This window comes from Natator depressus, chromosome 4 (assembly GCF_965152275.1).
Source record: "Natator depressus isolate rNatDep1 chromosome 4, rNatDep2.hap1, whole genome shotgun sequence".
NCBI lineage: Eukaryota > Metazoa > Chordata > Testudines > Cheloniidae > Natator > Natator depressus.
In genome coordinates, this window is record NC_134237.1 from 74,866,696 (window position 1) to 74,938,784 (window position 72,089).

Consider the following 72,089-nt stretch of genomic DNA (forward strand, 5'->3'; position numbering starts at 1 on the left):
GCTAGGCACTGTGCAAATGAGGTATCCTATCAGTTATAGCAGGACCAAAAGTAGGTTTTGTTAAAACTCTTTGAACGAAACCCTGGCTTCACTGAATTCAGTAACAAAACTCATATAGACTTCAATGGAGCCAGGATTTCACCCTAGATATTTAGTAATAATATCAAACCCTTACATATACTGCTTTACTTCTTCAAAGAACTGTACAAACATAAACTAATTAATACTCTTTAAGGAAGGTAAACAAATATTATCCCCATGTTACACATGGGGACTTCAACAGGGAAAAGATTTTACCTAAAGAACAATAATGATTTGACCAAGGCCACGCAGGGAATCACTAGCAGCTGGGATTAGTCCTGCACTGCATCTCAAGTGTTATATTGTTAATCATGAGTCCATAGCTCAAGGAGGTGGTTATGACAACCACAAAATAGGAATAACTTTGTATTACATAACTGAATGCATATTTATGTTGTATGGGTTTCCTTGTGGGCCCTTGATCAGGGTGGATATATAAACCATGACTTTTAAAATTAAAAAAGAAAGTTCTTGTCTTTAATATATCAATTAGAATCCTAAAATTATGTTAATCTGGGGCCAGATATTCAGCAGGTGTAAATTGTGATAACTCCAGTGACTTTAGATTATCGCTGTTGTTTATAATCCATTGATGCAAATGAGTTTTATTACTATCAGTGTAAAGTCATATTGAATATCAGATGATGATATCATGTCAGTTACAGTTACATTTTATCTTGACTGCAACATTTAAAAAATACAGACTAGCCCACACTCAACTTGAAAATCACAACAGAGTTAAACTCTCTATTTCAGCCACAGAGATTTTACTGTAGTTTACTAGGAACCTCCTATCTCCACTTTTTAAAAAAATTATTTTACAATAACAACTGTATTAGCCTTCAACAACAGAGTAAGTCAGAATAGTATAGTTTCTGTAATAGAATTAAAATGGCTTTCCACGAACAGGGGTTCATACCATACATGCTGTCATTCATATTATGGGCTAATAACCAAAGAGTGATTTAACTTTGCATCTCTGTGGACTGTATATAACCTTCAGCCAAGCAGGGCAGGTTCATGGCTCCATGAGCAGGGTAAACTGCTTTAACACCACAACTTTGGATTAATTGCATTAACAGACTTCATTTAGAAGGATTTGGGAATGTTTTTACAAGGTTTAGAAAGGATTTCAGTAGGATTACATGGTATGAAATGTTGTGTGTGTTTCACCCCTCTCATAAGCTCCCTAGGCAACCATGTAATGGATCATGTCAGCCTTGCTTATGCATTCTTATCCAACATTTTTTTTCACCCACATGAATGCCTGGTTTCACTATATACTTTCACCATCCCAGAAGAAAAAAGTTATGGCCATATGAAGGATCTCACTGTTAAAATTGCCTTTATGACTGTTAGGTTTGGAAAAGTCAGTTCTCTGTGTGTTGTTTTCAGAGAAATAGAAGAGATTATAAATTATTTTTAAATGATATTAATTTAGATTTGTTTGTTTCAACACATGTCCCTTTGCTTCTCACTACTTCTTTTTAAACTTTTGATAAATTGTACTTTTTATGGATTTTTAATTGTTTTGTTCTTAGGACATTGATGAACTAGAGAGATTCAAAGTAAGGCAGTGGAAATTATTCCAAGGTTAGAGGAATTATCTGGCTTTATTCTCCACTATGTTACATGAGTTTTATGCCCGTGCTACATCAACATAAAACCTGTACAATAGAGTGGAGAATCAGGCCTCATATATAAATCTTGGGAAACAGACAACAAAAAGGGATACATACATTTTCTATATAAGCCTGGGAAACATGATTTTAAAAAAGAAAAATTGTGTTTTTTTCCCCAGTGAGCTCATAAATGAGATAATATACTCAAGGTTTGTTTTCAAAAACCACATGTATGCAATTGTGTGTACAAAAATGTTTGTGCAGTGTATGCCTAATTTCTGCATGCAATTATTACAAATGCCTACACAAATTAGGTAAGTGCATCCAGTTTCCAGTTAGATACATAAATGAGTATTTGCACAGTTGCACAATTTTCACACACAGTTACAATAATTGTGTGAATTGTATGCACATTTGTGGAATTCCTCACTTGCAGATTTAAAAAAGTAAGTCCTAAATGTTTGCTGAAATAGTAAATATTTAGATTTGCCACCAGTTTCCACATCTGTTATCACAGTACCTCTGAATGATGTGGTCCTGCTGATATAAGAGCAGAAAGGAAGGATAGCGTTATGTGAAATGGCCAAACAATTAAACTTGTTATTTAAATTCTGCAAGTAGACTTACCCTTGGGAAGGGCTGTTTCTTTTTTCCACTGAATTTTGCAGAGCCAAAATACAGTGCCCTGTCTCTGTTCACAACAATATTCTACATTTTAACAATGGACCACAGAAAAAGTTGTCAAAGATATTTTATTTGTATGTTGTTCAACTGTGTTCTGATAATACTAACAATCTGGGGAAAAAAATACCCCCCTCTGTAGCCCAAGTAAATGGCAAGTACATGGTTAACACTTGAGGACCACAATTTTGAATTTCCTAACATTCAAAAGTATTGCAGTTATCACAGCAGCTAGGATGATTCTACTTATCACCCTGTAAAACACAAACAATTTTACATGTTTGATCTTCACTACACCTCCAACGTAATTAAAAAACTGTATGACTAGTATTTTTGCTCAGCTGCTGTTTATAAAACTGCTGTCATTGATGTACTTGTACTTTTCACCGTGGAACAAAAACACAGAGATTTACAAAGTTCAATATTTAGCATTTGTTTTAAACCCAGCGTCTGTTGCAGTGCTTTTTATTACATCCCTTTCCTTTAAGGTATTTGTATCCTTAAATGTTTCTCTTAATGAGAACAAACTCCAGACTGTTTACAAAGCATCACCAAATAATATAATACTCACTAATAATGGTTTGGATACATCTAGAGTTCAATTAGAAAGGGAATTAAAGTATATCTGACGGTAGGGTCACTACAGATCACCTTGTTAAAATAAAATTAATTAGTGTATGTGAGAAGAGTAAGAAAGTAAAGATATCCTTATTAAATGGTTCTTATTGAAGCCATGGATACACCTACTTCCCCTGTAATTGGATGTGACAGTTAAAACCTGATCTGTTGTAACATGTCACAACAGGATAGTTAGTGCCATTTATAAAATGTCCAATTATAAACTATTTTTTCAGGGTGGGGGGAATTACATTTTGATTAGCAAGTAAATGGGAGCTGCTGGTCTCAATACTTTTTAAGATGCTTAAATATGAATTTAGGAGCCTAACTTTTTTTTTTGGTAAATCTTGGCTGGAGCCCCAAAGTAGGGTGCAGGGAAAGCAGGGGGGGGACGGGAGGGAGGAAGGGGCCTGAGATTCACACATTGAACATTGGTGGTTGCTTCCTCTGGCTAGTGAGTTTAATTCTTTGGCCAATAATTGTCAATTTGTCAAACCTTGTTTTTTCTATCAGTAATTAATCTCAATAACTTCTGAATTAGCATGTTTATTAAACAACCAACTATAGATGTACATAGCTATGTATACCACATCATACACTTTTTAATTTTCTGGGCAACATGTTGTATGATTTATTTATAGGGGATATTTTTTATCTTTAGTTGGGCTTTGTATAATATCTGACTATGATATAATGCTGCCTACAATGGCTACATAACCTTGAAGTAAAAGAAAACAGACAGCATAACAAAGTTATTCATATGCTATCTTTTCTGACCTGCTTCTTTTGGAAAGTACTGTACTTAGCAATTTATTCAAGCATCCTTAGAAAATTATAGGTATATGCAGGGGTGTGGAGAGGGTCAACAAGTCTCCTAAGGTATGCACAAATGCATGAGCAGTGTTGCCTCGTGTTTAGCATAGAGGACTAGAAATCAGAATTCTTTAGTTCTGTTCCCAGGTCTTGTGCCAGGTCACATACAGTCCAAATCATGTTAATAGTTTCTAAAGTATATTTTCCCTTAGTGATTATTAAAACATATGTGGGATGCTCCTGAGATTGCCAGGGATTTCTTTAAAAAAATACACATTTAAAGTTTGCCTGTCAACACTCTTGATTTGGCTATGAAATTGGCCTTTCCATGCAGGTGTCTCATCTTCTTTTCAGAGGGCCCTGAGATTGTATGGATAAATACGTGCAATAGCAGTGCTTATGTAACCATTCAGGGATTCGTGTGATAATATCCGGGAATCATTATTTAGGATACACCATTACAATGAAAATAGGAAAGAATTCATGAGAGAGCCACAGGATTGGGGGGAGAGGGGGAAGAAATGATGTGTTAGGTCAGTAGCTCCAGTCCTTTTTCTGGAAGCTTTCATTGTGACAGATCAGCAAATGCCTGAATGGATGTGCCTTCCTCACCATGTCCCACTACAGTTTCCACCTTTTCTCATACTGATGGGGGCCAAGACCCAAAAGCTGGATGCTGGCTGACATGAAGTTCTGGTGATGGGAAATTCAGATCCTGCATTTTGGTTTGTACCGTTACAGAGACAGGGAGCATTTAAGAAATTTGGACGCTGGCCTAGATTCCAGCTGGGGCTGAGGGTGTGCAGACTGGGTTAGGCGCAGGTTTGGGGTTGAAGCCTATTAGGCCCCTTCATGGGTAATAGGGATGGAGGGATAGGGATCCCATTTGGTCCCTGTGCTCAGATCCAGGGTAGGAAGCCATTTTTGACCATTGCACAAAGATTAGGGTTGCCAGGTGTCCGGTTTTAGACTGGCATGCCCATTCAAAAAGGGACCCTGGTGGCTCCAATCAGCACCGCTGACCGGGAGGTTAAAAGTCCGGTCAGCGGCGCAGCAGGGCGAAAGAAGGCTCCCTGCCTGCCATGGCTCCACGTGGCTCCCGGAAGCAGCAGCATGTCGCTTCTCCAGCTCCTATGCATAGTGGTAACCAGAGGGTTCTGCACGCTGCCCCTCCCCAAGCACCGGCTCTGCAGTTCCCTTGGCTGGGAACCATGGCCAATGGGAGCTGTGGGGGTGGTGCCTGTGGATGGGGCAGCACGCAGAGCCACCTGACTATGCCTCCACGTAGAAGCCAGAAGGGGACATGCCGCTGCTTCCGGTAATCGCCACCTGTAGCCTGCACCCCTGACCCCCTCCCCATGCCCAACCTGCGTTGCCCCAGCTCTGATCCCCCTCCCACCCTCTGAGCCCCTCAGTCCCAGCCAGGAGCATCCTCCTGAACCCCAAACTGCTCATCCCCAGCCCCACCCCAGAGCGTGCACCCCCAGCTGGAGCCCTCACCCCCCTGCCCCAGGCCTGATCCCCCTCCTGCCATCTGAACCCCTCAGCTCTAGACCGGAGCCCCCTCCTGCATTCCATCCCCCTCATCCCCAACCCCACCCCAGAGCCCACATCCCCAGCTGGAGCCCTCACCCCCCTGCCCCAGGCCTGATCCCCCTCCTGCCATCTGAACCCCTCAGCTCTAGACCGGAGCCTCCTCCTGCATTCCATCCCCCTCATCCCCAGCCCCACCCCAGAACTCACATCCCCAGCTGGAGCCCTCACTTCCCTGCACCCCAACCCCCTCCTACACCCAAACGCCTCATCCTCAGCTCCACCCTACAGCCCGCACCCCAAGCTAGAGCCCTCACCTAGCACCCCAATACCCTGCCCCATGAAAATCAGTACTGGGTTTACCAGAAGGGGCCCCGGCCAGCCCGATCCCCCGGCAGGAAAGCTGCCCCTGCCCCTATGCTGCCCCCCCCCATTCCCACCCCTGCTCCTCCAAGCCTGGGGAGGAGGTGGAGCGGTGGGGAAGGAGCATGTGATGGGGAAGAGAGGGGGAAGCAGGGGCAGGGGGGAAGCTGGAGCCCAGCATGTAGCATCCCCTTGGCAGAAGCTGGGGCTCCCGTTAAGCAGGCCCATCGAACCCTCACTCTGACAAGCCCCACCTCCCCTGCATCTGTACCACCCCGATGAGCCCCCCCAGACACTCTCTCCACTGAGCCCCAACCACCTGCACCCCACCACCCAAATGAACCCCACCTCCCCTGCACTGTCCTAGACCCCTCCTGCTGAGTCCAAAACACCTTCACCTGGATCCCTTGCAGAGTGCTATTGCCCCTGCACCTGGAACCCCCGCAATGAGCTTCTGTGCATCCAGACCTCCCACTGAGCCACCTGCATCCAGATTGCCCCACACAGAACTCTCTTACCCCCACCTGGATCCCCCCACACTAAGTCCCTCTGTGCTTGGATCTTGCTGCCAGCCTGAGCCTGCTCACCCACACCAGGTGCACCTGGCACAGGGGGGCAGGGCCCCAGGGTGTTTCTGGGGCAGGCCTGGCCCTTGCACTGTGTCAGGGGCAGGTGTAGCCTCACTGCCAAATCCCTGTCCCAGGGTGGGGTGGGGGGAGGCTGCAGGGTAATCTCCCACCTCCATGCAACCAGTAGCCTGTGCTCCGCACTGCTATGTTGCAGCCTCCACATTTATTTATTGACAAATAAAATTTGCAGAATTTTAAAATATTGTGCATAGAATTTTTAATTTTTTGGTGCAGAGCCCCCCTCAGGAATATGGGGTGCTGTGCGGCTGTGATGGTGGGACTGTGAGGAAGGTGGTGGGCGGCGGGGATGTCTATGGGTGGGGGGTGCGAGGCGAGCGGTGTGGTGTGCAGGGTGCTGTGCAGTTGTGGTGGGAGGCCAGTGTCAGGAAGGTCTCTGGGAGGGGTGTGGGCCGGGCATAGAGCTCTGTGGTGGAGGTCTCTGTGCCAGGGGGCGCTGGGCATAAGGATGGGGCACTGGGCAGGGGGGCAGTGTGGGTGCTTGCCCGTCCTCAAGGGAAAGGGGCCTGCTGGCAGCACAGGGATGGGCAGGCCAGTGGGTGTCTGGCAGCTGCTGGTTTGTAAACAGTGCCCTCCTGCTGGGCTGCCCAGAGCAGGCTGTTCCTGCCATGCCTTTGCCTCATTGCCCCCCAGCCCGCCCTCCATGCTGGAGACTGACCATCCTACCCCTTGGGGTCCGACAGATATGTTTAGTGCTAGGTCCACAAAAAGTTAACCGTGCCCTGATGAAAATGAGTGAGGGGGTGGGAGGGGTGAGAGCAGGTGGGGGGGCATGGAGTGAGAAGGGGGTGGCGACTCGGAGGAGGGGCGGGGCAAGGGTGTTTGGCCTGGGGCAAGTAGAAAGTTGGGAAGTTCCCTAACAGAGATAGGGGATGCGGCTGCGTGTGTCTCATCTAGAGGGATCAGGCGGGCGTCCAGCTTGGCCCCACCCAGTCCTAGGCCGCGGCCCTCCTGCTGCAGGGCGCTGCGGAGACAGGGGCGGGGCAGCCACTGAGCGGGAGATTTGAGCGGCTCCGGGATGGTGGAAGGTCCTGGCTGCGCCCTGCACGGGGAGAGGATCCGGGCCCGGGTGCGCCGGGGCCAAGCAGTGCGGGGCGTGCGGGGCAGCGCGCTGCTGCCAGCCCAGCCTGCGGCCCTGGGCCCCGCCGCCTGCACCGGGGTGAGCAGCGGCTGCGGCGGGAGCAGCTCGGGCGGCGCGCGCCAGACGGTAACAGCTGCCCCAGAGCGGGGGGCGGCACAGCACAGCTGCTCGGTCCCCCAGGAGGGAGGCGGCAGCCACACGCCAGGTTGCAAAGGGGGCTGGTGGGGGCAACCCCCGGCTGAGCCCCGCACCGTGGGAGCAGCTAAAAGGGGGAGCGACGCGATGTTTATAGACGCGGGGGGAGCTCCTGCCAATCCCTCTGGCCCCCTATGTAAATAAAGTACAGCGGGAGAGGCTGTCCCTTGCTGCACTTGTGCATGGTTCTGGCGCTTTTCAGTGTCCTCAGTGACTTCCTTTGACTCTTTCAAGCGCCGAGCCCAAGCGCTGGGCATTTTACCACACATAACATACACAACCTTACACAAGTTTCTGAATTTTTTCATGGAATGCTGAGCCTTGTTCCAAGGTCTCAGGACGTGCTGCTCCCTGGCACTTGAGGAGACTCTATGGTGCTTATGCAAGAAAGCCTGATTTCATCCCCCAAGTGTAAATCTTCTCTATGGCTCCTCCAAACAGTCATTGTTTTAATAGCGTCCTCCATCTGTCTTTGGGCACAGAAAAGAAAAAGCATTGCAGCATTGTAATCTTTCAAGTAGGCTGATACAAGGACTAATTCTTTTGCTGCTTCCCCACTAAATACAGTCAGGGTAAAAAGAAAAGGAGTACTTGTGGCACCTTAGAGACTAACCAATTTATTTGAGCATAAGCTTTCGTGAGCTACAGCTCACTTCATCGGATGCATACTGTAGAAAATACAGAAGATGTTTTTATACACACAGACCATGAAAAAAATGGGTGTTTATCACTACAAAAGGTTTTCTCTCCCCCCACCCCACTCTCCTGCTGGTAATAGCTTATCTAAAGTGATCACTTTCCTTATTAGTCTCTAAGGTGCCACAAGTACTTCTTTTCTTTTTGCTAATACAGACTAACACGGCTGTTACTCTGAAACCAGTCAGGGTAAAGTTTTCAAAAGTACATGTTCATTTTCAAAAGAGATTTAGGCACTTAAAGGGCCAGATTCTTAAAAGAATTCGGGCATCTGAAGATGTGGAGAGGTATCTAGTGGGGTTTTTGAAAGTGTCTGTACCCCTGATGGACCATTAAAATTATTTCAGTGGGAATTACATTCCTAGGTGTTTTTTGAAAATTCCACTGGGTGCCTATCTGCATCTTTAGGTACCTAAATACTTTTCAAAATCTTGCCCTATGTGCCTAAATCCTTTAAAAATGAAGGTCAGGCTCCTAAGCCACTTAGTCACTTTTGAAAACTTTACCTTCTCTGTTTAATGCTAGGAAACCAGATTAAGTGGACTTAATTTTAAATAAATGTTGAGAAGGCATTTGTTGCAATATTGTGCTGTATCTGATATAAAGGTTTTACACCAATACAAGTGATGCAGTTGACATTCCTTTTAAGCGTTGAAAGAATGCAAGAAAGCTTTACTAGATTTGTAAAAATTCTCTTATAGTTTTGGGGATGATAAAATGTGCCTGACTGATCTGAACTTCAAGCAAGATCATTAGTGTAGCTGATATACTTTGCTTCTGCAAAAATCATTGCAGAGTTAACTACAGCAGAGGTTTCTGGCAGTTGTTTGAGATTTTTCACATTTTTTTTTTAAATCAGTGTACCATAATATATTCTTGTCATCAATATAATAAATCAGCCACAGCAAATCTGATGAATTTGAAGAGAGAGAGCAGGAGAAACATGAACCCGTGTAGGAAATAATGAAGGAAATCTTTTCAAGTCACTTTTTTGTCTAATCAAAAAGATGGCAATTGTTTTAATATCATTTGAGTTCAGGAAACCTACAAGGAAAATTGTAGAAGTTGTTGCTGGCATTGGTTGCTTTTTAATTTATATAGGGTTCAGAAGTGTACAATAAAAAGCTTAGAAGGAGAATGATACACATTAGCCCACAGAAAAGGAATTTTTACTTCCAGAATTACTTTGTCTAGTTAATGTGTTTTTTAAAAAACTAACTACCATATATACTCGTTCATTAGCCTGTTCGTTTATAAGCCGACCCCCCATGATGGTTAGGTAAAAATAGCAAAAACTGTCTGACCCTTTCATAAGCTGACCCTATATTTCAGGGGTTGGCAAACTTTGGCTCCTGGCCCATTAGGGTAAGCCACTGCTGGATCGGGACATTTTGTTTACTTGGAGCATCTGCAGGCATGGAGCCCCTCAGCTCCCAGTGGCCGCAGTTCGTCATTCCCAACCAGTGGGAGCTGTGGGAAGTGGTGCACTTCCCACAGCTCCCATTGGCTGGGAATGGTGAACCGCGGCCACAGGGAGCTGAGGGGCTCCATGCCTGCAGACGCTCCAGGTAAACAAAATGACAGTGTATTAGATATTAGTTTAAAATGATCAAATTTTGGTGTAGACGCGTTTATAAGCCAACCCCTGCTCTCTGATGCGTCATTTTTTACCAAAAATATTCGGCTTATGAATGAGCATATACGGTATTTAACCAAATAAAGAATGGGGTATCTGCTTTCCACGTACTCAGTATGTAATATCTCTGCTAATTTTTACCCATTTTTGTTGCCAATATAAAACTATTCAACAGCATACAAGTTGTGGGGTTTTTGGGATCTTTTGGAGAAAAACCCCACAAGTTGTATGTTATTGAATCTTTTTGTAGAAAAAGATGTTAAAATATACATGAGCAGGTCTGGTTAATGAGATGTGAAGATTCAGTACTCCATTCCTGATTGCTGAGTTGGCTTTTTTTTGTCAGTTTCTGCACAAGTGTGGGAAACTTGGTGCTTCCCTTATGTTCTAAGCAATGGTAAAGTCACAGAAGGATTTTTTTTCTTATGTTTGATATGTAAGCCTACACACAGATTAATGTTCTGTATTAAGGTTCCACAGCAGTGCTCTTGCCCATAACTTTAAAAAGAATGTAGTGCAGGAAATCATGTAATCAATTAATTCTTATAACCTTCAGGTTTCAGGACTTAAATAGTATTTTTACTTTTTGAATAAATTATGCTCTCATGAGTTTAGCAAAGGGGAAAAATAGTAACAGTCATATTCTCAGCTGGTGAAATTCATCTCAGGATGAATTTTCTCTCTGGGCAGAGGACCATCACAAGGTCTGTTCTCCACTTAGTCCTTGTGATGGTCCTCTGCTTCGTGGCCCATGCAAGGACTTAAGTGGGGCATAAAGGGCCTCTGCTTTGGGAAGAATGGAAGGCCTTATCTAAACACAGAAGTTGAAATGGTTTAATTTAAATTCTTTAAAAAACCCATTTAATTGAACCTCTTTTGTGAGTGGAAACTCTTGTTCTGGTTAAACTGATTGCTAATTGACTTAAGATAAACTGTAATGAACTTTGCATATCTCTAAATAAGTGTCTATACAGGGATTTGCATAGGCTTAAATATATTGTTTTAAAAATTACACCTTGAGACTGATTCAACAGTCTCATAGGCAAAGGCTCATACATTTTCTTTTTTACTTTTCCCTTTGTCAACAGGCAAAGTGATACTGAATACAATAAACAATGGGCTATCCAACTTATTTTGATTGAATAGGTACTTTTATAATTATCGTTAGGAATACTAAGTTACAGGATAATCTATATATAACTTAATTATTTCACAAAGCTATTTAAAAAGAAAAGACAGAGTGAGAAATAACAGTCTTGGTCCTGTTAATAACTCATAATTTTGACACTTCTGCACATATCTCAAAAATAGAGAAATGATTTTAAAATAGTATGGCAAATGAATTGACTAAAAATGTCAGCGTGGAATTGCTTTAACAGAATAGTTTTTTTGTTAATAAGGAGCAATTATACCAGACTGACAAAATAGCTGGTCATCTAAGGCAGCAAAATGTAGGTCTAATTGTGTATTCTTTATACAGACTTGAAGTTTTGCCTCAGACCTGTTCATAACTGTCATAACTGTTCACTTGGGCTTCTGTCTGTTAGGAGTGGAAAAATGTTAATTTTCTCATAGTAGCACTGGCTTTAGAGATTTTGCAACAATGATGATAGAAGACCTCGATACTTGTGAATTACAAATGTGGCTTTGAAACTAGTCTGATTATGGTAATACTTGATCCATACACCAAAACATAAACTCTGGAATGCTGTCACTAAAAAGTAGTTCCCTGGGCCAAATTAATCATTAGTGTAAGTACTTATGACTCCATTTGAATAAATGGAGTAACACTTACTATGTGAGTAGTTTCAGAGTAACAGCCATGTTAATTTTTTACTCAGATCTTTAAAATGATCCATTCCCTTCATTCCTTCACCAGTGTCCCCTTCCCAACACCCTTTTTTCCTAGCTGTTGAAAATCTGATCTTTGAAAAGAAAAGTACTCCTGTGGGGCTATATGCAGATTTTTGCTGGACAACAAGAAGTCTCATCTAGTACACAGAACATATATCAGCACTGTCAGTGGCTCCAATCAGAGGCATTTTGAAAAGGTTTTTGCTTTTAAAATACCAAAAAATGGTATCACACAGTTTGTCCAACAAAATACCCTTCTCAGAACTCCTGAATGGCATTGGTGATCTGGCAGGACACTCTGTAAGTGTCTATAGAGATTTAAGGTGACATTTTATCTGTCAAATTATGTTTTTGTACAAATAATGAATTACTTATCTTTTTTCTAGGATAATATTTTCTGGAAACCAACAGAGCAGAGTAAAATGGGCCAGTGTTTGAATAGCAGTTTACTTTGCAAGTAGTCCCATTGATTTCAGTGGGATGGTTGGAGGAATAAGGTTGTACTCAGTATGATTAAGGGTGGCAGATTTTGTCTGTATAGTTGGGTATTAACTGATGACTGCAAAATTTTGATATTGACTTTAGGACTGTTTCTTTCCTAAACATGTTTTGTGTGTGTGTGTGTGAATTTATTTTCAGAATGCTGTGACTGGGAATAAAACCTCCTGCCAGGATTTCCTGAGATTGCTGAAAGGATGTGTGTACACTGGTGTAGAAACTCTGGGGAAGGAGCTTTTTATGTATTTTGGACAGAAAGCATTGAGGTAAGAGAAATTACAGTATTCCCTCTGTATGTAGTCTCTAACCATGTACATTTTCAGGGTTTTTTTTCTCAGTACTATCATTTTCAATTATGTGAAAGTTAATTAGTATTGTAGAGAAATTTCTATACGCAGTTTGTATGTAGGTGCTGGATATACTAGACAGATGACAGTGTGATTCTGCTTTTCCATCATGAAAGGAGATGATAATGATAACATCACAACCTACTGCTTTATTCTCCTGAAAGCAGAGGGTAAGTGCCACTTTATTTCATGAATTGTGTTAGGTATTTCTTAAATAAAATATTCTTAATGAAACTGCAGTTTGTTGTAGGCAGAGCTGGTAGCAGTGCCTAGAGTTACAGCTGCCTAACACTTTCATTATTAGCCCCATTTTCAGTTGCTTATAACTGCCAAACTTTAACTGTTTGGGCTAAAATTGTGCATTCTAGGTGTCTGTCTCAGGCTGATGTTTTTCTGGAAAGTTTAAGTGAAAACAATTCAGTCATTTCTGAGAATGAGGTTAGGGAGAAATAGGTAGCTTCACCAATGTTAAAGACACTTTTTTAAAGAGCTCTAACATTTCCTTGTGGAGTCAGGACTTGAACTTTGGCAGGGGAGGTCTTGTGGTCAGAAAAGCGTCTTGCTGTTCTCATAAAAATCCACCCTGATTTGGCTGAGTTATATTGCTCTAAAAAAATGACCATCTGTAGACCCTCAGTTGAGCTTGTTAGAGGCTTGCTGATAAAATCTTAGAACATTCCATGTGCAGTGCTGATGCTCTGCTGCACAGAGCTCTCTTCAAGCCAATTGTACTGAGCAGGCCCCACGCCTTCTACATGGTAGGCTCAGAGCTAGAACTGTGGATGGGAACAGGCATTCAATAACACACACTCCCCCCACTCTTCAGTCTAGGGGAAATTACTAGAAGGAGATCATTAGCTCTAGGCTCAGCTCTTCCGCTGACTGGAATGTTTAATTCTGTGCACTTCACAACCCTTATTACTGAGCCAGACCTCAGGCAGGCAAGTATTGTTTCCTACTTTTATAAATGAAGGAACTGAGAGGTTGTACAAGGTCACTTCTGGCAGTGCTAGGAATAGAACCCAGGGCTCATCCACTTAGCCATACTTTCTTTAAGAATGAATGCATCAAATATATGTGCCTGCCTGTGATATCTAAGCATTAGACCACACTCCCTGCCAGCCACAAGACTAGAATTAGGATTTCCGATTCATAAGAAAATAAGAACGACCATATTGCTCCATCTACCCAATATCCTGTCTTCCAGCAGTGGCCAATGCCAGGTGACACAGAGGGAATGAACAGAACAGGTAATCATCAAGTGATCCATTCCCTGTCACCCATTCCCAGCTTCTGGCAAACAGAGGCTCGAGACACCATCCCTGCCTATCCTGGCTAATAGCCATTGATGGTTGGACCTATCCTCCATGAACTTACCTAGTTTTCTTTTTTTTAACCCTGTTATAGTCTTGGCCTTTACAACATCCTCTGGCAAGGAGTTCCACAGGTTGACTGTGTGTTGTGTGAAGAAATACTTCCTTTTGTTTGTTTTAAACCTGCTGCCTATTAATTTCATTTCTCCACGCCAGTCATGATTTGATTGATCTCTATCATATCTCTCCTTCGTCATTTCTTTTCTAAGCTGAAAAGTCCCTGTTTTATTAATCTCTCCTTGTACGGAAGCCATTCCATACCCCTGATTATTTTTGTTGCCCTTTTCTGAACCTTTTCCAATTCCAGTATATCTTTTTTGAGATGGGGCGACCACATCTGCATACAGTATGGATTTATGTAGAGGCAATATGATATTTTCTGTTTTATTATCCATCCCTTTCTTAATGATTCCCAACATTGTGTTTGCTTTTTGAACGGCTGTGCACATTGAGTGGATGCTTTCAAAGAACTATCCCCAATGACTCCAATATCTATTTCTTGAGAGTTGTAACAGCTAATTTAGTCCCCATCAATTTATATGTATAGTTGGGATTATGTTTTCCAATGTGCATTACTTTGCATTTATCAACATTGAATTTCTTCTGCTATTTTGTTGCCCAGTCATCCAGTTTTGGGAGATCCTTTTGTAGCTCTTCGCAGTCTGCTTGGGACTTAACTATCTTGAGTAGTTTTGTATCATGTGCAAATTTTGCCACCTCACTGTTTACCCCTTTTTCCAGATAATCTATGAATATGTTGAATAGGACTGGTCCCAGTACAGACCCCTGGGAGACACCACTATTTACCTCTCTCCATTCTGAAAACTGACCGTTTATTCCTACTCTCTGTTCCCTGTGTTTTTAACCAGTTACCAGTCCATGAGAGGACCTTTGCTTTTATCCCATGACAGCTTAGTTTGCTTAAGAGTCTTTGGTGAGGGACCTTGTCAAAGGCTTTCTGATAATCTAAGTACTCTATATCCAATGGACATTGTCCACATGCTTGTTGACTCCCTCAAAGAATTCTAGTAGATTGGTGAGGCATGATTTCCTTTTACAAAAACCATGTTGACTCTTCCCTAACAAATTATGTTCATCTATGTGTCTAACAATTTTGTTCTTTACTATAGTTTCAACTAGTTTGCGCGGTACTGAAGGCAGGCTTACCAGCCTGTAATTGCTGGGATCACCTCTGGAGCCCTTTTTAAAAATTGCTGTCACATTAGCTATCCAACACTTCTAGTCATTGGCAAAGCATGTCACATTCCCTTCTAGTGGCTGGTCCACATACAAGGGAACAGCATACTGTTGCTCCAACTTCTCTTTTAGCTCAAGTGGTTGAGTTCTGTGCTGTGGATCTAAAGGTCTTGGGTTCCACCCATACTGATCACTGATAGAATTTCTGTTGATTCAGTTTGCTTTAAAAAAAAATCACACACCTAGAAAATGACATACAAAAACATTAAAAGAATATTAAGGTGGTAGAGTAAAGCACTCAAAAGTTAGGAAATAAATGACAGAATTGTGATTGTCCATATAAACTGGACAGTGATGAGGCAGAGGGTTGTAAGAAGAGAGAGAATATTTTTTTGTGGCAAAGTCTGAGAGTTGGCAGAGCTGGCTTCTAGTCCTTGCTTTACTCCAGACTTTCTATTTGTTGTTAGGCAAGACTGGATGATATTACACATGCACAAGGAGGTCAAATCAAGCTCTCATAATCAATATTAATTCTGGTACTTCTTAAATGATGAGTGTTTGGCTTTGCATGCTTAACATTCCTTTTGTGTGTAATAACCAAATACGCTATGGTATTCCCACCGGATGGTAACCAAAATGAGCCCACCCAATTTTTTAAAAAAAGTTTTCCACAGACTTCACAGCACAAAAGTAAGACTTCTAAAATTGGTAACACTTATATGACATTTGTTGTAATTTTCTAGACTTTAATGGTTTGCTCATAATCAATATACTAAAGAGTCTAAAAATACTTTATGTAGATAACTCCCAATGATTTCCATTCAAATAGTGGCTACTCAGCACTTCTGAAAATTGGGCTCATACTGTCTAAGGATCTAATTATAGTTCTCCCTGTTTCCAGTGTAGCATGCGATATGTGTATTGCAAATGTCTCCTGCAATGCACATGAAATGTGTCAAACCTAAACTAAAACGTTTGGGGTGACTCTTTTGAAAAACAAGCAGAAAACCTAGTTTATATGGTCTGTAGTGTAATATAAACAACTAGAGTTCTCAGATATTTAACATGAATATGAAACATGCATTAACTAAAATTTTCTTTATCAACAATACCATTTTGCAAAAGTTATTTTCATTGTCTGTCTATTAAAAAAAGAGAGAGTATGTGCCCCCGTTGTAGTATAAGAATGCAATCCTATGGCACTGCAGGATTTTAAGTAATCTTAATTTTTAAACTACCTTTTAAAATTAGTTACTGAAAGTATGTGATCAAAGCTTTAAGTATAACAACAATTACAATTATGTAGATGCTTCATTTAGCCCTTTCTGTTACTTTTGAATCCTGGTCTGAAAATTAAAGGATGTCTAACACTGGAAACTGATGTTCCTTGTTGTTTTTTTTTTTAAATGTTTGTCCACTCAATCACATCACTAACTGCTCTGGACTGCCTTTATAAATTGCACTTATGAAATTCATCCTGAAGCTAGCAGGCAGACATTCCTTATTACCATGGAAAAATGACCTTAAAATTGTTCTCTTAAAGCTGGACTGTGTACAGCTCTAACACAAGTGAGTGTGCAAGGGAGGAGCTGGGAAGGGCCCAAGGAAACACTTGCTCTTTGGCCAAGAGCCAAACACTGTAGATTTCTGTCTCCCTCACTTCAGGGAAAAGGAAGATCTGACCATGAAATCCTCTATGCCGATTGAATGACTTATAAATGAACAAGGTACATCATGGATAACAATTAGCACATGAGGGAAATTAATTTTTTGTGGAATTTGTGACCCCCCTATTACTGATAAATGGGACAGTACAATCCACTTCCTGATTAATGAACAATAATGTCAGGGAATAATTCTTTTGAGGAATTTCTTTCATCTGAGAACAAGCATCCAATAGTAGTAGTAATAGAACAGGTGCAGTGAATTCACCAAAGGCCACAGCGTAAGCAGAATTTGAACTTATCTCCTACGTTTTCCTTGATTTTGTATTTCCTCTTAGTTGATTTTTGAGGATTACCATTAGATATTTTTGTGTTTATGGTAGTGTCTTTTTAAAAGTAAGAAATAAATTAATCAGTTAAAATCTGAAGAGGTGAGTGGTGGGGAATCTTGTAAATTAGCACAGTTTGTAGATGCATTTTACCAGTGACTAGAGACTAATTTGCTCTAGAGTAAAGAAAATGACAGTTAGGGTTGTGAGAGATATATACAAAAGATGTTCCGACAATCTGTTTTCTTCAGAATAACCCTTGAACCTCACCTGAATAAGTCCATCTGGAAATCTTCAAGAACCTATAAAAATACAGATATTTTTATTTTCTTTAAAAAAGGCAAAACCTAGACACACTCCCATGTGGAAAGGATTCTGATTTGTAGAGCCCAAATAAAATGCCATTAAAAGCAGTGGAAAGATTCCCATTGATTTCATTGGGAGTTAGATCCAGGACTTTAATGCACCCTTCTAATAAAATTCTGTTACCAGTTTTTTTCTTGTGCCTATAACATAGTTTGTGCTGTTACTGAGCAACTATTTTCTAGGAACTAATGAGAGCTTTGCAATTAAAAAACAAACAAAACCTCCAAGAACTTAAGTCTTGTACACAACTGAACAGTTACAACAGCTCAGTTTTTTTCTATTAAAAAATATTGAGCTTTTTAACACTAGCTGTCATCAGACAGCAGAACCAAGATTTCAATTAAAGTAGGTCCATCCTACTTTCTGCTTAATTAAAATGACAAAAATGCTATATTTCATTGTTTCAGCACATCAGGGATAATGAGGCATGCTGGCGTGGAATTTGTAAAGTTCTTAAGGCTTTTAATAGAAAAGAAATTTATGCATAGAAGTGATTGTGAAATATTTTATTACTGTAGCTATAACTGAGAAGTAGTTGTGACAGCTAATCGTTATGACAGTAGTGTACCTTTAAACAGGGCACTGGGCCTCCATAAGTGAGACACTTAATTACAAACATGTACGTTATTTTTTTTCTTATCAAGAACTTTTGGGAAATGTTAAATGCATTTATGATTGATAGCACGACACAGAGTTTAAAGCCTACATTTAAAAAAATCCCCAAAACTGCTTAATCTTGTGCAATGCTATAATATCGCACCGGAGAATTGGAAGCATATAGCAGTAACAACTACTTCCAAAATAGTTATATTTATTAACTTAACTCAACTCAGCTGAACGATAAGAAAAAGCTTCTGAAAGGCACAATATACTTCTTGAGAATCAGTTTACAATACTGCTCTTCTTTTGGATTTGTAATCAATTACTAACAATGTAGTTTGTCAATATTTATTAATTGATACGCTGTTGCCTTTAAGTTAACTGTAAATATTTTTTTTAAAACCATCCTTCCAGTACTTATGGAAAAATAAGAGTAAACAGATGTGTGGCATTACAGGGGACGGATTAAAAACAAATAGATGTTTGAGATGTTGTCTTTGTTCCAGGCCTTCTTCTCCCCTCCCCCCACCCCCTCAAAACCGGTCTGTTGTTCATCTCCTAAACCATAAAATAATTAACCTTCCTCTGGAAAAAAAAAATGTTGTTTTTAAAGGAGAAGCTGAGAAATAAGACTTCCCTTTGAGGACATGGGGTATATACGATATGTTTGGATTAACTTGTGAAGGAATACTTTAATCAGGGCTGCAAATCAGATTTACTTGTCCTTTGCTCAATACACTGATACCAAGTAGAATATTGCATCAAATTCAAGATCTCTGTCCTCATTTTAAAAGCATTGAATGATCTGCACTTGGGGTACCTAAAAGATATATCAAGCTCTGGACAACTCCACTCCTTTGGCACGTTGCCTCAAGAGTAAAACTCATCAGTGAAGGAGGCAGATCTTTCTGTGTGCTGGCTTAGACACTGCAGAAATTCCAGTCTTAACAACCACCTCAGACGTCTTCACTTCATATTTTTTGTGCCTTCAGTCCTTAACCTCACCTTAACTAATAAACACCAGCACTTATTTTTAAATAATATTTTTTAAGAATTTTAAAAACCTAAACAATCTTTGCCCTGGCGAGAGGTGGGAAAAACAAAGAACCAGCTATGCACAGGACAGATGCTAGTCATATTGTTTTGAGGACAACTGGAAGGTGCTCGATATGGTGAAAGTTGTGGTAGTGAAATAGCTGGCAATTTTGTCTTCTATATTGGATCATTATACTTGGCAGAAGAAGAGCTGATAGAATATTCTTTGAGAAGAACGTTGTTCTTGTTTTAGTGAGTCTTAATTTTAAAATGAGTCAGCAAGAAAGAAAACAAGTGTATTTTTCCCCATTGTCCCTGGAGGAGCCTGCCAGGGGCTGTAAGAGTGCAGAAGTACAGGTGAAGAAACTCCCAGGATGCTGCACTGTATTGTTGCACAAACATGTTTCAAATTTAAATCATTAACTGAATGATTGGTTATATAAAGATCTAGTAAAGTCACTATATACTTGAGTGCTTCTTAGTTGCTAGTAAACACAGTCCTTTGTGGGAGGAAAGAGAGACCATGTAAACAAGCACTTCATGTCACCCTGTTGCTGCTAATGATAAGAATTATTTTATATACTTAGTGAATTTAATTGCCAAGCTAGAAAATAGACTACTAACATGCCTGGGAGTGTTGTTAAGATGCAGATTTTTTTTTTTCAGAAATGTGTTTGTCGCCTAGGGTTCACTTTGGCATGAATGGTTCCATGTGTATTAATCCAACTGCAAGCAAAGACCGAAATGGAGCACCACCAATTCTGGAAATACAGCTTACTGATGATATGGTTTGTTTCTTTGACGCAACAGTAGAGCTTAGGTAAAGTAAAAATTGAAGCATTTCTTCAGTGTTCAATCTGTGTTCTTTTTATAAAAATAAGGTTTTCACCATATAGTTGAGAAAAGATTATTTTGCATTTATATAGTGGTTTTCATCTGAGAATTTCAAAGCACTTCATAAAAATTAATTAAATATGCCTCCCAGCTTTAAGGAAGGTAAGTATACCTCATTAAAGCTCCCAATGTCCTTACTGGGTATGTAAGTAATTTTAATTACTTTGTGAATACATAACTGAGGTACAGAAAGTGACTTGCTTAAAGCCATCTAGAGAGTCAACAGAAGATTGGGATTCAAATCCATGACTCCTGATTCTGCTCCCTGCTCTAACAACTGAATGTGCCGCCTGTATTTTGCCCTTTAAACTCCCGCTTCTGCAATCAGATTTAGGCAGGTGGACTTCTGCTTCCGCATGGATCTGATTGCAAGGTGAGGGTCTGGGCCTTTAATGGTTACTGTATATTTCCTATACTTAGAAGTACATGGTAGGTTTTATCTTGTGCTTCAATATTTCAGAATCTATCTATCCCAAAAAAATGTAGGCAGGTATTTTTTAGCAGTGCTTGTGACACATGTTTTGGGGCATATTCCCAGCCATTGGCGCTGTTCTTCTCACCTGTGTGGAAGCTGTAGAGGAATAGCATCTTTGTGAGGTTTTTCTGTAAAGCACTGTGAAGCTTTCAGATGAAAGGCGCTGTATAAATTCAAGGTGATTTTAATATATGTATTTTCTATTCTAGAATAGGTCTTAAATATAAATATGTGTAAATCTGGGCTTTCTTGCATCTATTACTAATTTTGTGGGGGGTTTTCCTTTAATGCATGGATAAACTTTATTTTAACATGTAAATGTTTATCACAATAAGGTGCTGGTCTCCTTCTGAGCATTCACAGTGTAATGTGGTGTTGATATCTTAATCCAATAGCTTTTACTTCTGGACACTGAATTTTTTTATTTATTGTTTTATTTATTAATTCCATTCAGTATCAGCTGCCCTTTTTGTAAGTAAAACTTTAAAAAGGTATTTTTATTTTTATTTTTTTACACTTTGGCTAGAATGAAAAACAAAAATCCTGTCTCAGAACATCAGGAATATTTGCATTTGGAATGACACACAGTTTTTAAATGGTGCCATACAGATATGTTTGTTCATAAGAATGGTGGGCATTCATATCTGATTTAGGTCATGAATGAAAAGAATCTGATGGTTCCTCTATATCCCAAAACTGTTTTGGAGAACCTGTTCATGAAATAAATTGCACTTCTGCGAACTGTGTTTTGTGCTGGAGCTGCATGTTTCCATGAGAGATTTGGGGCAAATTTCCCTAATGCAGATATCTAATCTATCATTCATATTTCTCCCCTGTCACCACAGTATCTGAGCATAGACACTCAGTCTTTAATTTATTTATCCTCACAACACCCTGTGATGTGGGGCAGCACTAGTATCCCTGTTCTACAGGGGGGGAACTCAGACACCCAGAAAATAAGGGCTAGACTCACAAAGGGAGTTGAGCATTGTGACGCTGAGTGTTGCAGTGCCTAACTTTTAGGTGCCTAGCAAATCACAGGAATAACACTGCCATTCACAAAGCCTGAGTTAAGTGCTTGGGCTCTTCATACAATGAACGGGAGAGATAGGCACCTTAGACTGCCATTGACAAAAAACAGCACTCTAAGCGACTTCCTGCCTAAGCTAGTGAATGGGAGATGCCAGTGACATGGGTGTGTCCTAAGTTTCGCCCTTCTCACAGAGATAGTGCTCTTCTGCAGATTGTATTTAGGTGCCTATCTCTGCTTGTGATTCTCAGTTATGAAACCTCTTCTAGAGTTAGGTGCCTAAGACATTTCCTGCAAGAAGCTGGGGGAGGAAGAGCTCCCTCATAACCAGAGGTTAAGGTACTCACCTGGGATGTGGGTGATCCTCGGTTCAAGTCTCCCCTGTGCCTAATGAGGAGACGGGATTTGAACAGGGATCTGCCACTCTCAGAGGAGTGTCCTAAACACTTAGCTGTAGGATATTCTGATGTATGTCTCCCTCAGTCTTGCCTGGAGGTGCTGTTCCACTTGTAAATAAATAAATATTAATTGGGCCAGAGAGAGAATGAGAATGACTCTGTTGCCTGGTGCTTAGGACACTCACCTAGGAGGTGAGAGAGACAGGGTCCAGTCCTCTTACTCCAGTTACTTTCTTTTATGATTTATCCACAATGGAACAGCTTCACTGGGAAAGACTGAGGGAGCCCTATCTCAGAATATCCCATGCACAATGCCCCTGAGAGGTGGCAGATCCCTGTTCCAATCCTCTTCAGGCAGAGGAGGGACTTGAACTGGTGTCTCCCACAACCCAGTGGTGAGTCAGTTAGGTGAGCACTCTAATCACTGGGCTAAAAGTTATGAGAGAGCACCTCCTCTTTTACTTCTCTTCCCCCCCCTTCCCCCCCCCCATGTTTTGTGAGGAGTTAGGTGGCCTCTAAACATGCCTACTGGATCGAGGCCCACATGTCAGTTAGGTAGATGAACAACTGTCTTCCCCTGGTTTGTGAATCATTTGGGGTTCAGGCAGGAGATAGGTGCCGGGATGCCTAGAGGCAGCAGTATATATGCTCAGAGGCAAAAGCTTAGGCACCTAGGGAACTTTTTACTGTAAAAGCTTAGGTGTAGAGCGAGTTCAGGTTTCCCCAGGGTTAGGCTGCGACTGAGAAAGAGTATCTTTATGAATCTTGCTTAAAGGGTTTTGCCACACAGGAAGTTTGTGGTATAGAAAGGGATTGAAACCAAGTCCCAGGCTTGTGCCCTATCCACTGGACCATCCTCCCCTATAGTTAGTTACAACTGAGAGTCTCTGCTTAGGAAATGCATTTAACACTGTAAATGCTTGGCACAGACTGATAATTATTCTTAGAGCTGACCTGAACAAGATGGGATGCTTGCCTATGCACATGGCCTGGCACTAGTGTATTCTATGTATGTGTTATTAAACCACCATATTTTTTAAAAAGGGTAAGACTTCTGTGTTTTTCTATGCATGTCACGAGTATCTGCGTGGCTTTTTGATCTCTGTGTAATGTGCTAGGGCACTCATAAATACTACACATTGTGTAAGTACTGTCTAGTTACAATGAAAGATAGATTATTTTGTCTTGTCTTGCAGGAATGCTGCTGAAAGTGAACAGAAAGTAAGAATGATGGAAGACTTAGATGTATGCTCTCCAAAATTTAGTTTCTTAAGAGCAGAAAGTGAGATTAAGCAGCAGAAAGGTCGCATGTTATGTGATGTGTTGTTGGATCAGGCAGTGTTACCTGGAGTGGGAAATATCATAAAAAATGAAGCACTCTTTGACAGTGGTCTCCATCCAGCTGTTAAAGTAGGTGAAATATTTTCATGGATTCCCTTCTGTACCAATTGCAAGCAGCTATTAAGACCATAAACATGTATCTACAAGATATTTTGGTCTAGTTTAGATTTTTGTAGGGAGGAGCTTGTAAGGTCTTAATAATCTTCTACGCCCTCCATTTCCCCTAATTAATGCCACCCTGGATTCCAGTGATCTCCCAGACTCTGTCATGCTTGACCATCCTGCCCTAGGAGGGTTAGTGTGGCACTCTGGAGCCTGTCAGCACTGCTCATGGGTTGGATGGGAGAGTTGCTGCAGCAGACATGCTATCTCTTCAACTCACATCCCTTCTTGACCAGAAATTAATTTAATTTTCAAACTTTGACCTGCTGTCTTGAATCATGTTGTGCTACTATGAAATTGCCATGCCAGCCCATTATAAAATAGATTGTTCTCATTTTGCTTGATAAATTCCAACACAAAAATCTCTGTGGACTCTAGATAGTTTAAATTACAACATTTTCTTCATCATATTCAGTTACTTTAGTCCCTCAGACTCTGCTCTCAAGCTTTTCCCATGCAGTGCATTCACCATACCTCATGAGACTCTATCTGATTTGAGGCTCCAGACCTTCCTCAGACTGTGTAGGCCTTGTCTTTCATGACAGGTGTGAATAAATATCCTCAAAACAATCTAAGACCACCTGGATTCTTAGCTAAAACAAGGTTGATCAGAGTGAGTGAGAGAAAATTGTGATAACTCAATGGAATGAAAACGTATCTAGCCTTAGACTGTATGAAAGCTAATTTAGGTGAGTTACAAATTTAGGCCTTGATCCTACAAAACGAACTCCTGAAGCTAGTGAGGGGATCTCTCGTTCTCTTCGCAGGACTTGGGCCTTTTTGGTTAAAGACTTAAGTATTCCTGTAGGAATGGGCTTTAGGCCTTGTCTACACTGGGAAACATTACCCCAAAATTCCCACTGGTTCTGTCACTGGCTCATCTCAACCAAGGTTAAAACCAGTGGGAACAAGTCTCCAGAAGTTGGGATCAATTTACCACTGTTTCAGTTAGAGCAAATTTAACTAAAATGGTGGTTAAAAACTGTTTAGCTACCAGAGCCTTGTCTACACTCCAGCTCCCATTGGTTTTAACACTGGTTCAACTGAACTGGTGGGGGGAATGTTTTCATATGCTTCCCCAGTGTAGACACAGCTCTAGAGTTCAGGTATTCCTGTCCATTTTTCAGGTACTTTTGTTCACTCCATTGTTAGTTTTGCTCAGGGTTTGAGCCTTGGTGCCCCATGCAGCTTCCACATGATAACTCTGTTCACCAGCTAATGACAGTCACATTCAGAATTGGAAACCCTTTGCCCCTCTCTTCACTTGCTCCCTATGGGTACATCTATACAGGGATAAAAAACCTGTGGCATGGCCATGGCTGGCCTGGATCAGCTGACCGAGGCTAGCGGGGCTCCAGCTCCAGGGCTGAAAAATCGCTATGTAGACTGTCTGGCTTGGGCTGGAGCCTGAGTTCTGAGACCCTCCACGCTCATAGGGTCCAGCCCAAGCCAGACAGTCTAAATAGCGATTTTTCAGCCCTGGAGCCGGAGCCCCGCTAGCCTCAGTCAGCTGACCCAGGCCTCCCATGTGTGGTTTTTTTGTTTTTTTTTAATCTCTCTGTAGTCCCAACCTAAGTTACAGGGGAAACAGAAGTGCTGTGGGGTGTGTCCTGGGAGTTAATAAATCTGGGCTCTGGGGGAGAAGTGCATTTCAAAGTTCAGCAACCCATAACAGAAAATGTGTGGCTCTAGGCACACTCCTGATTAAACTGAGGAGCCTTTAACTCAAGTGTGTCCGCAGAGATATGCACTGTTGTTGTAGCTGCGTTGGTCCTGGGATATTAGAGAGACAAAGTGGGTGAGATAATATCTTTTATTGGACCAACTTCTGTTGGTGAGAGAGAAATTTTCAAGCTTACACAGAGCTCTTCTTCAGGTCTGGGAAATGTACTCCGTGGGGAAATGTACTCCGTGTCACAGCGGAGTACAAGGTAAACAGATTGTTTAGCATGAGTAGTTAACATGCAGTTCAAGGCACCTTTCAAAGTGAAGTGGCCTGATTACACTTCTCCTAGCCATAGAAGGGGGGGGGGGGAAGCTTATGGGGGAGGGGGAAGGTTTAAATGGGTTACAGATTGTTGTAATAAGCCATAAATCCGGTGTCTCGATTCAGTCCATGATTTTTAGTATCTAGCAAGTTATGAATTTAAGGTGCCAGGCTTGTCTTTTGAAGTTGTCTTGCGGGATTCCTTTGAGGATGAGGACCGAGAGGACATATGTAGAGTAATCGCCTTGTCAAAAGTGTTCACCCACAGGTGATACGATGTTTTTGTCTTTTATCATTTTTCTGTGTGAGTTCATTTGAGAGCATAGTGATTGTCTCACCACATAGTTGTTATTGGGGCATTTAGTGTACTGGATGAGGTACACCACATGTAGTGATAGGCACAAGTAGCACCCGTGGATCTTGAAGTGTGTGTTGTGGGGGTGCTGATCATCATAGCAGTGGAGATAGATCTACAGGTTTTGCATCTGTTGTTCTGGCAGCATCTGGTGCCACTTTGTTTGGTGTGTCCTGGTCTGTAGGGAGCTTGCTTCTAATTATGAGGCTGGAGAGACTGGGGGGTTGTTTGAAGGCCAGAAGTGGGAGTTCAGAAAATATTTCATTGAAAATGGAGTCCCCATCAAGTATGGCTTGTAATTGTCTGATGATACCCCATAAGGGTTCTAGTGTGGGGTGGTAGGTGATAACTAAGGCTACGATTTAGTCACAGGTATTTTTAGTAAAAACCATGGACAGGTTATGGGCAATAAACAAAAATTCATGGCTGTGACATATACGTGACTTTAGTACAAATACCCAACTAAATCTTGGGGGCTGCTGCTGAGGGGGAGCGTGGATTGGGGGGCCGCTGCTGTGGTCTGCCTGCTGCTGGGGGGGCCGGGGCCAGTGGCTGCTCCGGCCACCCCGGGGACCGCTGCCCACCCGAGCAGTGGCCAGTGTGGCTGGCTGCGGGGCCACTCCAGCAGCAGCCGGTGTGGCTGTTCCCAGGGCCACCTGAACAGCTGGCCGTAGAGCCAGCTGCTTGGGCAGCCCTGGGGTCAGCCACACTGGCTGCTGCCGAAGTCATGGAGGTCACCAAAAGTCACGGAATCCGTGATTTCCATGACCTCTGTGACAGATCCGGAGCCCTAGTGATAACTAGAGGTATGCAGTTGGAAGGGGTTTTATTTCCATATTGAAGCAGGTGGCGGAGATGTCAGATACGAGAATTAAATTCTCTAATACAGGATTCTAAATCATTGAGGTGTTGGTGTTAACCTATAAACTCCAGCAAGAAACCAAGAGGCAGCAAGTGCAGATTACCACATGAAACTGAAACCCATACTGGGGACCATTAGGTCAACACTGAAGTAAAACACTGACAAATTGTAGCTGTTTTGGGGGCAGCAGCACAAAGTCAGACACTGTAGAATAGTAAATAAGCATATTTGTGTATGTAAATATACAGCAGAGGAAGCAAAAAAGTATGAGAATATATGAGACCAAGTAGCTGTGTAATACCATGTTTGTTGGGGGTATCCATAGAGACACTCTAATTATAAATCTCTTTACTGTAGTTGCTCCAATGTATTATAGTTGTATAAATCTATTTTTTTAAACATTTTTGCCTTTTTCACAGGCTTGTCAATTGACAGATGAACAGACACATCACTTGGTGAAAATGACCCTTGATTTTACTCTTCTCTTTTATAAGGTGAGGGCGATAACTTCTAAGAGAGAAAATGCACTGAAACTTTGCACCAAAATGTGTAAGCTGTATGTAGCCATCTAGTGGAAACAGTAAAAAGATGCAATAAGTCATCATGCTGGAAGTGGGAAGGACTTTTTGGTTCAGGCACTATTAACTGTTTGAGAAAAAGCAAGCAAATAATGTGAGGTATTTTGGTGGTTGCAATGGGGGAGGTTTAGATTGGATATTAGGAAAAACTTTTTCACTAAGAGGGTGGTGAAACACTGGAATGCGTTACCTAGGGAGGTGGTAGAATCTCCTTCCTTAGAGGTTTTTAAGGTCAGGCTTGACAAAGCCCTGGCTGGGATGATTTAACTGGGAATTGGTCCTGCTTCGAGCAGGGGGTTGGACTAGATGACCTTCTGGGGTCCCTTCCAACCCTGATATTCTATGATTCTATGATATTTGAGGGTAATTGGATCCTCACTGCTTTGTTCATAAAGTTTGAAATAAGATGTGTGGTGTTATTTAAATACAAAGAGTAGATTTGACCTAGCTTTTTAGATTTTGAACTTACATTTTGTAGAAATTCACCAAGGCAGTCTTCTCATTCACCCAGGGATGAGTGGGGCTTTAAAACCCTGAATCCATTGAAGCCAGCAAGAGAGAGGTAGTCTTGTGGTTAAGACACAGAACTGGGAGCTAGGAGATGTGGATTCTGTTCCTAGCTGTGCCAGTGATTTTTAGCATGACATTGGCCAAGTAGCTTACCCTTTCTGTGGCTTGGTTTCTCAATCTTTAAAATGGGTGTAATATTCTGCATTTATACAGCATTTGCTGTTGAAGGACCTCAAAGAGCTTTTAAAGAATGAAGTAAGCCCCTAAATCCTCTCTAAGATAGCTCCTGAGCTAACCCATTTTGCAGTGTTGTTAGTAAGAGTAGTAACATTTCATCATTGTTTCTAAAATGGTAAATACTGTGGTGTATACAAATTCCAGTTAAACTTTACATGATGCAAATATTTTGGGTCTTGTTTTGTGAACACAAACATTATTGGGCATTCTTAAAACCATTACTGAAATAGGAAGGAATGCAAGTATTTAAACAAATGTTACAAATTACAGAAAGAACTGGCTGGTAATGAGAACATAACTCTAAATGTGGAACAGAAATCCAAGAAAAATTGAATTATGAATATTTGAATGAAGTGGTATTCATATTTGAATCTGATGCAAAGACAATCGAAGAGTATTATCTGTGTAATTTTTTTAGCTGCAAAGTTGTCAGTTTGTGTGTGCGCTCTCTCTCTCTCTCTCTTTATATTGGAAGATACAGAAGTCTTGGATTGGATCAAATCTCTTTCTAATCTCATTATAAAAATGTTCTATTTCAGTGCCGCAAAACAGGATCAGCCCTCTACAAACATTACAAGGTGTACAAACGCCCTAACTGTGGTCAGTGCAGTGGAAAGATCACGGTTTGTCGTTTAGGAGAGAATAACAGGATGACATATTTCTGTCCTCAGTGTCAAAAGGATAAACCTCAGCTTGTTGATGTTAGGTATGGCATTTGCTTTATAACTCTTTAAAGTGTGGCCCTACTCTGAAAAGTGCTGAATAGAACTGCTCCCTGTGTGTATTCAAAACTCTGTATGCTGCCTTTACTGACAAAAAGGGGCTTTTATTGTTTTTTTTCTTGTGAGCACAGCAGCGCTAGCTCAGCTAAGAGAGTGAGCTAAATTCAATTCCTATTTGTACATCAGCATTGTTGTTGACTAAATTCCACAGCGTTTCAGTTATTGGCTAAATTGCAATTCGAAATACCCTATTCAAACCTTTTTAAATTATTTGAACCATCAATTGTTAGCCTACATAATGTGAATTTACATAACTATGTGAATATATAAGTTATCGTTACTCTCGCTCTAGTTGTCCATCAATCATCTTTTACTCATTTGTGTCATCTTATCTTAAATTAGATCCAGATCCTACAAATACATAAGCAGGTGCTTAACTTTATACCTATAAGTCCTGTTGATCCCGCTGGGGTTACTTGTGTAAAGCTAAGCACTTCAGTAAGTCTTTGTCGATCAGGATCTTAGATCATAAAATCTTCAGGACAGGGACCATGCTTTTCTATATACAATGCCTAGTACATTGGGGCCCTGGTCCTGACTGAGTCCTTTGGACACTACCACAGCACAAATAACTAATAATCCATTGAAGGGAATGGGACTTCCCAAATGTCACTGAGAACAGATTTTGAAGTCAGTAAGGTTTCACGGTTTGGCTTACAAAATCCTTAACTAGTGCTGATGTATATGAAAGAAAGAACCCTACTTGACTCTGACCCCAGGTGACTGGGGTCACAGTTAAGGGGAAAATAGTTTTACTTCTAAACTAAGCCATTTGATATAGAAACTGTTGAAAGATAATACTATAATTCTACAATAATGTTGGAACCTCACAGTGCTTTTCAGAACAGAATCACACTTCAGCATTTGAGGAATTTTTAATTAATACATTATTTTATTTAAATAAACTCATTAACCTTTTTGTGTCTTTTTAAATAGATGTTTTTATAACTTATGGTTGAAAGATTTGGGTATAGTAATTTTTTTTTTATTTTCAAAAATGTGAGTATAACTGACATACTATACAAATGTACAGTAAAAGTATTTAACAAAGAATTTTATGTAAGATTCAGGTTTCACAGCTGAAATATATTTTAAGTGAGGAAATGGAAAACGTTAGAGAAGGTGCCTACAGAAAGTTCCCCCTGCCACAATGTACAGATGTAGTGTTTTCTCTTCCTGTTTTTCTTAAAGAGTAAATCTTGCTGTCCTTACTCAGATGAGTTGTTGCATTGAAGTAAATAGTTGGTTACATGAGTAAAGTGAGCAAGACCTGGCTTAACTGTTCCTTAATATATTATTGTTTGAGCCCAATCCTGTTCCCATTGATATTAAGGGGGAGCAGTGCCGAGCCCACTGTTTAAACAGATTTCACAAAGTACCCAAGATATGTAATGTGGCTGAGTCAATGTGGTGGCAGAAATCTTAACTTCTGTGCTTTCATACCTTTTTATTAAAACTGTGCAGCCTCTCTTACTATGACATAGGTTTTACATTAAATTTCCTTTGTTTTGTTCCTTTGTTTGTTTGCCAAACTTGACATTTTACAGAGGCTAGATTTCTAGGAAATGCGGAGCATCTACCCTCTGCAATTTGGGCCATTTTTAAAGTGAATCAAGTTGGGCACCCAAAGCTCATCTTAACTAATTCGCCTCTCACAGTTTGTATGGTAACTTCCAACTTGTGTGTGTGTGTGTGTATATCTTACTATATGTTCCATTCTATGCATCCGATGAAGTGAGCTGTAGCTCACGAAAGCTTATGCTCAAATAAATTTGTTAGTCTCTAAGGTGCCACAAGTCCTCCTGTTCTTTTTGCGGATAAAGACTAACACGGCTGCTACTCTGAAATCCTCAATTTTGAAAATCTTGGTCCGTCTTCTTACTGTTACCAGCTAATTGTTCCTAGTTAACCTTTGCCATTTACACGCTGTTGAGTTGAACAGGATAGGGAGGGAATGAATTCACATAGTTGATGTTGTTATTGGTTGGCTGTGATATATAAAAGTGAATGAACTCGGCAGCAGTGTGTTATGTAATTTGTTTCGGCTTTATAGTTATAATGAATAAAATTATAGAAACTTATTTTTTAAATGAAAACTTTGAATGTACAATATATTATAATGGAGCAAAATTTTGCAGTCCTTGTCAAATCATGGGAATCTACGACTCTTTATTTTAATCATGCTTGTGATTTTCTCCTCATGAGTTTTAGGAGAATTTTACTCTGTGTGTGCCATTGAGACATTTTCAGGCTTAGACAATTGTGATAGCAGCAGTCTTTCTACTTGGAAAGGTGGGAAGGGAGAAAATACATTGATATCAAGAGGAGCAAGGGATACAATTTTCAAGTGCCTCATTTTCACTAAGCTTTCAGTTCCTTATAGTGCCTTTGAAAATTTTACCCAAGACTTCATTCAAATAAAAATTTTAGCTAAGATTAGAGAACATTTAAATCCCCACCACCATCACCTTCTTCTCAGGCAATTATAACTCCAATAGCTGAAGGGATTTTGCTAAAGGTGTGTTTGGATTTTTTTAAACCTTTGAGCACAGATCAAACAAAGAAAATTTCAGCCTATAAGATAAATATTTCACATGCTGATAACTTTCTGAAAATATGGGGAAAAAGAGTTATAATGAGAAGTGACTAGCAGCAGGTTGGGGTGAGAGTTGTGTTCTGTGGCGTCAGGTAAACAGAGAATGATACAGAAAAAAATCTGCTTTTTTTCTCACCCCCCTCCTAGAACAGACTGATATGCTAGGACTCGCAGACAACAATAAAAGTAAAGCTGTGCAATATTGTGCTTTTAAGGAAACAATAAAAGAAAAGAAAGCAACAATACAATTTGTCATTTGAAAAAGCTATCTGGTAAAGGTAGCCATAGACCAAAATAATCTCCCTTTTCTCCCAACGCTATTGTTATTCAAGTGTCAGAGCACACTATATTCCATTGCTTTGTGTTTTCTACTAGACAATACCTTTCCCAGAATGAAAACACACTTATTTCAAGTGTCAAGGATTTTATGAAAAGGCTGATTTACTGCTCCAAGATGCTCTGATTTTTAAGGCCAGAAGGGAGCATTGTGACTTGTTGCAGGTGACAGTCTGATTAAAATATCCTAAAGACTTAAAGGAATTCTATTAAATGTTCTTTACCTTATCAAATCCAAGCAAGTCTTCAGTCTTTAAGATAATGAAATGACAAAATTCCAGTGAACTAAGAATAAAAATATTTTAGATTACTAAGCAGTCTTCACACCTAGAGCTGTCACAGATCCAGTCAAACACCCGTCTTGGCCACTCACCAGACTGCTGTTAGGAAATCAAACCGCTGAATCCCTGGGTGTTTTAAGCCTCAAGAGTCTGAAGAGAGTCCAGGCACTGCTCTTGTCTTGGGGTCCTTAGACATACTCTTGGGGTGCAGATCCTATGTCTAGTTCCCACTTATGAGAGCCACAATCATACAGCCAGCTGCCCACTCCTGGAAGGGTGCTGACACTTCAGGCTTCCTCCTGTAGCTTAAACACATCTTCTTCCAGAGCTCCAACACCACGTGGGTGTTCTGGGCCCACAGTTTACCTCTTCAAGGGACACATGAATAGTGTAACATGTAACATTGCTCTTTACCTAATTGTACAAGAAATACACAGGTCTGTGCAAAAATAATAAGCCATCACCACTACCAGAATTGTTTTTTGTGAGAAAGCAATTAGGTAACTCCAGTAGAAGGTTCATGGCTGTAAATCCCATGAAGAGATAGGGACTTCCCTCCAGCCCAGACATAAGTGCATAAGACTCTTTTGAGGGGTGGGACTTAATACCCGCCCCTCTCCTTGGCATTTCCTGTTGGCTAGGTTAGGCAGCTCCACACTCATCTGGCTGTTTTTTTCGGATGCCATTCTTAGGCGCATGACTCTCTCAATGCATTGTACAGGGAGCATGTCTGCCTCGAGGCCGTGGATTCCACTAGTCAGTAGAGTGCCTAAATGTTAAATATTGCAATGTCAAGTCTAAATCCCCTTTTTGGATCTAGCTCTTTGAGACTTCTCTTCCTAGCTTGCCCTCTCTGATTCATCCACTCCCTCTCACCTGGCCACACTTCCTGGAGGGGTCTCTGTCATCCTCCTATGAGTCCTTTTTAAAGTGAGCTCTAGCTCACGAAAGCTTATGCTCAAATAAATTTGTAGTCTCTAAGGTGCCACAAGTACTCCTTTTCTTAACACCACCTTGGTGTCTTTGTTCTGCAGCTGGTAACTTTTCAGTCTCCAAATCCCTAGTCCCCAGTTGAGGGAAGTTATAGAGAACTGATTTCCCTAGGATGCAGTTACTTTTCTGGTCTCCCCAGAAGGAGAGGTGCTGATCATCCTTATCAATTGGCTATAGTCCCTGGGCTGGGAGGGACAGTTTTAAAGGCTTATCAGCAATGGTGGGTACATAAATCTAGATGCATTCCATGACACAGCAGTTTTCATTGTAACAACTTCATAATATCAACCAGAATTCAGATTTTGTACAGACACATTCCTCAGATTGTCACTAGAGCTGTTCTCTTTTTTCCCTACAGACAATTTCAATTTTTGGTGAAAATTCAAAAACCAAAATTCTTCATCCAAAACCAAAAATAGTTTGATTTGGAAATGCTGCCATGGTAACTTACAGGAGTCGTAGTTAGGGTGCCTCATGCTTTCATTTTCCTCTATGAACCAGGCTCCTTGGTCTGACTACATGTCCCAGGATGCAATATGGTCTCTCCTCTTGGAGAGGAGAGGTGATGTACCAGGGAAGTCCCTGGCCATGGTGCATCATGGAAAATATAGTCTGGCCAGGGAACTGGACTAATGCAGTGGAAAGGGGCATGAAGCAGCTAACTAAAACTTCCAAGAGGCATCTCAGTAGCATTTCCAAATTAAAAAATTTCTAATTTTAGATGAAATATTTGTTTTCTGATGAACCTATGTTTTTGGTGGAAAGACACTTTTGCAAAAAACTTTTAGTCAAAAACCCAATTTTTTGTCAGTTTGATGGATTTTTTTTTACCAGCATTAATAAAACCTTTTAAAAAAATTAGTACCTATTGTATTATTATCTGCTGCTGGAGTGGCTTCCCAGAATCCACAAGGTAATATCAGGGGAAGAAAGAGAGGGTGAAACTTTTTAAAAGTAAATAATTCTTACCTCTCACAAAATTGATACATTTATAAAATACAATCCTAGGCATGCTTAACATGGTAGCAGAGCTCAGAGGGGCTTGCTGCTTGTCACTAGCAAAGCATTGTGAGAGACAGCCCAGGTTGGACACTTAAGGGGACACAGCAGTCCCACAGTCCTGGGCTGCACCCCAGGGATCCCATCACAGATAAAAATCCTTGAAATCCTGTTACTGTTTCACATCCACCACTATAGTACTGAAGTGTACCAACAAAAGAGGGTAGAGTAATGTATCATGAAAACAGTTGCATGTCAGATTTCTGGAGATGAATTAAGATCTATGTACAACTTGGCACATCAATCAGGAGTCAGGAATGTGGTATCTGGATTTACAGCTATGACAAAAAAATAGGGGATTTGATTGTTTAATGCTCTGATTCTGAACAGGTTCCTAAATACTAAACCTATTTCAGCCGTATGCATAAAACTGATATTGTACGAGACTGATTTTTATATTTAATATTTTTGTTTCATTTTCAGTGAAAGGTAAGTAGATGCTTATGCTTCTTATTTGTAAGCGTTAGATTCCCATTTCAGTTTGCTGTTTTGAAAGTAGTGTGGTCTAGTGGCTACCCCAGGATAATGGAGTAAAGAAATCAAGGTTGTATTCCCCACGCTAGTAAGGATTCACTGTATGATCTTGTTCAAGTCTGTGCTTTAATTTCCCCATTTGGTTAATTGTTGATGAATACTGTGGCGGGGGAAGGAGAACAAGAATTGGACTACTGGATACTGCCTCCCTACATGCTCTTTCTTATTGCTGCTGGTTGCAAGAGGCTATAGCATGATGATATAGTACATAGTGTATAATAATTAACGGCTGTTAAAGCACTTTGAGATCCTCTGAGATGCCATTTTAGTTTGACCTATTTTTTTTTTTATTGGCCTATTCAGCATTGAGGAGGATTTGTCCTTTGGGTAAAGGAGTTGTCTGTCTAATCCAAGCTATGATATGCAGTTGGAGCCCTGGGTACCACTTGTTCTCCAGCCCCACATCTCCCAATACATGCTGGATGCAATCAATTTGTGGAAGAAACTTCACAAAAGGTTAACTCTGTTTTTGTTTGTTTTTGTTTCACAGCAAACTGCCAACTAGAAATAGCTTAATTTGCTGGGCATATGGCAGGGGGTCATGTTCTAATGAACATGTAGCACAGAAACCTGAAGAAGAGTGGACATGTACTCTCTGCACTCTAATAAACAAACCTTCTGCTAAGATCTGTGATGTTTGTTTGACTTCAAGGCCTGAAGGTAATGATGGCTTTTGTGTGCTGGTTTTGTATTCTGTTTACAGTATTATCATGTGGTAGAAAGTGGTATTTTACCAGTACATTGAGAATCTGTTTGTTGCAAACTCCAGTCTTAGTTTTAATTTTTAAACCAAACTTTAAGGCCAGATTTTCAGTGAATTTCAAACCAGAATATAACCTTGCAGGTTATTTTTACATGAGTAACTGCATATCTGATTATTACCTTGTTTGCCTGGGTGTAGATTTTGCACAAGAACACAGAGGGGCAACTTATTTGACCCTTTGAATCCTGTAATATTTGCCCACTAATAGCCTAATTTTATGAAGTGCTATGCATGCTTAACTCCACTCTGTTCAGAGTAGGGATGACTCTTGGCTCTGCTAGCTCCCTCTTGTAGGCAGGGTGGCTCCTACTACAGCCATGCTGCTTTTGACTAGATCTCCCTGAAACTGCTCAGTAGTAGTTGTGGATGGGACCCAGACAGTGTGGGGAAAAGAGCTCTGAAGTATATTACCTCCTGCCTGGATTAGTCTGGAAATCTGTGTACCAGGCAGGGATGGTGAGGTGGAGAGCAGATATCCCTGGGCTCCATCGCTTCCCAGGTCCAACTCTACTGCATAGGCCTGCATAGAGACATTATGTGGGACGGGAGCCCTTCCCAATTCTTCCATGTGAAAAGGAGATCTGTGTACAAAGGGAACTCTGAAAAACAGCCTACGTTAAGAACCCAACTCAAAAATCCTTGGGTTGCTACATGTATTCTAAGAAGCTACATCATAAGACAAAATGTGTTTTTAAGGAAGACTGCTTACACCACAGTCGCATGTGCCTCTTTACCTCAAAAACACTTGCATCTGTTACTCTACACTATGCTTAAGCTTCCTATGTATATGTGCAAGAAATGTAAAGGGTAAAGAATCATATAGATTGTGGGACTTTTGTGTTGAAGTCCCCTAGTTGGTTTTGACAATGTGTTTAAATTCCCTAGTCGATTTGAAAAACTTAATCATAGTGCTGATGTTTGTTTCTACGATACTTTTTTTTTTTTAACTGAGGCTATTAATTCATTCTGGGTGTCTTTTTGTAGTGGGGAGTGAGATGCTTTGACTCCTATGTCATGTTTAGCTGGCACAGATGTCTTTCCCCAGGCCAGGAATGAAGAAAAGTGTTTATCTCTGCAGCTAGCACAGATTTCTGTTGCCAGCAGAGGCTAAGCTTGCTGGTTGTTTTCCTCCAGAATCCCAGTGTGAGAAACCTGAAACCTGTCCGCAAACTCAGATTTGCCAATTAACTTTTTTTTTTTTTAATTTATACACCCAGCTGATTTTCTAAAACTTACAGCAGTCTCTCTACAACAAAGGCATTGTAGCCTAAGGCTTTAGAACAAAGTCCTGATTATTCTGTTTCTTTTCCTCCACCTCTTCCCCATTCCAATCATGTAGCACTTACAATATTATCAAAGACTGAGGTCTGGAACTTGAGGATTTGGTTAATTCAGTGAAACATCTTTATCTACAAAATTTCAATTACATATTTTCTGTTTAAATCAAATTTTCTTCATGTTGCAGAAAGTAGTATGTAAAGTGGTTTTTTTTCCAATGTAGGGCTTTATCAGTTACCTGTCTTTATAGACATTGAGATTCTTGGTCCTTTTTTTTTAATTTGTTCAATTTTATATAATTAATTTCTCCCTGGAGTTCCAGTTGTGAACAGTCTTCTACACTTGTGTAGTACTGGTACCTGCTGTTAAACAGCTACCATGTTCGACTCCAAAAGTGGCTGAACTTCTGTGATGGAGGAAAATTAATCCTGTGTATATCTAATCTGTGAAGTAGTCTATATAAATGTATGGCGGATGTTAATACATGCAGTTTATATATGAACTATAGACAAACTTTCACACAAATGGCTAACCAAGAATTTTTTCTCCAAGTTTCAAAGGTAGAGAATGATAAAGATTCTACAGCCTTTAATAGCAGCTTAATCAAGTACCCTTGTAACTGCTTTGGAAAGCCAAACACAGAAATAAAGGTCAATAGGAAAACCACATTTGGAATGACAACTCTAGTTTTGACAGATCTCAGCAGTAAATTCACTCCGTTAAAAAATGACAGAAGTGATAGTCAAACGCCAGATGGGAATTCTCACTGTGACTCTCCAAGAAACTACAACTATTGCCAGAATAACACCTGCCAGAGGAGTGGAAAAAAGTATGAATTTCATTCAGCAAATTCACTCACTGCAGTAAATACAGCATCACCCTCCCACCATCAGTCTGATTCTTCTAATCCAGTACAGAAGAAACAGAAGATTGATCATTCAGCCTCAGATTTCAAAAGTAACGTGAGTTTGTCAAATAGGTATGTTATTTTCCAAAACTTAAACAAGCTTTTCATATAAAGTACATCAGTCTTGTATAAAAATAAACTTGCAAACTGGAAATTAATGTAAGTCTGTGTTTGGGGGAAAATTTGGTTTTGGCCTTTGATGTTTTACTTTAAGAACCTAAGCCAATTCACTTATTTCTCTTGTGCTGGTGTGATTGAGCAACACCAAAAGTACTTGCTGTAACTTCAGAAGGCTCCGAGGCAGAAGGGAGGAAAGCCTGGGGGGAAACATTGGCCTGGAGAGCACTGGAGATGGGGCAATGTGTTCAGTGGAAATGAGGCAAGTCAGAGAGTTGAGTGAGAGTTGGGGGATTGGGGAGGGAGAGAACAAAGCCAAAATGGAAAAATTCACAGAAAAGGAATAAAATAAGAACAGATTAAAAAAAGCAAAAGGAGACAGCAAAAGGAGATTAGGGTATGATGATGAAAGTGTGCCCATCTATTACCGTTAAAGGCTGGAAACCACTGATTTGGTGGATTCTGATACATTGATGTCAAAGCCTAACACAAACATGTTTCACTGTCTGCAACCCTGTCTCCAAAGAGCCAGGAATTAGTGGCGAGCATTGCAGGAACAATGTGATTGGATGCTTTGCTGGATGAACCAGTGCTTTCCACATCCAAGAGCCCAGTATGTGATCACACTGTAATAAGAGAACTTTGAACAGTATTTATTTAAGTATTGCTTCCATTCCACTGACATTTCCAGAAATGATAGTGATAGTAATTAAAAGAGTTGGGATGAAATATCTTCCCATTTTTGGGGATTGAACGATGGGATATTATGATGTGGGTCTCTCTCTCTCTCGTTAGAGCCATTCCAGAACAATTAAATAATTAAACATTGACTGGGCCAGAAAGAAAAGCAATCACTATATAGTCCAGTAAAATGAGGAGATTCTTCCCAGTAAAATTGGGAAGAAATCTCCCTATCTCACAAGGGTGTTTCCGGCACTTGGATGTTACATAAAAGGACCAACACAGGTAAAAATGAATGTAGCTTACAAACACTGTGACTTTTTAAAAAAAAAAAAAAAAACATTCTCTTTCTAATTTTCAGGTTAGGTACACTACATAGCGCTGCTAGACTTTCAGTTTAAGGAACATCTCTTCAGTGCAGCCCCATTCTGATTAGCATGAGCATTCTACTGGGCACAATCAGAACATATTCATCCAATACAATACATACTTCCAGTGGCACTTCCACTCAAGTGAATTGTATAAATTTCAAATTCCTTTGGTTTGGTTTGTTTAATTTTCCTTTGACTAGTCACAGTAATGTACCCTGAACAGCAACTGAAAATAGGCTACTCTAGAAACACTGGAACCAGTCACAAAACTAGCCACCAGTGCTCTTTTTCCCTGGTAATCTCTGGTCTCTGTGCTTAATTGGTCTCTGTAATTATATTATTCAGTGCAAACATCTACTGGACCTTGGACCCTGACTTCTGCCTAAAATGAAAATATCCTTAATTGCCTTGGAGTGCAGGAATTCATTCATTCTTGATTATTAAAAAAGTATAACGGTACCAGTATTACTTAGATTAAAAAAAAACTAAAATGATCATTTAGGCAATTTTTTTTATTTTAAAACGAGAATTAATTTTATTGTGAAGATTATCAGGCCACTGCAGTTATTTCATTATATTTTGCACATTTAAAAGCCAGATTCTCAGTTCTAACTGGTTAGAGAAATCCATCCAGTGATGGGCATGGAGGGGCCTCTTGAGCTCCTTTGTTAAAATTCACTACCAAATTTAAGAGAAGGTTGGAGTGATAGTTCTGCTTCCCATGGAGTTATTCCATCTTTGGATCCCTGCCGGAGGTGAAAAAACAAAAAACACAACTTCTGAAAACCTCTTTTTTAATTTTATTTTTCGGCTGCTATTGCTGCTGCCACTACCTTGGGAATGGACAAAATTATACTATATTGCATTCACTTGCCAAAAAAAAAAAAAATAAAAAAATAAAAATGGTTCTACAAGATCATAAAGCCTGCTTCAAATTGCACAAGTTAAACATTGGCCTGTTCTGTCACACACATTCAGTTTAATTTTTCCTGGACAGCATAAAATAAATATCTTTCAGTACAGCTTCAAGGTATGCAGTCAATTTGAAAATCACACTTGTTTGAAAATTTGTGACCTACTCTAGTTAAGAGACATATCTAAGATTACTAAAATGGAAATGAGTGAATGGGGAAAATATTTCTCTTCCAATTTGTTTACTTTGTGCATTTGACAGCACTTATGTCCAGACTTCAGAGGTGCTGAGCAACCCAGATTCCCATTGAAAAAAAATCAAGCTTTTAGCATCTGGTCAGTTTCATTGCAGCTTGATGATTATCTGAACTCAGCTGTGGTAAATCAGCATAGATGAGTCACTGGAGCTATGCTGATTTACCCCAGCTGAGGATCAGTCCCATGATCTTCTGCACTAGCAATTTACTTCATTCACTTCACCTTGCTGAAAGATCTATAACACATTATCAGGAGGCAGAAAATTCATTACGAAAAGTCAAGTTGATAACCTTCCTTGGTTATCTTTGAGTATTTTTTTAAATGGGAAAACAAGTTAATGAAATAGACTCCTCCTGTTTGCAAGTACATGTGCACTTAGTACATGGGGCTCATCACCCCTTAAAGGGAGGGGGAAGACATTTTTTCATGGGACCTCATTAAAAAAATGACCAAATGACACTGAGCTATAGACCAAACACCAAAGGTAATTTCTGCCTTTTGCTTAAATATGTATATTCCCACTACCTTAATATTGCAAAGTAATTGGCCAACAATCATATTTTAAATAGGATTAGGTCAGAGGTTCTTCTGTACTAATGTGATTGTATCCAAAGAGACCATTAGGCTCATCAGTGATTTTCACCAGTCTTCCAAACCAGAGGTTCCAACATGAACCTCTGTTGGAAAATGAATGTTTGTAGATGTTCTCCACATGTACCCATTTAAAAATAAACATTGTGGGTTGAGCTCTGAACAAACACAGACCCTGATAAGACAAAATGCAACAGGTTGGAAGCAACTGAGGTGGTCAAGGCAGAGAAGGGAGACATGGTAATGGGAACACAAGGTTACTCGGATAACTTGTGTTGCGCATAATATGCCTGAAATTTCCTGGTCAGATTTTTGCTCTTTAAGATAGAGATGAATGAATCTCTTACATTTTCATCCCAGTTTACATCACTAGTGGAAGGCTGTTTCACTCCGTAAACATGACGTGTAACCTGTATCTGTTAAAACAGATTCCTTTTTTCTCTAAAATACTTTTAAAGAAAACTCACCTTATTTAAACTGTAGGTAACTAAGAAATATGCCCTTGTGTGTTGAATTCAGATATAATCTCCAACTATTCTTAATAATAACAGTAAGGGAGAACAAAGCTTCCCTACCAGCTTTACAAGAGAGGTTTCCGCTCAGTCAGCTAGACAGTTCCTTATTGGAATATGATTGGGATCATTACAGTAGTTTTTATCAAAGAGCATGGAAAATTGTCTCTAAAGTGGACAAGTAGGTAAAGACCCTTATGGCCTTGTCTAAGCTATTTGTGATGGTTTTCCATTGCATGAGAGACTGAGAGAAGATTATAAATGTAAACATTCTTGCTGTTGAAATTCAGGATGTCTTAAACTAGATAAAATCCCATCCATAGTGGAAAACTGGTATATATGTAAAAGCCCTGAGGTAAGACAGCTTCTAGATTTAGATTGGAATTTACTTCATTTTTTTAGAAGTTTAAATTTAGCATTCAACTTCAGTGAAATCCATCCATTTTATATATAAAGAACCAAAGGGGTGGATTAGAAAAATTCTATCCAGCTGTCACTCTGTGCAAAGATACATTATTGACAATCCTGTTTTACAAGCCAGAGTGTGTGTGTGGGGAAGGGAGGGGGGGGTTGGTGGTGCTAATCCCTTTAAATTATTTAATATTTTAATCTGTCATTACAGTGAACATCGAGTTAACATGACAGATGGTATTTGTACATTAAATGCGGGTAGTCCTCGCTGCAGTAAACACAACCGCCCCTGCAGTCTCAGAGTTGTGAGAAAGGAGGGAGAAAACAAGGGCAGACAATTTTATACTTGTCCTCTACCCAGAGGGACTCAGTGTGACTATTTTGAAGTAAGTACAAGACCTCGGGCCTTAGTTTTAAGCTTTCCAATGAAACAAATAAAACTATTATTCATCAGTCAAAACCCCCTCTTTTGCTTTAACTAAATCCTTTTTTTCCTCAAATATTTTTAAACATTTTAGAAAATATTAATTATCAGCTTAATATCTAATGTACACAAGTTAATATAATTTCCTATTTATTAAATAGAAAAAAGTACCATGGAAAATGGATGAGATTCTGGCTAACAGTTGTTTTGTTTTGTACCTGAGGAAGGTTGGATTGTTGTAGGTTTTAAAATTACTGTTATTCAAAAGTAATGTCTGAGGGAGATCCCACTTTGGCTACATCTATGCTATCTGCTAGGTGTGTGACTTCTCCTGCTTGCATACATATACTCATGCTGGCTCTCATCAAGTTAGTGCAAGTATAAATAGCAGCGTAGCCACAGTGGCAGCAGAGGGTATGTGCTTGGTCTGGTTAAGCCATACCTCCGCAGCCAGGACCCATACCATCACAGCTACACTGCTATTTATACTTGTGATGGCTCAATGAGAGCAGGGGAATCACACCCCTAGCTCAGAGTGTAAACCTTGCCTGTACACAGTTCAGTAGTAATTGAAATATTAAAAAAAAATTCCATTGTAGTAGCTTTGAAGAATCAGAGTATGCCTGTATGCATATTTGCAATCTTCTGTATCTGAGCACTATAGGAAAATGAAATTTTGTCTTTGATACAATTTCAAAAGTACCCAAGTCCCACTAACTTTCAGTGTGACTTAGGCTACTAAGGGCCAGAATTTCAAAAGCATTTAGGTGAGGTGCAGGTAGTTACCTAATGGGATTTTCAAAAGTGTCTTAGCAGGGTAGGCATATAACTCCCAGTTCACATGCTTGGTTACTTGAGGCTATCACTTGGGTAAAGCAAATGTGTGTACCACCTCCAGAGTGCGGTGAATTTAGACACATTGTTCTACCGCAGTTTGTACATGGGGTCAGGGGGGAGTGGTGCATTCAAGTCAGTGGCTTTAGGACCATGTGATCAAGAAAGATCCCTTTCAAATGTCCCATGAGTCTATTTAGTAACAGCACTTGCTTCCCTTCGTCATTCTTAGTAAAATGAGGAAATTGCAACTTAGACCTATTGGTCTATGCATGTGATTATCAGACCACTGAGAAGAACTTATAACACAATAATTCATTTGAAACACTCATCATTCGGAAGAAAGGTGCATTTTAATACCAAGTTGAAGTTTTATGTAGATATAATTTATTTACTGTAAATTCAGTTATAGCTATGGAAGTCAAACTACCGGACTCTTAAGAAATTAAATAAGCGGTTTTAAGGGGAGCTTTTTTTTTTTTTTGATTGCCACTTGCATGGCTGAATCAAGTGGGAGGGCTTATCCTGTACGTCTGAATTTTTGTCATTGGTCCATAAAAAGGAATTTGACCATTAGACACAGTAACAACCGTGGTAAAGTAATAATTTCTCTTTACAGTGGGCAGACTTACAGTTTCCATTCTGCCATCATGCGAAACGCTGCATTATGAGGACAGTGTTGAAGATTGGGGCTAATAATGGAAAGAATTTTTTTGTGTGTCCTTTTGGGAAGGATAAACAGTGTGATTTCTTTAAGTGGGCAGAAAATGGACCAGGAATGAAGATTGTTCCAGGATGTTGAGATTTTCATCTATAGTGACATTGGTCTTTTCATATTGTGTGTACTATAGTTCTCTGCTCCAAAGGATATTATTTTAGGAGATTCATTCTCAGGTGACATTTCACAATAAAAAAATGTGCCTAGATTCTATTTGCAAAGGAAAACTGTGAGGTGGGGTTAGAGAAAATTTTATTTTTGTTCATTCCTTGTAGCTGTAGCTGTTTTATCTAACTGTAGCATCTTTCAGAATTAGCAACTAACATATCTGGCATTCTGAAAATTAAACAATGGTAACATATCATTAGCATGCTAGTTTCCTGGGAGAAGACCTAGTCTGAAGGGGGGGGGGGGGGAATAATGTATCTGTCATTAAGGTGTAGCTGTCGCAGTTCATGATGTATTGTAATATTCTGTCAGTGCAATATTTCTGGTTTTGATTGGAGTCTGTCTGTTCCTTATGTAGGCGTGGTGTTAATTTCTCAGCATTTCAGATGTTCAAATATTTGTTGTTATATGTGATTTCTGAAAAATGTAACTCCTCTCAATATATTTTAAATAATTTGGTTTTAATATAACTTCTCATTATAATGGAAGGTGAACATTTTGTATTCAATAAAATTTAAGAAAAAAAATCACTTTTATTTATACAGATCCATGTTTAATGGTTTGTTATGAGGATCAGTGTATTTGTACACTCAAATCTAATCATACTTAATGAGTTCACTATTGTTGGCTAGACTTGTAGTAGAAGACACTAACATTTGTTTTATAATTTTACAAATCTCTCTAATACATATTTTAATCTGTTTTAATGACTCGAGTGCCACTTAATAGATCCCTGAAAGGATGTTACTAGTGTGCTATTGTATAACAATACTAAGGACCATAATTCTGTTGTGATTCACAATCAGTGTAAATCTGTTAAGCAACAGTGCTATTTATTCTTAACAGCTTCTGGAAATTTATGTTTGCATATATGGCTTTGTGGCTGCTGTCCAGGATCCTGGAAAAAAGAAGAAATGAAGGGGGGGAGGAGCGGTAATCAAAAAACCTTACATTTCCTTACTAAAATATGATCTGCTGAAAATAGTAAGCAAACTAAAAGTTAACTAAAGGCTCAATTATAAAACCTTGTGACCTTTGTCCCATGAAGCACTAATGCATCTTTATAACACAATGAAAATATTGAAATTACATAGAAAATAAGAACACGAGTACAAGCGTTATTTAGATGACAGACTACTAAAGGGATAATCTCTTCATTTTACAGAGTCTCCCTTACCCCTTACAACACTTCAGATTGTAAAACCTAAAGCCTTTACATGTTTTTCAAGCTTTGTTGTCAATTTTACTTTGTGCAACCTGACTGAAGTGCAAAATGAAAACAAGTCATTTGTCACTTTCTTGGTTCTCCTGCACAGTCATAATTCTGCAATGTTTGAGTTGTAAACACTTCAAGGAAATGACTAAATTCAAAATAAACATTTTTCAGATTTTTTTTAAATAGTTGCTTAAACTAGCTTATATTAAATTCCTTTAAAAAGCCCAAAACACTACTTTTTGGCACTGTCCATCTTGCTAACAGGGTTGGGCTTGAAACTAGAGCTGGATGAAACTTTTCAAATTTTCACATTTCAAAAAAATGATGAAATGAATTTTGACAAAAGGGCAAAATTTGGACACTCTTGAATTCTTTTTAGCCAGTTGTTAAAGCCAAACAAGTTGTTAAATGCTAAGCTATACAAACTGAAACAAATGCATCTCACCATTTTTAGGTTACAGGATTATAGCTGTTTGTACCTTTATTGCAGAGTTTTTTTTTGTGCCCTATTCCAGCAATTTGGGAATCCATAGAGAAAAATATATCAGACTTGAAAGGCTAACAATCTGATCAAAGAGCAGTGAGCTATATAAGACAATCAAATATTAAATTACTTTTTAATCAGAATTCCCCATTGAAACAAGTGGTCAGTCCTGCGTAACCTCAGGGCATGATATGCACCAAGCATAACATCAGCAGATCAGAAAAGGGGCTTCTACTCTTTAAAACGTCTGATTTTTAGGATATGATCCAACACCCAGTGAAGTCAATGAATGGACTCCTAATGATTTCAGTAGGTTTTGGATTAGGCATTTAATACACATTCACTGTTACTGCTATTTGGGCAACATTTGGAACAAGTCTCTCGCTATAAATTGCAGAAAGCAATTTAGAAATCAGAGCAAGAAATATGTTAAACTAAATAGTTTTCATGGTTATTGGCTCATCTCTTTAATAATGAATTTTCACAAAGCCTGAATAATTTAAATGTATTAGAAATAAGTTACTGCATTAAAAAACTGCATTCTTTTAAAATGGTAAATAGTACATTTTGTATCAAAGCTTGCAGTTAATTTTTTTTATTATCATAAAAAAGCAAGCTCTGCTGAAAGCGTATTTCCAGGACTTTCCTATTAGTAGGAAGCAGTGAGTATAACAATTAAACATATTAGCTCATGAAAGCCTCATGCATAGACTCAAATGTAGCATCAAAGGGATGTCCTAGGATGGCCTACTAAGTAATCAGAAGTGACTGCAGATGAGTAGCTTGTGAACAGCTGCAGAAAATCAAGTTTTGTTTTAAATCTGAGACTTCACAACGACCAACTCTGTGTTTCTACTGAGGGACTTCAGCACTTATGTACATAAGGGAACAATGGAGATACCTGGAGGGGAGTGATTGGGTGGTATGGCCTCCCTGGCTTGGACCCGAGAGGTGAGTTGGTATTGGATTTCTGTGCTAGTCATGGATTGTCCATAATGAATACCATGTTAGAACACAAAGCTGCTCATAAATGTACTTGGTACCAGCGCACCTTGGGCCAAAGATCGATGATCTTGTCAGACCTAAGGCCATATGTTCTGGACATTCGAGTGAAGAGAGGCAGAGCTGGCAACTGATCTCCACTTGGTGGTGAGTTGGATTCAACTCATGGGACACCGGCTGGTTAGACACAGGAGGCCCAAACGATCAGTATGGGTCACTTGGGAATGTCTGGTGGAAGACCTTGTGCGGAAAGACTTCAGTTCCCACTTCCGGAAGAACTTCTGCATTCCGGGGGGGTCTTGCACATAGCGTCCGAGTGGACCATGTTCAGGGCCTCAATTGTTGAGGCAGCCATGAAAAGGTGTGACCTGAAGGCAGTTGGTGCCTGTCATGGTGGCAACCCTAGAACCTGCTGGTTGACTCTATTGGTGAGGAAAGCTCTCAAGTCAAAGGCGGCCTTCCGAGCAATGCTTGTGAACTGGACTCCTGATACGGTTGAGAGGTACCAGCTGACTAAGAGGGCTGAGGCTGTGGCAGTTGTTGAAGTGAAAGCCCAGGCTTGGGAGGCATTTGGAGAGATCCTGGAGAATGACTACCGGATGGCCTCAAAGGTGTTCTAGCAAGCCATTTGTCACTTTAGGAGGGGTCGGCGGGATGTTTGACAGGTTGTGCTCAGTAAGGGAGGTGAAATGGTGATCTTGACTGAGGAGATCGTCAAGAGGTAGAAGGAGCACTTTGAGGAACTCAACCCGATGGACATGCTCCCCTTCTAGGAGGCAGCACTGGAAACCTCCAGTGAGATCAGATCTATTTCTGATGCTGAGGTTGATACAGCGGTAAAGTGTCTTCATAATGGTAAAGCAGCAGGGGTGGACAAGATTCGCCCGGTGATGTTGAAAACCCTGGACAATGTTGGGGTGTCATGGTTAACACACTTTCATTGGTGCATGGAAGGCAGGTGCAGTATCTCTGGACTGGCAAACTGGGGTGGTGGTCCCAATCTTTAAGAAAGGAGACTGTGTTCCAACTATAGGGGGATCACACACAGCCTCCCCAGCAAAATCTATTCCAGGTTGCTGGAGAGGAGGTTATGCCCATTAGTTGAACCTCAGATTCAGGAGGAACAATGTGGATTCTGTCACAGCTGTGGAACAAAGGACCAGTTCTTTGCTCTCTCGCAGATACTTGAGGGATCATGGGAGTTTGCTAATCCAGTCTACCTTTGTTTTGTAGACCTGGAGAAGGCATATGACCACATTCCCAGAGATGTCTTGTGGGAAATGCTGCAGGAGTTTGAGGTACTGGTGCTGCTTTTGCATACTATCCGGTCCCTCTAGTCTCTGAATGAGAGTTGCGTTCATATTCTTGGTGTTCGTTCCAGGTGCACCAAGTTCATGTCTTGTCCCCACTCCTGTTCATGATTTTCATGGACAGGATATCAAGGTGCACATGAGCTGTGGAATACATTCAGTGTGGGAACTTGGAGGTGGCATCTCTGCTGTTTGCAGATGATGATGTCCTTGCTTTTTCAGACTGTGATCTCCGATGCGCACTCAAACATTTCACTGCTGAGTGTGAAGCTGCTGAGATGAGAATCAGCACCTCCAAATCAGAGGTTTCCCGGAAGAAAGTGGACTGCTCTTCTTCGAGTGATTGCTCATATCGATTCCAATTAGGTGTGTGCATGCCACGTGCATGGCCGTCAGAAAGTTTTTCCCTAGCAGCATCTGTCGGGCCAGCAGTGGAGCCCCCTGGAGTGGCACCTCCATGGCGCTCAATATACGACGCTGCTGACCCAGGGTCCCCCAGTTCCTTCTTACCGTCCATGACGGTCATTGGAACTGTGGTGTCTTGCTCAGCAAATTCTCCAAGTTTCCCTACCTTTAGTTAGATAGTAGTAGTTCTGGTTTTGTTGATAGTTCTTTCTTGTAGTTAGTGGTGGTTGGGTTGGGGGGGGGGGGTACCCTGCACCCCAACTGTCTTTCTTTGGGGCTCTCAGAGAATATCAGGGTTGGAAGGGACCTCAGGAGGTCATCTAGTCCAACCCCCTGCTCAAAGCAGGACCAATCTCCAATTTTTGCCCCTGTCAAGGTTTCTTCCCCACTCTGAACTCTAGGGTACAGATGTGGGGACCTGCATGAAAACCTCCTAGGCTTACTTTTACCAACTTAGGTTAAAACTTCCTCAAGGTACAAACTATTTTACCTTTTGCCCTTGGACTTCCACTGCCACCACCAAACGTCTAACCGGGTTTATTATTGGGAAAGAGCTGTTTGGAAACGTCTTTCCCCCCAAAATCTTCACCAAAACCTTGCACCCCCCCCTTCCTGAGAAAGGTTTGATAAAAATCCTCACCAATTTGCATAGGTGAGCACAGACCCAAACCCTTGGATCTTAAGAACAATGAAAAGAAGCATTCAGTTTCTTACAAGAAGAATTTTAATAGAAGAAAAAGTAAAAAAGAATCACCTCTGTAAAATCAGGATGGTAACTACCTTATAGGGTAATTAGATTCAAAACATAGGCAAAACCTTAAGTTACAAAAAGACACAAAGACAGGACTATCCATATCATTCAGCACAGCTTATTTCCTCAGCCATTTAAAGAAATCATAATCTAACGCATACCTAGCTAGATTACTTACTAAGTTCTAAGACTCCATTCCTGTTCTGTCCCCGGCAAAAGCATCACACACACAGACAGGCAGGCTTTGTTTCTCCCTCCCCCCAGTTTTTGAAAGTATCTTGTCTCCTCATTGGTCATTTTGGTCAGGTGCCAGCGAGGTTATCCTAGCTTCTTAACCCTTTACAGGTGAAAGGATTTTTCCTCTGGCCAGGAGGGATTTTAAAGGTGTTTACCCTTCCCTTTATATTTATGACAGGCCCGATCCCTAAATGCCCTCCTTCAGAATTGAACACTCAACCTTAGGTTTAGTAGGCCAATGCACAAACCACTGAGCTATCCCCAAAGTCCCATGCCCAGGTCTCCGGGATTTAAGCCCTGCAAGTCCTGCTCCAAGCCCATGCCAACAGGTGACCCCCAATACTTTTCTCTGAAGTGTCCGGGGGAGGCTCACCAAGCCGAGAAGTGCAGGATCTGCAAGGGATTTCGTCTTCTGACTAAGAAGGAGCGGAACTTTCACCTGAAGCAGCTCCTTATGGAGGTAACTCTTAGACCCCAGCCTCCTTCGGCGTGGCAGAACCTGGCACCAAGCTCTTTGGTGCGCAGCATCCCAGTGACGGTGTTGGAAGTGGCACCGCGGATGGACTCTGGCCGAGACCCACAACACCGAAGCTGGCAACATCAACCCGGCACTGTTCCCACTCCCTGGCACCGAAGTGACACTGGCAGCCAGAGAAGGGTGGCTCTCCTTTGCAGAGACCCATGCCCCTGGAGCCGGCCTCTTTAGTGTGTCCAGGGGAGGAGCGCCCAAGAGAGAAGGTCGTGGTTGTGGCACTGTTGTCTTTGGCCCCGCTGGGGGAGCCATTGAATAAAGGGCCGTTGGACTCCCCACCTCGTGGCATTGTGGTAGTTCAGCTGCCGTCCACCCCAGACACCTTGGTGGTTCTTCACCATGCAAGGTTCTTCATCACCATGACGGCACTGGGGTCTCCTCTCCTCCATGCCAAGTCTCCGGTGGCTCAGCAGATGGCACCGTCTTGAGGAAAGCCGGCGTTGATCCATCTGTTGGCTCCATTGGGCGAGCCTAGGTACCACCTCGAGGTCCCAGCACTGCTCCCCATCGCGGCGCAGGTTGTACTCGCGGCACCGTTCCGGATCACGTCAGCGCACCCAATCATGGCACCGCTCCGCTCGCCAGTCGCCTTTTGCGGAGCAGGTCCCAGACCTGGCACTGATCTAGGTCCTGGTACCGATGCAGGTCTTGGCACCACTCCCCAGCCTTGCAGCACCGCTCATTGGTGGATATTAGCTCGGCACCGCCCTGGCCCTCGCAGTCCTGATCTCGTTCCTTGGGTTCAGAGACAGTCACGCTTTTCAGGTTGGGACCGCCGCCAGTTGGACCGTAGCCACCCTGATGTGGGGGCAGGACTATGGCTGGTGCACAGACAGGGCCCCACCCAGTGGCCCTTCTGGACCCCGTGGGTGTACCACCAGGCCCAGGGTGCACAGTCTGGAGCTTCCCGGTTGGCCACCTCTGAAACAAGGGTGCCGGAAGCCTTGGCCAGTCGGCCCACTCCTTGGGGTGTGGAGGAGACATCGTGCCCCATCCCCACCTTGGAATCCCTTCCAACTCTGGAAAGCCCCCTTGGAACAGGGAGAGTGGGATGACCCTCTCCCCCACTTGGCCTCTTTGTCCTCCTCCCCTGACTAGGCAATCACAGGCGCCTCCATTTCCGGGCCGCCCCACATAGACATCCGCATCCACCAAGACCTACTGTGCAGTAACCCAGCGGAAACACTTCAAGCCCCAGCAGCTGCAGCAGTGCTTCTACCGTCCCCAGCCGAGGCAGGACTTTTACAGGCAATGGGGGCGGAATGGCAGAAGGAAGCCCTCCAACCCCTCACCTGGACAAGGCCAGGGCCCGACCAAACCATCATTGGGTTCCAAGCAGGCCTTTTGAAGAGACGCCCGAGGACGGCGTACCAGACTTACCCCAGCCTCCTGCCCATTCTGGACAATTCAACAAATTCATGGTAAAGTTTAAGTTCCGCATGGTCTCCCTTGGCACCATTATCCCTTCCTTGGATCCTGGAGACTGGTATGCTGCCCTCGACATGAAGGACAAATACTTCCACAGAGCAATTCATCTGGCGCACAGGCGCTTACTGCACTTCATGGTCAACCGCGAACATTACCAGTTTACAGTCCTTCCGTTTGGCCTTTTTAACAGCCCCCCGAGTGTTTACCAAGTGCATGTTGGTCGTGGCTGCCTTCCTCTGTCAAAGGCAGGTGCAATTGTATCCCTTCCTTAACGACTTGTTACTTTGGGGCTGCATCAGAGAACATGTGCAGTCCCAACTCCACCTGTTCAGGTGTACGTTCGAATGGCTGGGTCTCCTCCTCAACATGGAGAAATTGACCCTGGAACCGACCCAGAGGATAGAATTCATCGGGGTGGTGCTGGACTCTATTCAGCCACAGGTCTCCCTACCGGACTCCTGCTTCCGGGCTATCACAGGCATCATTCAAGGCCTTCAGCAATTCCCGACCTCAACAGCATGAGGATGCATGAGTCTCCTCAGCCACATGGTTTCATGCACGTATGTGACCCGACACACCAGGCTCCGGCTCAGGCCGTTGCAGGCCTGGCTTGCCTCAGTCTATCGCCTGGAGTGCAACAGCTTGAATTCAGTGGTCACTGTAGCGGGGCAGGTCCTCGCTTCCCTCTGTTGGTGGCTTGAATCCCAAGTGGTGTGAGGGGGGGGTCCCCTTCCACTGCCCCCAGCCTTCCTTGTACCGGGTAACAGATGCGTCAGCTCTAGGGTGTTGCTCATATCCATTCCAAACCTGCCCCCCCTTCCTTTCTGTCGGAGTAGCTGGCAAGAAGGAACTGAAGGGGCGCTGGGTCGGCAGGGTCATATATTGAGTGCTATGGAGGCGCCACTCCAGGGGTCTCCACTGCTAGCCCGACAGATCTTGCTTGGGGAAAAACTTTCCGACGGCCGTGCACACAGCGTGCATGCACCTAATTGGAATGGATATGAGCAACGCATCTCAAAGAACAAATTACAAAAGATGAATAACTGCTTTTTCCCTCCAGTTAATGGGGGAGTAGCTGCCCTTAGTGGATGAGTTCAAGTATCTCGGGGTCTTGTTCACAAGTGATGGCAAGCAGGAGCGTAAGATCAACTGGCGGATTGGTGTGGCGGCAGCAGTGATGTGGCTGCTGTACCAATCCGTGGCGCTGAAGCGGGAGCTGAATTCAGACAAAGCTTTCTATTTACAGGTCACTCTCCACCCCTATCCTCACCTATGGTCATGAGCTTAGGGTAATGACCGAAAGGAAGAGATCGTGGGTACAAGTGGCAGAAATGAGGTTTCTCCTTAGGGTTACTGGGCTTACTCTTTGAGATGAGGAGAGGGGCTCAGGTATTTGGGAGAGTCTTGGCGTAGAGCCGCTACTCCTCCAGATCGAGAGGAGACAGTTGAGGTGGTTTGGGCACCTGATAAGGATGCACCCTAGGAAGCTTCCATTGGAATTATACCAGGTATGTCCCACTGGGTGGCAGCCCCGAGGCCAAACCAGGACACTTTGGAGGGATTATATTTCCCAGCTGGCCTGGGAACACTGGGGAATCCCCCAGGAAGTGCTGGAACCTGTTGCGGAGGAAAAGGAGGTCTGGTCCTCCCTACTTTACATGCTGCCACTGCAACCCTCACCAGGAAAAGCAGCATAAAGGAAAAAGAAGAGGATGACTTCACATAAAAGGGAGATTTTATATAATATTTGATTTTTACTAGAAAAGGCTCAATAAAACAGGTAATTCCAAGCAAGTTAGCAAGAAATTTCAGAAGTCTTATGAACTAAAGTGATTTTTGATACAACACTGTTATTTGAGCCAAAGAGTTATCTGACAGAAAATGGAAATCTAGTTCAAGTAAAGCCAATCAAAAAGAAAAAAATGGGCTGGTAAAATGTATTATAGGTACTGTGAAGAGCAAATAGCCAAAGGCATAAAATAAGCTGTTTAGCTCAGAAGCAGAAAACCTGTGAGAAATGGGAGCAACTGAAGAAAATAGGCTATTAGAAATGCAAACTAAATGTATTTAGTCTTCAGTAAAAAAGATGCTACTGAGATACCTATTTTTCATTAATTCCTTATACAAAAGCTTCACTTAGAAATGACTTCCCCACTGCCTCCATAGACCATTGAAAGTAATTAAATAAGGTGTGAGACACCCACCTCTTGACCCTATTCTAATGTTGACACAGCATGTTCCTACTGACAATTCTCTATCATCACAAGGAACTTCCTACTGTTCCCCTCATTGATAAGGAAACGTTACACACAACACATTAATCTCTCTAAGTAGAACCCCAGTCCTTAATTACAACCTCATCCTTGCCTCATAAAAATACCACACACTTAAGCTGTTTACACTTTAATTGAATAGTTGAAGTTTATAACTAAAGTTTCCAGAGCCTGTACTTGTTGTTGGAAATAGTGTTTTGGGGATTTGGGTAGTTATTTCCTTGCCTTTTAGGGTGTGTGTGGTGGGGGTGAGGTGTATCTTGGTATAAATCACCTGAATCTCTTTTAAACAAAGTTTTGGTTCATGGAATTTCCTGGGTTTTTAAAATGGCAAGCACAGGAAGGTTTAAGGGGGTAATGGGGCAGGATGTTGTCCTCCCCAACACCCTCCCAAGTATGTATTATGGCAAGTGGAGGGATTGAAGATGTTTGCAGTGTGAGGAAGGGGAGACTAGTACTAGGGCATGAATTCTAATCCCACCTACTCTTTTTCCAGTGCTGTTCATACTTGTGTGTTTCACAGCCCTTATACTCAACAATACTTAAAAGCCCCACCTTAGGAGGCAGTCAAGTATGGTGCACCCCTTTTTAACAAACAGGATATCTACTAGATTGCAGTCATTTTTAGCAGAGCTAGGAATTAAATGTAGGTGCATAATATAGTACACCCCAATTTCAGCCTCTCAGAAAACATTTTACATGCTTGGCAATGCTGTCTGAAACCACTAAAGTGAGGTCTTCTAGGGTTCATACCCTGCTGACAGCTCGTTTGGGGGATTTTTATGTTTGCATTAGTGTGTTTCTGGTTTTTAACCTGGTTTATTGTATTTCTTAAACAGGTTTTCACTATGAAACCTATTACTATGTCAGTCATGGCAAAACATGAAACAAAACAGTTTTTTTAGATTTTAGTACTTTATCAGAAATTTTGATTGCTTATGTTACGTGCTGGTTTGAAGGTTGCAGAATATCATAGCAAAGCCTTGCGTGAAAGGGGAGCCATCTTTCCCAAGGGTAGCTTGTGACTTCAGTCCCACTGAAAACAATAAGAAAGGATAGCCATCTTTAGTAGGAGTCCCTGAGGAATCTGTTTCAACCTGTATCTGTATACAGATAGGAAAAATGGGATATGCTGAAAATGGTGTATCAAGTTGTTATAACTATTAGCCCATTATATAAGCTCCTCTAAATAAACACTTCCTTTTCAATGGATGTGATCTTCTACTGCAGTAATACTGTAAGCAGAAGTGTAACTAATTTTTTCAAATGATCTGACTGGCGGTGTCACTCTTAAAGGCCAGTCATTCAGCCTTGTGCAGGAAATATTACTCTTTCACATTTTAATAACCACAGAGATTTCCTTGTAAAGCAGTGTGAACTTTGCTAAGATGCTGGCTAAAACTGTTTGAGGATAAGAGCTAGGTCACATTGGAAATGAGAAGTAGAATGTTTAAATCCAGAAAATGCTAATGTCATACCCAATCCCTGTTTTATTTTAACATGTTCTCTATTATTTCATGTTGAATTTACAGGGAAGTAAATCTTTGGCTTTGAAAGGAATACTTGTTTCCAGTGTATGACATACTGGACACATTTTATACTTTAGTCTCAGGCCTTTATCCTCTTATTTGGATAGAAAATAAATGGTAATAAAATCAAAGGGCCATGTACTGTTTCAGTGCATACACATAACTCCCATTTGATGTTAATAGGTATTCCACAACTGGATTGAGGGTAGTCAATGGCCTTTAAATTCATAATTCACTAGAGGTAAGAGAGGCAACTCATAAGATACCCACAGTATATATTCAAAATTTAAGAAACTATTAAGGCATAATTGTGACAAAAGGTTTTTTCCCCCATTCTACTGCAGAGAGATTCAAGTTTGAGCTATATATTTTAAAAAATGACTTTGCATGCAAAATGCAAGTTGCTCAATGTTTTTCTGTATCTAAAAAACGTACATGAGAACTCAGCATGTAAACCCAAGGATGAGAAAATTTGTGGGTGCAGTTTCAAGGCTTAAGACCCTTGAAAGAGGGCATGCTTTTATCTGTTAGCTGCTCATCCCCATAGTATCCAAGCACCTTTCAATTAAAATCAAAAGCGGGAGTGAAGTCCCTGTTTCACTTCATGGAATCTCTGGCCCACCTCCCTTTTCCTAATTTTGATTTTGTAGATTTTGTGTCTGTCACTTGCCTTACAATTAGAGGTGTTTTAAATAAAACCTTTGTGTAACTTGTTCTGTAGGAAGCAAGAGATAAAAATCATAAACCCAACAACACTACATCAAAAGCAATTTTAATATTTTCTACTGTTGGAAATATACTTACTTTGCTCTAAAAAAACAAAAGCAATTGACTGCTGCCATATTGTTGCTTATGACCTCTCCTATAACTTCCAAAACACTATCCCAAACAAGAATTACTGTGGCACCTTAGAGACTAACCAATTTATTTGGGCATAAGCTTTTGTGGGTGAAAACCCACTTCATCAGATGCATGCACTGGAAAATACAGTAGGAAGATATATATAGACACAGAGAACATGAAAAAATGGATGCTGCCATATCAACTGTAATAGGACTAATCAATTAAGGTGGGCTATTATCAGCAGGAGAAAAAAAAACTTTTGTAGTGATAATCAGGATGGCCCATTTCAAACAGTTGACAAAAAGGTGTGAGTAACAGTAGGGGAAAAATTAGCATGGGGAAATAGTTTTTACTTTGTGTAATGACCCATCCACTCCCAGCCTTTATTCAAGCCTACTAATGGTGTCCAGTTTGCAAATTAATTCCAATTTTGCAGTTTGTCGTTGGAGTCTGTTTCTGAAGCTTTTTTGTTGGAGAATTGCAACTTTTAGGTCTGAAATTGAGTGATCAGGGAGGTTGAAGTGTTCTCCAACTGGTTTTTGAATGTTATAATTCTTGACGTCTGATTTGTATCCATTTATTCTTTTGCATAGAGTGTCCAGTTTGGCCAATATACATGGCAGAGGGGTATTGTTGGCACATGATGGCGTAGATCACATCGGTAGATGTGCAGGTGAATGAGCCTCTTATGGTGTGGCTGATGTGATTAGGTCCTATGATGGTGTCTCTTGAATAGATATGTGGACAGAGTTGGCAACGGGCTTTGTTGCAAGGATAGGTTCCTGGGTTACTGTCTTTGTTGTGTGGTTGCTGGAGAGTATTTACTTCAGGTTGGGGGGCTGTCTGTGAGGACTGGCCTGTCTCCCAAGATCTGTGAGAGTGAGGGATCATCCTTCAGGATAGGTTGTAGATCCTTGATGATGCGCTGGAGAGGTTTTAGTTGGGGGCTGAAAGTGACAGCTAGTGGTGTTCTGTTACTTTCTTTGTTGGGCCTGTCCTGGAGTAGGTGACTTCTGGGTATTCTTCTGGCTCTGTCAATCTGTTTCTTCACTTCAGCAGGTGGGTATTGTAGTTTTGAGAACGCTTGATAGAGATCTTGTAGGTGTTTGTCTCTGTCTGAGGGATTGGAGCAAATGTGGTTATATCTTAGAGCTTGGCTGTAGACAATGGATCGTGTGATGTGGGCTCGAAGAAACACTAACTCAGGAACCTATCCTTGCAACAAAGCCCGTTGCCAACTCTGTCCACATATCTATTCAAGGGACACCGTCATTATCTAGACAATGAAATGGAGGGACTTCTATGCCCAGTGGTAAGAGGAGGGTAGGAGGAAGCTGTGTGAAGAAAAGAACCCAAGGCTGTAATACCTCATGGAAGGTTTGCTTTAACACAGCCTAAGGTAAAGAACTGGGAGGAAGAACTGCAAGTTATACACCATCTATGACTGATATATCTTTGCCTCCTACTCCCTAATAGATGGTGCTGTATTTCCTGCATAGGAAGTTGCCAGGTACAACTGGAGAAAAGGGATGAACAACAAAACAAGCTTGCATATACAGTAATTCATTTCACTGTACCGTGTACATAATGAGTACTTTTCCACCATCAAATAATGTCATTAAGTTATTTTAAAAGAACAATTAGGAAAACTATGATGTAAATTCAAACACAGTGTTTTGAATGAGACAGGAGTAAATCTTTTGCTCTTGCATATTAAAACTTATTTTTACATTATATCACACATATAAATGGAAATGATTGCTCACTGTGCTTTACAAGCAACATAAGCTGTAAAATACAACCTTACATTTTAAGTGACTTATTACTTTAACATTATGCTTTAGTCATTGTATAGACAGTGAAAAGCTAATTATTTCAAGTGGAATTTTGAAGGTAAAGGTGGTAGATTTCAACTTCTTACAGTACTTCCAGCTGAAACAGTCTTGAATGCAAAAGTATAATTTACTCTGATCAAAACCATAAAAACTCCTTATGCATGTTCTGTGCTTAATCTATGAACAGTATAAAAGTGATTTTTAAAATGCTGTACGTTCAATAGGAAAGGAAGCTGAAAGGACTGAATGAGAAACCAATAGTTTATTGAACTATTTTAAATATCTGCATGAACAGAAGTTTGACATCCACCCTCATATGGGTTGTCTTATTGCAAGACTGTTTTGAAGTCATGTTCATGTTACTTGAGATACTTCAAAAGAAAGTATAGAGTTTAGAGAGAGAACTGAAGCTTACTGGAAATAGGAGGGAACACAGCCATACTTTTAAAACATTTAGTATTTTTGTAGGAATCAGAAAAATATAATGCACATCTTGTATTTTTCTCATCATTGTTCATTACAGTATATTCATGTGTAAACAGTATCTTTTCCCTTCTATTCTCCACCTGCTTAAGTTTTCCTCTTCTCTTTTTTCAAATTACGTGGTGAAGATCCAGTGTTTTGACACTGCAGCTCTTCACCATAGAAGCACTTGTATCAAGCACTGCACTTTTGTCTGACTAGGATGGGGTAGAACATAATCTCAAGGAGGGTTTTGTTTTGTTTTTTAATACTGTTACTTAATATGACTTTGCCATCAGAATAGACAGGAATAAGTTAACATGTTTAAGATCATGGTTGTGTGCTACCACAACTTAATTTTCTAGCAAAAAGAATCATGCAGGAAGATAAAAGTAGCTAATCCAAAAAAACAAATTGTTTACTTCTACATTTTGTGGATAAACAGCCGTGGGAAACATAGCAAGTCCAGAATAGCTCATTCAGGTTGTAGGAAAATGTCATTTTTAAAAGTTTATCCATGTGTGATGTTTTAAACACAATTACCGCAAGTCAAAAAGAAACTAAAAATGTAAAACCTAGAAGGTTATGAGGTGCTCAGATAGTATGGTGTTGGTAGTTCAGATAAGCACATAGGAAGAACATGGAACTTTTAAAATTAGTATGACATGTTTGTATTTTCATTGTTCCGCTTATGTCAGTGTACCCTGAGTTTAGAAGACTGTCGTTCCTTTGGCATAGTACAGCTCTAAAAGACATGTAATAAGCAACTTTTCTTTTCAAATTCTTCACTGAAAGTCTTTTGACCTTTATATACATATTAATCCAATGTAAAGCCTGTGATGCATTGCATGGGGTAGATTACCTTATTTTTAATTGATTTCATGAGATTCTTCACTTATTTTTATATTCAATTGGTATTTATTACACATACTACTTTAAATCAATTAAAAGGCATATTTTACATACATCCATTTTTGCTATAACTACCTTCAATGAAACTCTCTTAACAATAATGGAGAATGCAGCACTGACAGCTTTTCAGATAGAGATTTGTCATCAGAGATCAGTCCCTGTGAGAGCACTATTAATCCAGCAAAACTAAGTTGCTTTGACCAAAATAATAGTCACAGGGTTCATGGCAATGTTTCAGTGACTACCCTTAAGCAGGCTCTGATAGGGAAGAATCTTTGAATGACAATTTGAGTGAGTATAATCCCTGTTTACTGACAGTGTAAACCAACTGACTGAAGAATTTTTGATGAGGAATGTCAAGGTTTCTTCCCTACTCTGAACTCTAGGGTACAGATGGGGGGACCTGCATGAAAGACCTCCCCCCCCCCCAAGCTTATTCTTACCAGCTTAGGTTAAAAAATTCCCCAATGTACAAACTTTGCCTTGTCCTTGAACCACATGCTGCCACCACCAAGCATTTTAAACAAAGAACAGGGAAAGAGCCCACTTGGAGATGTCTTTCCCCAAAATATCCCCCCAAGCCCTACACCCCCTTTCCTGGGGAAGGCTTGATAAGAATTCTTACCAATTTGTACAGGTGACACAGACAGACTAACCCTCTGTTTCTCCCCCTCACCCCCTTCAGACTTGAAAGTATCTTGTCCTCTTATTGGTCATTTTGGTCAGGTGCCAGCTAGGTTACCTTAGCTTTTTAACCCTTTACAGGTGAAAGGGTTTTGCCTCTGGCCAGGAGGGATTTTATAGCACTGTATACAGAAAGGTGGTTACCCTTTCCTTTATATTTATGACAAGGAACTTTCAGCTAAAGGTGAGATTCTTCACGGGGAATGGTAATGCCAATGGCCTCAAATAGCTCACTGCCCTCAGGGTTCCCATCCCTCTGCTACCTGTTTTTTAGTGTGTTAGAGCCTTAGCAACCAATGGAAACTCATTGTGAGCACACTTGTATTTAATGAGTTAGGCAAAGCCTGACCATACTCAGTGTTCAGGTGCCTAAATGGTAGGTTTAGCCGCACCTCTTTTGAAAATCCCATTTGCTACATAAACCCTTGGCCACAGCTGCAACATGTGACAAATTATGTGTATCCAGAAATCTCCAGTTACACCTAGAGCCCTTGCCCTGTTTTTGAAAACAGCATAGATGCTGACTCCGTGGGTGCTCTAGGGCAAGAGCACCCTTGGAAAAAAAATTAGGGGGTGCTTAGAACCCACCAGCAGCCAGCTCCTCCCCATCCCTTCTTCCCTCCCCCCGAGCTTCCTGCCCACCACAATCAGCTGTTCCATGGTGTGCTGCTGGTGCTGGGGAGAGGGAGAGGAGGTGGGCTGGGCTCCAGGGAGGACGTGGAACTGAGTGGGAAGAAGTGGGACAGAGCGGGGACCTTGGAGGAAGGGGTGGAGTGGAGGCCTGGAACAGAGCAGGGGTTGAGCACCCCTGGGGAAAGGAAGAAGCTGGCGCCTGTGATATAAAGTCACATTAAAACACATTAGCATGAGCTTGATCTCACAATTAGTGGAAAATCCAGCTCTGGACAGCAGGCTTATTCTCCTTCCCCAACCCTGCAGGAAATATGAGAATTATATGCATGTAAAATATACCATTCTTAAGGGAAATATTTCTATCTCATTTGGGTAGTTTATAGGATGGTTTATGTAGAGGCGATTAAAGGGAGAGACAATACAGCTCAGTTGAAAGGATGAACCTGCTTGTGGCCTTTTATAGACCCCAACATTTGCCAACCTTGTTCCAAGACAATTTCATGGGGGTGGGAGGGAGAGAGAACTACCAGCTCGTCCTAAGGCCCTGCTCTGACAAAGGAGCAATTAAGTCAAGCTATTTTTCCTCTATCTTCTTCCTGAACTGGAGATATGAAAGGCTTTTTTTACTTAATACATTTTATTGATAGTGTCCCCCAGTACTAGTGAGAGATTTGTGGTGTTCTTAGCTCATCAGATTTAAATCACATTAACAATGCAAAGACAGTATTTATTCAAAGATTACAAAAGAGGAAGTAAATAGGTAAAAACATTTAAAGCACATTTGTTCCCTATGATAGAGGTTAGTGAATCTACCTCTGCTAGGGGGAAAAAAAATACATCAGGACACCTACAAATCTCCCACTCCCTCTAGCCCCTCACCACTTTCCTCCAGCCCACAGCAGATGCAGTCTCTGACCCGCAACAAATATTGTCTTTACTGTAGTTTAGAGATGTCTGATTTGACAGCTACTTGTATTTCCTTTTCATCTACAATACTTCAAAAAACAGTGATTCTGGCTAAGAGTAGACAGCAATGGCGAATTCTGGATCAGACATACTATAGGTCCACTAACAACACTAGTTCTTTGAAATGTGTAGTTACACTTCAACTGAAATGCCACCACCAATATGGGCTAGACACAATCACCTAAAATAAAGACTGTAGCCCAAATCCTCAAAAAGGTACTTAGGTTCTTAAGTTCCATTGATTTTAATGGAATTTAGTAAGCTAAATACCTTTGAGAATCTGGGCCTCTGTACCTGCCAGCCTCTTCCCTGTGGAAAGGGTGGCCCTCTGCTCTGGTACTCCATCTACCCAGGGATGAGCATTCAAATAGTTTGTGTGTCTTATACCAGACTTAGACTTGAAACAGTTGCTTAATTTTCCACCACTTCTTACAAGCACTGCAGGAGTCTTCATACATAGCTTTTGTAATTGCAGTTATCTTATTTGGAACTCCATATGATTTTGCTACTTTTCATTGGCTTCATGAAGGCATTTGATTTCAGTTTGGAGGAAAGCATTATGGAAACAGCCAACATCTTCATTATCCATTCTGGTTTTCTCTCGCCCACTACCCCCCACCCCCAAATCAACCATCAGAGTGTAAATATCTGACCAATGCAACTTCAGCTTGCTCTAAAGCTGCACTGTTCCTTGCCTACTACTTCCTTTAAAACTGGCCTTAATCTGTTCATTACTTTCATCATGATTTTTCCCAGTACTGACAAAAAGCTTATGCCTCTAATTATTTAGATCAGCAGGATTTCCTTTCAAGATTGGTACAACTATTGCCTTTAGACAGTCATCTGGTACCTCCTCTTGCTCCCATACCTTCTTATATATATTTTTATAATACTTTGATAGTGGTTGGCCTACTGGTGTTTAGCAGCTCAGCTGTTACACTGTCTGTTCCTGTAGCTTTCCTATTTTTTTAAAACTGCTTCACTGCTCTTTCAGTCTCTTTTGAGGGTGGTTCAGTGCTGATACCCATTCTGCTTTGCAAGGTGCCTTATTTATCTACCATATCTAAAATGCTTGCATTTGGACAAATACAGGGTTCAATGCCTTGTCAACATGCTCCTTCCATACTTCTGACACCTCTTCTTCATTTGCTGTTAGTTTACCAATAGCATCTGTTAGCAGTTGCATCACTGACCTGATATTAAGTTGTGTGGAAAAAATCTTTTGGTATATAAATTTTCTGACTTTTTTTTTAAAAGGTGTTGAGCCTTTCCTTTTCAAAACTTTTGCTCAGCTAGTGTTTGTGATTTCTTCACACCTTTACATAATGCTTTTACTTCTTAAGCTATCCCAGCAACCTTAGTTTGTTTACACTTTTTCTGTAGTGTTGTTTGCCCTGCTTTTCCTTGGTTGCTTATGCTTCCCACTAATTTCCTCCACTATGTTTTATATCACTTCCTTGAATATTTCCTTTCTGGTCTTTAGCGATATTTCTTCATCACCACAAATTAAAGGCCTGAAACACTTTCCAAGTGTCACCTTGCATGCCTCCCTCACACAGCTATTCTTGAATTTATCAAGATCTAATCTGACTCCAATTGCACCCATCTTTTTCATTGACTTTAAGTTAATCTTTCCTATTAATAGTTCATGATCACTGTCCCATTAAGCAATTCTCATAGATTTGAACATCTATGCACCTAGGATTTTTATACAAGAGCAAAGTTTAACGTTCAGTCTCTGTTTTGAAAATGATTTCATTCTTACAAGTATGAAACACTACAGCAACCTAACAGAAAAGCAGTGAGTGCTATAAACTATTGAAATAATAAAAATTGTCACAAGACTTGTTTGGAACTGAGAATGTAAGACCTTCCATGCTGACAAGTTCATATTAATTGCAAATAATTAAATTCAAATAGCATTATAGTTCATTGACACCACTGTGTATTAACAAATCCCAGACTTCAATTCATGCACCTAAGAATTACTCCAAACTTTCATAATTACAAATGCTGAATTCTATCGTAACATTTCAGGTTATTTTCATGAGTAGAGCAGATATCACCCAGTTATAGTTATACCAGTGTGTTGCTCGGTATTGACTTTTAATACTTAAATTTCATTGTGTTCTTTATTGTGAACCTTTATTACAAGTATTTCTTTAGAGACTGGTCATCCAGCCATTACACAAGGAAAACTTCTACTAACAGCATATAGAGAAAGGATTGTCTTATTTTCACACCATTCTGCTAAAACAAAAGATTAATCATTTTCTTTAGAAAGTGTCAGATTGTACAATTCTTTGGTGATCACCAAGACTGACATTTTACTGTTGTTTAATGAGATAAGTATTTGTTTTCTGTATAGCTGACCTCTGATTGTTCCCCAGTCTGTATACTCTTTTTATTGCATCACTGCAGGATTGCTCTACTTAATTGTAATAATGGCTGGCAGAGCAGTAGGAAACTGCTAGAGACAAGGCATTCTTGGCAGAAAATGTGTGACAAAAAGAAACTGTCAATTCTATATTGCTTCTCAGTGTTACAAAAACGACTGTTGCAGACAGAAGTGTTTAGATAGGGAAAGTTTTTGTCTCTTCAAGCTACAGTATATATCCACCAGCCAAGCTGAGACGCATTTCTCAGAGGCCATCTATGATAATTTGCTTTGGAATTTTTCCCATTAGAGTGAATATTCAGGAACAAGACTAAGCCAGCTGTGTACTGTTGTAGTTTAAAATAGCATGTCAAACATAAAGGGAAGGGTAACCACCTTTCCGTCCACAGTGCTGTCCTGGCCAGAGGAAAACCCCTTTCACCTGTAAAGGGTTAAGAAGCTAAGATAACCTCGCTGGCACCTGACCCAAATGACCAATGAGACGACAAGATACTTTCAAAGCTGGGGGCGGGGAAAGAGACAGGCCGACAAAGGGTCTGTCTGTCTGATGCTTTTGCCGGGAACAGATCAGGAATGCAGCTCAGAACTCCTGTAAATAGTAAGTAATCTAGCTAGAAATGCATTAGATTTCTTTTGTTTAATGGCTGGTAAAATAGCTGTGCTGAATGGAATGTATATTCCTGTTTTTGTGTCTTTTTGTAACTTAAGATTTTGCCTACAGGGATTCTCTATGTTTTGAATCTGATTACCCTGTAAGGTATTTACCATCCTGATTTTACAGAGGTGATTCTTTTACCTTTTCTTTAATTAAAATTCTTCTTCTAAGAACCTGATTGTTTTTTCATTGTTCTTAAGATCCAAGGGTTTGGGTCTGTGTTCACCTGTACAAATTGGTAAGGATTTTTATCAAGCCTTCCCCAGGAAAGGGGGTGTAGGGCTTGGGGGGATATTTTTGGGGGAGACATCTCCAAGTGGGCTCTTTCCCTGTTCTTTGTTTAACACGCTTGGTGGTGGCAGCACAGGGTTCAAGGACAAGGCAATGTTTGTACCTTGAGGAAGTTTTTAACCTAAGCTGGTAAGAATAAGCTTGGGGGGGAGGGGGAGGGGTCTTTCATGCAGGTCCCCACATCTGTACCCTAGAGTTCAGAGTAGGGAAGGAACCTTGACATAGCACCTTCTTGTCAGTCTATTTTTTGGGATGACAGCACAATTATTTGAAACTAGAACAGCAGTTTTCTTTTCAAGTAGTGTACCACACACTAACAACCACCATACCAACAAAACGTGTTATAAACAATACGCATGACATTGCCAAGTTAAAGTAAATCTATATAGGCAAGTGGAGTATTGCTTCTAACAAGTCAAAATATACACCAGAACAATGTAGCTGTATGACCAATTGCACCCCGTATTCATGTGCTACACATGGTTGTAATAATCTTTGTACAAAATATGCAATATAAGGTGTCACTTGAAAACAAATAACTTGCTGGTCAATAATATCATGGTGAAATATGTGTAGCAAGATTATATGTAAATGTATGAATATAAGCTGAAAACATGACTGAAGTGTGTTCACCAGGCAAGTCTGGGAAGTGGGGAAGCCTCTCTCTCAAAGATAAAAGGACAAGCTGATGCCTCTAGCCAACTTTCAAAGTTGATGGGCTATCATCTGTCAAGTGGCCGTTCTTTAGAAAGGAACTTAGCAAACAAGAGCGTGGCCTCTTTCACCACCAAACTCCTTGTCTCTATCCTCACAGCGGGCATGAAGGTTATCTAGGGGTAATCCTCAGGGGGGGGAAAAATGCATTTCAAAAGGTGACAACTATAAAAATGAGGGAAAACACCCTAAGTTCTCTCTCCCTATCGAAGATTACTCCTGGGGGAATTCTGCACCAAAAAATTTAAAAATTCTGCAAAAAATTTTGCATATTTTATTTGTTAAAATAATGCAATACAATCACACTGGTTTCAGTTATTTTGGTAATTTATTTAAACTACAATACAATGGAGAGACATCTGTCTAATAGCAATGTAGCTGGTACTGACCCTTTACTTCTAGTTATTAATCAATGAATATATGCAGCCATATGCCCAATGTTATATCATAGGCAACTGCAGAGCAAGCAAGGGCTGGGAATTCAAACTCCCAATTTATATTGGCTACTAACCACCTCCAGAAAGGTCAGCAGCAAACAGCTCACAGAGCACATTTTGATTTTTTTCAGTCCAAAAATTTACACCAGTTCTAATCAGTAAAGCACCATAAGCATGTATAAGACCACACTATCCTTTACAATAAGACTCCTTTACAGCACTCTGGCAATGCATAGGAGCCTTAAAATTCTTACACCTGTTTTATACTCCTGGGGGAATTCACTAAGAACAATGGGAACAATTCACTAAGCAGGCACTAAGCTGCTACATTCTGCTCTGCCTGAGGGGACAGATCCTGCCTCACGCATACCTCCGCAGAATTCCGCCCCCTTGCCCTTCCATGCTGAGCATGCTGCAATAGCGAGTGAGAGGGACAGTGTGCGTCTCTCACACACTCAACTGCCCAACCCACCCCTCCTCCATGGGTGATTTGTCTCTACCGGCTGCTCTGGGTGCCCAAACCAACCTGCCTGCACAGCCAGGGAGAGGTGCATGACTGCTCTTGTCGCTTTCCTTTGCTTCCCCATCAGAAGTCATTTTTCTGTGTGGAAACAAAGAAAGCTGCAGGGGCCATGAATTCTGCACACATGCAGTGGCATACAATTTCCCCAGGAGTAAAAGATAAAAGAAACAGCTGTTGGACTTTAGGAGTGGATCCTGACCTGATCATTTGGTCAGCAATGTTACTGGGACCATGAGGTAAGCGACTTCACCTAGAACCAAGGTAATGTTTGTAAAGTTTTAGTACTAGGAAACATTTTATCTTTATTTCTCTTGTAACTATTTCTGACTTTAATGCCTTAGATTGTAAAGGAGTACAATTATATCTCCTTGTTGCTAAACAGACTTGTTTTAGTCTTTAATCAAAAACTAATTCAGTATTGTGAACTGCGTGGGTAACTTAATTTATGGTAGCAAATTGTTGTATACTGATCCCCTTCGAGGGGCAGTGGACCGAATACATCTGGACTGTCCAGGAGAGGGCTGAACACATGTTGTGGGTGGAAATTGGGGACTGGGAGTGGTTTGGGGTCACCCTGCAAGTGGTAACCAAGGCTTGTGGAAGCTAGAGTGTGACTGATGTATAGCTAGCAGGCTACAGCTATACCCTCAAGGTGTTACTTGCATGCTGGAAGGCTCTTTGTGAGCAGTCCAGGTCGGAGCTACAGCAGCAAAGCATCATGCGGCACCCAAGTTTGGAGGGCAGGGGTGACACAGCCCCTCTTGTCTGGACTGCACCCCAGAAATATTAAACTGCTATAGCCAACTGGTTTTAAATCATCATAACTTGTAATATTATATATCAGATGTCCATTCTACATATTTGGAAACAAATTACCAGAGAACAAGGTGGGAAGCATGTTTCAGTGGCATACAGTTAACACCCCAAAAGCAAAATGACATAGCTCACTTTGTATTAGCTAGAATCCTAACATGGAGAAAATCATCTTTAGGACACTCCGAAGAATGTGCAAAGGTAGAATTAAAGGCAACAGTATGTGACGGAATTTTAGAATGGGGAAGGTTTGACATATCTTCTTTGTTTTTGCCCTATGAAACTATCATTCATGTCCAAATTTAGTACTAAGTAATGTACAGGCAGCCTGCTGTACCCACAGAAATTCCTACCGACTTCAGTGGGGCTCTAGCTAGGTACAGCAGTCTGCTCGCATGTTACACAATGCCATATCTGGGCCTTAGCTTATGCAGATATTGTACAACTAGCAGACATGTTTAATGATGCTACGCTTTGATACCTTGAAAAATAAGCGTATATGACTTGGACTTATAGTAAATGTCAAGAAGATGAAGTAGTTACATCTTGGAAAAGGAACAACAGATAAAGTTTTGAAACACAGCAGCCGTGAAGTTGTAGAACAAGTAAAATATTGTACCTTGGAAGCTTGATCAGTGCTGACTATTCCATCAACAAGGGAATAATAAAAGTTATCTATGTCACAGAGTTTCTTGTGAGATTAAATTCCTAAATGCTTGTAGAGGTCTGATATCTTCAGATAGAAGGTGATAGGTAAATGCAAAGTGTAACCATAAAATACAATAAAACTTTCAAACTACATTAAAGTGGCCATTTATAATTCCATTTTTCATGCTTTACCTATGCACTCTGACCAATCAAAATCTATTTTTCAAAGAAGCTTCTTCAATAATATAATTGAACAAAATGCAAACACTCAATGAAATGTAATTTGCTGCCAACCTGGAAAAGAACACTGTTCAAGTGTCAAAAAGAAAAACTTCCAGTTCAATTCATGCAGTATATTACATGGATCATTTCTAACAAACAAAACTTGACATTTCACAGTAATGTATTTGCAAAAGTCTACTGGACAAGGGGGGGGGGGGGGGGAGTCCACCTGGAGAGGAATTTTTTTTTTTTTCAAAAGCTTTCTTCCTATGTTGTTTCAAACAATCCATTAAGAATCATCAACACCACCTCACAGGAATTATCTGAACAAGTGCAATACTTACAAGTTGCCATAGCTTTTATTTCACATACCTCCACCTGTCATTGTAAACATAATAGCTCTACACTACAAGAGAGAGTGTTGCAGTAGCAGGTGTAGTTAGCTATGTTGATTCCATCTGTCCGGGGGGGGCGATGAAAACCCAGCAAATACTCTTAAATGCACAAACATCTAAAACGTTTACCACCTGACTCAGCATCACAAACAATAATGACAAAACTAGGTCATAAAAATCAGAGATTCTGCCACATCTGCTGCATGGACGTTTCCATAATGTTCTTTCGCTGTAAATTTAATGGGAGTTACATGGAGGAGAGAACAGACCTCCTAGTGAGGACATTCGTGATGCAGTGCTTAATTTACAAACATACCCTCGTACACTCTAGTTAGTCAGAGTAAAATTAACCATGTCACTGACATTTCTGTCCCACTAGCTCCAATTGTTAGTAATTAAATCCAGTGCAGTGCCTACTCCCTGCTTGCATCTTGTTTTGAGTTGGAGGTAAAAAACCTGGTATGGTGAGACAATAGCTATGTACACATAATCACTAGTATCAGATTACTTAAGTGTTTATAGATAATCCAGAAATTTGGGCTTTTCAGGCAGCAGCACAGATTTTGCTATTTAAAAGAATCACAGATTTAAACACAATTACCATTACTCAATTTCTGTCTTACAGAGTAACCTTCCAACCTTCAGAAGATCTGAACTGATTCTCCCTAATGCAGTGTCATTAAGGGATAGGGTGACCAGATGTTCCAATTTTATAGGGACAGTCCCGATATTTGGCATTTTGTCTTATAAAGGCGCCTATTACACTCCCACCCCCGACACACACTCCACCTAGATTTTTCACACTTGCTATCTGGTCACCCCACTGATGGAAGATACCCAGCTAAATACAGTGATGTGATGCATCATAACACCATGGCTACCTATCCTAACATCACTCTCTCGCTGATACGCTGAACTGCTGCAACATTCCGTGAAGCTCAGCGAATCCAGGAAAAACAGATGTCTTCCTATTCACCAAGACCTTGACAACGCCGCCCCCCCACCCCCAACAACGTCTTAAGTCCCGCAAGCCTTTCTGGAAATATTTGTTTGGCTTCATGCAGTCAGGCTATGATCTTGGATTTGACCTCCCACCGTCATCTTGGTCCACTCTGAACCAAACCATGGTAGATGTGGATATCTATTGCACAAATGGAAAATCAAGGACTCCCAGGTGTGCGAATGTGGCTCCCCACAACATATCACTACCTACTGCCCAATTTATAAATATGAATGAGGCATTACTGCAATAAATTCTGCTACTTCCTTCTGAGGTAGTCATTTGGATCATACACCTTCAGGTGAAATTGTAGTTGTTGCTCTACACCAGCCCTACAAAAGAAGACGACTGATGGACGAAAATATCTTAAAGATACATAGGCAGCCACAATGAAGCACAGTTAAATATTTCCAAGGACTAACAGAGAACTAACAAAATAGCAGTTCAATGCCATGTAAAAGCAAGCTGCACCATATTTTTCCATCAGTTAGACCCAGACAGCTGAAGTATGCAATTTGTGTCTGTATAAATCTGGCAAATCACTAATTCAGTAAGAAATACTCGGGAACCAAGATGCAAAAATAGATAGAGTTCTAAATTCAAAAGCTAATTTACAAAGTAGGACTCAAAGGATATATCTACAGGGTGATAAAAGACTTGCAGCACAGCTGACATGGGCTTATGAGGCTGGAACTCAGGAGCTACACCAAGGTTCCTTCCCCACTCTGAACTCTAGGGTACAGATGTAGGGACCTGCATAAAAAAACCCCTAAGCTTATTTTTACCAGCTTAGGTTAAAACTTCCCCAAGGTACAAACTATTTTACCTTTTGTCCCTGGACCTTATTGCTGTCACCACCAAGCATCTAACAAAAACAACAGGGAAAGAGCCCACTTGGAAACATCTTTCCACCCCAAAATCCCCCACAAGTCCTACACCCCCTTTCCTGGGGAAGGCTTGATAAAAATCCTCACCAATTTGCACAGGTGAACACAGACCCAAACCCTTGGATCTTAAGAACAATGAAAAAGCACTCAGGTTCTTAAAAAGAAGAATTTTAATTAAAGAAAAAGTAAAAGAATCACCTCTGTAAAATCAGGATGGTAAATACCTTACAGGGTAATCAGATTCAATCCCTCTAGGCAAAACCTTAAGTTACAAAAAGACACAAAAACAGGAATATACATTCCATTCAGCACAACTTATTTTATCAGCCATTTAAACAAAACAGAATCTAACGCATATCCAACTAGATTGCTTATTAGCCCTTTACAGGAGTTCTGACCTGCATTCCTGCTCTGGTCCCGGCAAAAGCAACACACAGACCGAGAGAGCCTTTGTTTCTCCCCCCTCCAGCTTTGAAAGTATCTTGTCTCCTCATTGGTCATTTTGGTCAGGTGCCAGCGAGGTTATCCTAGCTTCTTAACCCTTTACAGGTGAAAGGGTTTTTCCTCCAGCCAGGAGGGATTTAAAGGTATTTACCCTTCCCTTTATATTTATGACAGGCTATAAAACGGCAGTGTAAAGGTTCATGCTTGGACTGGAGCCCAGGCTCTGAGACCCTGCAAAAGGGGAGGGTCCCAGAGCCCAGGCTTGGAACATCTGCACTGAAATTTTATAGCCCTGAACCTTGAGCCCAAGTCAGCTAACCCAGGCCTTTTATTGCAGAGTAGATGCACCCAAAGGATCAGGGATTTCCTTACACCCCCCGTGAATTTCCCCACCCCAACCCCCAGTTTTGTGAACTAGTTACATACAGTGTTGCCACTTTAGAGATTGTTTGGAAATCTGAATTGAAATTGAAACATTAATACTCTTTAAAAGCATATACAGTGTGTCAAGTTTCCTTCCCCACTCTGAACTCTACGGTGGAGGTGTGGGGACCTGCATGAAAACCTCCTAAGCTTACTTTTACCAGCTTAGGTTAAAACTTCCCCAAGGTACAAACTATTTTACCTTTTGCCCTTGGACTTTCGCTGCCACCACCAAAGGTTTAACTGGTTACTGGGAAAGAGTTGTTTGGAAACGTCTTCCCCCCCAAAAATCCTCCCAACCCTTTCACCCCACTTCCTGGGGAAGGTTTGGTAAAAATCCTCACCAATTTGCATAGGTGAGCACAGACCCAAACCCTTGGATCTCAAGGGCAATGAAAAAGCATTCAGTTTCTGAAAAGAAGGATTTTAATAGAAGTAAAAAGAATCACCTCTGTAAAATCAGGATGGTAAATACCTTACAGGGTAATGAGATTCAAAACATAGAGAATCCCTCTAGGCAAAACCTTAAGTTACAAAAAGACACAAAGACCAGAATATCCATTCCTTTCAGCACATCTTATTTCCTCAGCCATTTAAAGGAATCATAATTGAACGCATATCTAGCTAGATTATTTACTAAGTTCTAAGACTCCATTCCTGTTCTGTCCCCAGCAAAAGCATCACCCAGACAGACCGAGACCCTTTGTTTCCCCCCCCCAGCTTTGAAAGTATCTTGTCTCCTCATTGGTCATTTTGGTCAGGTGCCAGCGAGGTTATCCTAGCTTCTTAAGCCTTTACAGGTGAAAGGGTTTTTCCTCTGGCCAGGAGGGATTTTAAAGGTATTTACCCTTCCCTTTATATTTATGACACAGTGTATGATAAAATACATGCATCTGAAAAAATATAATAGATTTGAAAAGTATGAACATAGACTAGCTTCTTTATACAGCTGTTTATGACAGTGTCAGTGCATTCATTTTGGTGATAATGGCCAACCTAATAATTTCAAATGATGATTTGTAAACAAATCTAAATGAGCTCTCCCTGCCAGCTAGTGATAAGCTGGGGGGAAAGGCTTTAGGACCAGATTGTATTTACATTCACACCTAATCTACCCAGATATCCACCAAATAGAGCAGTGTTGCCCAAGTGA

At 40.9% G+C, this 72,089-nt stretch overlaps 1 protein-coding gene across 1 annotated transcript; it reads left to right on the forward strand.

Moving 5' to 3' along the window:
* Positions 1–7,376: 7,376 nt before the first annotated feature.
* NEIL3 (nei like DNA glycosylase 3) lies at positions 7,377–43,798 on the forward strand. The gene is made up of 10 exons (XM_074950071.1): positions 7,377–7,565; positions 12,460–12,584; positions 19,915–20,049; positions 23,223–23,436; positions 27,153–27,227; positions 28,598–28,764; positions 35,130–35,299; positions 37,233–37,659; positions 41,652–41,826; positions 43,318–43,798. The coding sequence occupies exons 1-10, from the start codon at positions 7,377–7,379 to the stop codon at positions 43,498–43,500; spliced, it is 1,860 nt and encodes a 619-aa protein (XP_074806172.1). The 3' UTR covers positions 43,501–43,798.
* Positions 43,799–72,089: the final 28,291 nt, after the last annotated feature.

What these genes read in the sequence shown, in the direction of transcription:
- NEIL3 (XM_074950071.1), top strand. Translation starts at nt 7,377, where the DNA reads ATGGTGGAAGGTCCTGGCTGCGCCCTGCACGGGGAGAGGATCCGGGCC. An exon ending in CCTCAGCTTGTTGATGTTAG is followed by an intron (nt 28,765 to 35,129) that starts GTATGGCATTTG and finishes TTTGTTTCACAG; the next exon opens with CAAACTGCCAACTAGAAATA. An exon ending in TTTGACTTCAAGGCCTGAAG is followed by an intron (nt 35,300 to 37,232) that starts GTAATGATGGCT and finishes TTTTTCTCCAAG; the next exon opens with TTTCAAAGGTAGAGAATGAT.